Source organism: Juglans regia, chromosome 15, assembly GCF_001411555.2.
Source record: "Juglans regia cultivar Chandler chromosome 15, Walnut 2.0, whole genome shotgun sequence".
Taxonomy (NCBI): domain Eukaryota; kingdom Viridiplantae; phylum Streptophyta; class Magnoliopsida; order Fagales; family Juglandaceae; genus Juglans; species Juglans regia.
In genome coordinates this window covers 1,321,921-1,393,306 of record NC_049915.1, presented here as the reverse complement: position 1 = coordinate 1,393,306, position 71,386 = coordinate 1,321,921, and the positions used below count along the sequence as shown (strand labels likewise).

General features: G+C 36.2%; 4 protein-coding genes and 1 pseudogene across 4 annotated transcripts; 3 read left to right on the top strand and 2 right to left on the bottom strand.

Annotated features, from left to right (window-relative positions):
• Window positions 1-11,459: 11,459 nt before the first annotated feature.
• LOC109002367 lies at window positions 11,460-12,200 on the bottom strand. Its single transcript, XM_018980077.1, has 3 exons — window positions 12,048-12,200; window positions 11,644-11,936; window positions 11,460-11,541 (listed from the first exon to the last, which is right to left on the bottom strand). Exons 1-3 carry the CDS (start codon window positions 12,198-12,200, stop codon window positions 11,460-11,462), a joined length of 528 nt encoding a protein of 175 aa, XP_018835622.1.
• A 7,945-nt stretch (window positions 12,201-20,145) lies between these two features.
• LOC109002375 (disease resistance protein RUN1-like) lies at window positions 20,146-30,566 on the top strand. The gene is made up of 8 exons (XM_018980092.2): window positions 20,146-20,658; window positions 21,236-22,412; window positions 22,495-22,773; window positions 22,873-23,273; window positions 26,973-27,500; window positions 28,128-29,232; window positions 29,315-29,593; window positions 29,694-30,566. Exons 1-8 carry the CDS (start codon window positions 20,147-20,149, stop codon window positions 30,564-30,566), a joined length of 5,154 nt encoding a protein of 1,717 aa, XP_018835637.2. The 5' UTR covers window position 20,146.
• A 15,173-nt stretch (window positions 30,567-45,739) lies between these two features.
• Window positions 45,740-48,562, top strand: LOC109002369 (disease resistance protein RPV1-like). Its single transcript, XM_018980078.1, has 2 exons — window positions 45,740-45,960; window positions 48,172-48,562. The coding sequence occupies exons 1-2, from the start codon at window positions 45,740-45,742 to the stop codon at window positions 48,560-48,562; spliced, it is 612 nt and encodes a 203-aa protein (XP_018835623.1).
• A 14,279-nt stretch (window positions 48,563-62,841) lies between these two features.
• LOC118344725 lies at window positions 62,842-63,729 on the bottom strand. Its single transcript, XM_035686043.1, has one exon. It carries the CDS (start codon window positions 63,727-63,729, stop codon window positions 62,842-62,844), a length of 888 nt encoding a protein of 295 aa, XP_035541936.1.
• Window positions 63,730-70,198: 6,469 nt separating this feature from the next.
• LOC109019711 overlaps window positions 70,199-71,386 on the top strand; it is a 3,786-nt pseudogene continuing 2,598 nt past the window's right edge.

The window sequence follows — 71,386 nt, the reverse complement described above, 5'->3', positions numbered from 1 at the left end:
CAATTTCTTGGTCACTATCCAAGCCCTACAAGGAGGGTACCGAGACGTTCAGAAGGTAAGCCACCGTTGGAGATGGTGCAAGCGGGTGCACTGCAATCCGTTGTCTTGAAATATTTTTTAAAGAGATTTTTAGTCCCTTTAAAAAAAACACCGGTTAGGGAAAGTGGTAGTGAGGGGCCAAGGAAGGTTTGGAATTTTTTTGCGGCAAGTTTTGCTGATCGTTTACCAAATACTCGAGTAGGGACGGATGTTGTAAATGTTTGGTGGTGTCATGCTACTTTATCCTCGCAGGTTTGTTGGCATCGTGGTATTATTCTCATTCTCGTTTCATAGGCCCTTTAAAAAGCTATATGTGCAGCGCGTATGGAAAATGTAAAGTATGATTGGAAGAGCATCATTCAGATAGTCAAAGATTTTATTTTGGATATCTCAGGATCCTTGAGATCGTTCAAAATAGTGGGTGAGCATGACTTGAGAATCTGATGAAATTAAATTGCCCAATGATACCCATTGCAGTAAGGGCGTCGAAGTTAATTGCTTGGATTCCACCAATAGGGGGTTCGCAAAACTCAATGTAGACGATTGTTCACTTGACAATCTCGGGATGGGTGGAGGAAGGACGTGATTCGTAATGTGTAGGAGAAGGTTTTTGGGAGCTTTGCCCATTATTATGGCTAGGCAACAAATATCATTGTTGAATACAGAGCTTTTGTGAATGGCCTTCATATTTGTCAATAGTTGGGACTTAGAGATGTGTTGGTGGAGTCAGACTCTAGTGTTGTGGTGGACAAACTATTATTTCTTCTCTAAACGTTCATTTTAAACATGTGTTTAGGGAAGCTAATATGGTAACATATTTTTTAGCAAAACATGAAACGAGTGGCGTGACTTGGGATTTTGTTGGAGAGCAGTTTGGTTCGGATAGACTTAAGGGTCTTATACGTACGAATAGAATGAGTTTACCTTATGTTAGACGTTAGAAGCCTTCGGATGATTGTTTGGAAATTTTTTTGTGGTCTTTTATTGATGTAATTATGGCGATTCCTCCATCTGAGTGAGAGTTTTTTTTAATAATATGTGGAGGTTTCATCCTCTTAAAAAAAAAAACAGTTTGGAAAAGCGGTAATCCAGATATATCGACCAGAAAAACAGATCTACAGTGGAGGGACAGTCAACTTGTGCCTCTAGAGTGGCGCGTGAGGGCCACGCGCACGTGGTATGGAGGTGGGTCGGGATTGCTCAAAAGGATCAGAGGGTGGAGAATCTACTAGTACAACATGTGTAACCGACGGAGCTGTCGGAGGGCAGAGGTGAGTGAAGACAATGCACGGAAACAAGCCGTGCGTGAGGGCCACCCGCCGACATTTTGGGCTCAGTTCTACGTCATCCTAACAGATCGGCGATAGGGAAACGTCATGGTGGAGCGCGAGTCGACTTTCCATGACTAGAGTGTTACAGATAAAAAAAATTATACTCCCCTATCAACAGTTAAAAAAAAAAAAAAAAGACAGGGAAATGAGATGAAAAGGAAGGTGTAGTCAGCAAAACTGAACGAAAAGATGAGTTTTTTTTTTTTATTCCTCCCTTCCGACTTCCGAGAGAGAAGTCCGAACTTCGTGCGCTTTCTGCACATTGCGTGTTTTGCCTCATGCAAGGTTAGGTACAGAATCACGAGTCCCTATAGGCTATAGCTAGCTAGCAAAGAGGAAAAAAATGTCTGAAAGTGATAAAAGATTGGGAAATTATATCTCCCGCTGGGGCTCCGCTGGAGATTAGTAATGTATTTTTTATGTGTTTTTTTTTAAGTTATTTTTTATATAAATTTTTTTAATATTTTTAAATATTTTTAAAAAATAAAAAAATTCAGAATATTATTAAAAAATATTTTTTTAAACACGAAGTAAAATAAAAAATTATAAAAAAATATTTTTTTATTTTACTTCATGATTAAGAAAGTATTTTTTAATATTTTTTTTACTTTCTAATTTAGGAAGTGTTTTTAATGATGTTCTAAATTTTTTTATTTTTTTAAAAATATTTTTTATAATTTTTATTTTACTTCATGATTAAGAAAATATTTTTTAATATATATTTTTACTTTCTGATTAAGAAAGTATTTTCTTAATGATGTTTTAAATTTATTTTATTTATTTTAAATATTTTTAAATAATAAAAGATCTATATAAAAAATTACTTAAATAAAATACATATAAAATAAGAGCTATTCTGGGCACAGAACTGCTACATACAACCGGCCAGGGGAACCGCGGGGACACCGCGTCCCACGTGGCCGGTTGTTTAAAAAATAAAAAAAGTCTTGTGAAAGGAAAATAACGAGGACGTCAAACTCTTTAAATTCCCACTTTGTCCGGTCGTCCTGATTTTTCTAGAATTACAAACTCACAATCTGTACCATACATCAACATAAATGGGTGTCCAACCCACGTGTACGACCCAAATATTAACTTTAGTGGTCTTGTCCATTCTCCTTTTAACAAGCTTTTAGCAACAACATTCTGGGTCTTAGAGAGACAAAATCCACTACTCCATCGAAGCATTGCTACTTGGCTAGCTAGCTGTATCCTGTCTATCGATGAACGAAGTGCCTCATTTGGGGGCACTGGCCGCAATTTCCCGGCAAACTAGGAAGGAGAAGTCTACTCGGGAGAGCCTGGAAAAGGATCCAATTTAAAGATTTGCAGATACCGTTCTACTAAGATCCAGAGAAGCTATTAGGATTATTTCTTTTTTTCTCTCGAAGTATAACAGAAGGTTAGGATTACCTTAAATGAGCTTCAATAGTTACACATTTCTTTTGTTATTTTTTGTGGGGTGGGTTGTTCATTATTTTGCGCACCCTCATGGGCAATCTGTGCGGTTGTCGATAGCATTGAGAGAGTGGAAGAATTAATAATCCAATTCCTCCAAGTTGCGTTCTTGCAGGAAGTCTCGGGGAGCGAGAACAAGACAACCCTCCCCTAAAATAAAGACAATGGAGAAGGCCAGGGAGTTTCTGGAACTGACCAAAGAAGAATCGGATAGCGTGTCGGGACTCACCATCCATCCTCACCGACCTGGCTTGGAATGGAGTTTCTACAAGGATTTCTCCCTCAAAGGCAACGGTCGGCGATTTCTGTGGGGTTTCCAACGTGGTTGGACTCTCGGTGATGGTGGTTTGCAGTGGCTCACGGTGGCTCAAAATTGGAGAGCCCAGTACTCTGTTTTTTGGTGCAAAAACAGGGGCCTCTTGGACGTCCAATGTTGGCTTGGGCGATCGCGTTGTAGGGCGGAGGTTGTGGAGGATCTTGATGTTGCACGGTGGAGGAGGCTGTGACGTGGTGGTTGAAACCGTTGGATGTGCGTGGACGAGTGACTGGTTCACGGGAACCGTGGGAGGAGGACTGCTCTGTGAGTTGGGGAAGACGAAGGGAAAGGGTCTGTGATTTGGGGGGATACGAAGGACTTTATCTTATTTTTGGTTTTGGATAGGAGGGAAATGAAAACGATGCGGTTTTTGTGTTTTTATTTTTTTTCCACGTTGGATGCGGTTACGCCGCGGTTCTCCCGCTCGGTTGTATCCAGCTTTTTTGTTCTGGGCATGAGCCCATATCCGCAGCACACCAGTGCTGTGGCTTTTTTTTTTTTTTTTTTACTCAATATACTTAGTGTGCAGCGGATGTTATGTACAGTAAAGTGCGATTTATATTTTCTCATAAAATAATACTAGACTCCAACGGGACTGTAACATCACCCTAAAAGATTAGAGCATCTTTTTAATGGATTAGTTAAATGTAAAATTCATGTACTTTTTAACTAATAAGATAACAAAACTGTCCATATTAGATTAGGCAAAAGGTAGCTACAGAAATTGTTAACTACAGTAATTCTAAAACAAACTAAATTTGATGTGTACTGTAGCACTACAAAATCTTTATTTTATTATTTTTTTAAAATAATGATATATATAATTATGTAATGTGCAAGTATCATATAGTCATTTTAAAAAATAGTAGAGTATACTATTAAAATAATTAATTTTTTTCATATAGATCTCGTATTTATTCATTTTTTTACAGTGATTGTGTAACGCTTGCACACTCATAATTGTAACTATTTTTTTTTTTTTTAATTCTTCTTCTGGATACTTCTATTTGCCGTTATTTTTGTTCATACTTTGATTCTTTTTTATTTTTGTATTTATTTTATTTTATTATTACTTTTACGTGTGCACCCTATACTGCTTGAAGTGCCATATTTTGATCAACTATACAGTACATGTCCATTAATCAATTAAATAAATTAATAAATTAATATTATTTTATAACTATATAATGAATAAATAAATAATTCAATGTGAGAATTTAATGTGAATAGAATAGTCTAAGTCAAATTCATCTCATATTATTTTATTATTATATAATAAATAAATAAATAATTTAATGTAAAGATTTGATGTGAATAAAATAGCCAAAAATAAATTTATTTCATATTAACTAAAAGTGAATTTAATTTTAGCTAATCCGTTGAGTGCTTAGGTAAGAGCATCTGCATCGGCTTCTTCAAACAACATTTCATCTCTAAATTTAATTAATTTTATCAATAATTGACCTACATTGAATTAACCAAACCCTTTTCATCCAAAATATTATCTATAATAATTTCGTCCTTTTCTTCAAAGATAAAAAGAACTGTTTCAACTCCAAATGTATTGTTTATTAATTTCGGCTCCCTCTCTCCTGCAATTTCTTTCTCTTTCTTCTTCTCTCTTTCTCTCCCGCATTTCTTCTTCCCTTGTTCGCTCTTTCTCTCTTGCGTCTCTTCCTCCGTTCTCTTCTTCTAGTTTTTTTTTCTCTTCTTTCTCTTATTCCCTCTCTCGCGCCTCTTCATTCTTTCTCTTCTTCTACTTTTTTTTTTCTCTTCTTTCTCTTCTTCCCTATTTCTCTCCCGTGGCTAAAAAAGCTTCCATCTTTCTCTCCTGCGACTATTCTCTCCAGCACAGCACCGCGGCAACTTCTCTCCAGCACGACAAGCAATAACACGATAAGATTCGAAACCCTAGCCTTGATTTTACTCTTAATTTTATTGTTTGGGTTTGATTTTGTTGATTTTGTTGATGTTGTTTGGGTTTGGGTTTGGGTTTGATTCGAAACCCTAGCCTTGATTTTATTGTACTACTCCTTATTTGACTCATGTAGTTACCGTATATTTATCTCATTTTCATGTGTTTCCATTGGACATGGAATGCTCTGTAAATTTTGCTGGAGTAGAGCAGGGCAATCATGTTATTCAATTAACAAGTTGAAGCATTCAATTACGAACCATTGAGATTGTGGTGAGGTTAAATAATGCTGGAAAGTGTTGTAATGTTTCTCTAAGAAATCTCAAAATTGGGTGTAAGGTACTGAATTTCTAAGCAATATGCAGGAATCTTGTGTATGTAAGACCTCATGTTAATTAGCCTAATTTCATGTAGAGTTGTAATTTTTGTACATTTTGTGACTCTATAGAAGACTTAAAACCCCTTATGCAAGGAGGCCTCTTAAAAAAGTCTGATTGTTATTACATTGTTGAATATTAAATAACTTAGTACTCTGGTTTTTTTTGTTTTGTTTTGGTTACTTAATTTTTCAAAATTTCAATTATGACATAATTTGTTTTAGATTTCCCGGATAGATTAGAAGTTTCCTCCATTGTCAGTTTGGGTTGCACAGTTTTCCAGTTACCCTACCTACATATGAAACATCCATTCTGTTTCAAATGAGTTTGCATTTTGCTTCCCTAGTCCAAGTTTCTCAACTTAACATATATTAAAAGATATTATTGGAGAAAGGTTTTCTTTGACTTCCCCGAATGAATTTATATTTATTTGGAGCGTGATCAAGTCCAAATTGTTTGCACTTTCTATATGTGATGGGTATTAATTTGTTCTGCATCTAATTATAACATGCTTGAGTTTTTCATCTTTATACTCCAATAGGAATTTGGCCTGAAGTTGCATTATGGTCTATTGTTTTCCAAGTAAATGTAAGGAAATTATAGAACACTTCCAAGCATTTATAGCAGGTTGCAGTTGAAATGATTGTTGTGATGTTTGAAGTCTCACAATTCTTTCCCTATTACTTCTGCAAAGCATATACTTAATCATATTTTCTGCTTCAACCTCCCTGGATTGTGCAGTGTACAGTTTCTAAATGTTGGAATCTGTAATTCATTTTGGGCTATTATGTGTTGGTGAAAATTCCTATTTGTAAATGTTGGAGAATGCAGTGTATTGTTTCTAAATAATTTACAGTGTACATCATTGAGGGTTCTACAAGTTCATTGAACTTGATTACAAATAAGAATCATAGCTAAATGTTATGTTCATCATCATTATTTCTCTGTGTTAAAACACATACTTTTGCACAGGCCATGAAATATCGATTTAACAGATGATCTTAAATTCTTATAGTTGAAGGCCAACATAGCGATGATTAACAAATTTTCACATCAGATAATTCAAGCTAAATATTTAATGAACTTATGGATTGAGGGAAAATAAAACAAAAGGAACAATAAAAAGGACCTTGGCCGCCCATTTACAATTAGGAACTGCATCAAATTATAGCAAGCATTGTAGAAATGAGATTTTTATTTTATAGATTGATGGATTGTGGAAATGAAAATGAATATGATTGTTGGAGGATATTGGAGATTATGAAAATAAAATAAAAAAATATTTAAAATATAAAAATTAATTAAAAATATAAATAATAAAATTTTATTATTATAGAGCGTGATAGCTAATCTAATGTAGACTAAGCTTTGAGTGATTAGTTAAAAGTAAAATAGTTACATATTAGTCAAATTTTGAAGATTGGAACGACTAATCCAATGCCAATGTTCTAAGAATCGCTTATTCCAAAATTTTCAACTGCAAGGTCGTCTCCTAAGTCCTACCCAATGCTTTTATTTTTATCTATTTTCCTTCCTGGTATATGTGTATTTGTGACCAGTGTTAGCATGAATTCTCTGCGGGAGAGTTAACCGAGGTCTTGCTTTTGTAGTACTATGCAAATATAAGATGAAGTTGAATCCAGCTAAATGTACATTCGAGATAAACTTGAAAAAAATTCCTAGGCTTCATAGTTTCAGAGAAAAGAATTGAAGCCAACATCGAGAAGATAGATGTAATTCTCAACATGGCGCCACTACGAAATATCAATGATGCCCAATGGCTAGCGGGGAAGGTAGCCGCCTTGAACAGGTTTGTGTCAAGGTTCACAGATAAATGCTTTCCTTTTTTTTTGAGTCTTGAGGAAAGTACACTCTTGAAATGAAGAATGTGACCAAACATTCCAAGAACTAAAGCAGTACGTGGCCAATCCGCCCCTATTAAAGCAGCCCAATCAAGGAAATATTCTATATGTGATCAATAATAGCATCTTATTTACTATATGCAAATTTGGCTCGATCTAGAGTGATACTTCAGAGATGTCCTCATGCCTTGCAACTGGGTTTCAAGTCGTCCTTGGTTTCGTTGAATCCAGGCTGATTTGTCACTGATTTCCTTTCAGAGACCCTTAATAATCAGTCTTTGCCTTTTGGATTTTAGTTCAGTCTTGTATTTTTCCCATCTATTACGATCACAAATAGGACCCAGAGTCCAGACTGTTACACACAAATGAAAAGCGCACAACAGAAGCAGCTTTCAGTGATTTTCAGCTCTAAGATAAGATGGGTTAAAAGTTTTCAAAGTGCATCAAATATACAAAGTAATGGGAATTAATGAAAATTGACAGTTTTGGAACTGATTACAAGTCAAATTGACTAGTTCTAGTTTGTTTTTATAGATAAGACGGTTTTTATAGGTGAGACGAGATGAGTTAAAATGAGATTAAAATTAAAAGTTAAATAAAATATTATTAGAATATATATTTTTAATATTATTTTTATTTAAAAATTTAAAAAAATTAAATTATTTATTTTATTTTATATGAAAATTTAAAAAATATATAATAATTAAATTAAATAAAATGACATGAAATGAACTAAATAATTAAAACAAACGAGGTCTAAAAGGTCTTGTCGTGATTTAAAGCCAAAACTCTCACTTGGTGGATGCTAGAGGATCAAATTTTCCTCTGGAGGGTCTCTGTCGTGATTTAAAGCCAAAACGCTCATCCGTCATCGATCGATAAGTGAGCGGTGTTAGTTGCAGGCAAGAATGCAATGAGGATTGAGGCATGCGGGAGGACGACTGCTTGGAGCACTTTTATTGGGTTAATTAAAAGTTAAATTTAATGAATATTTAATTATTAAAAAATAAAATATGTTCACATTAGATTAATTAAATTTTAAATATTTAGAATTTAGCTACAGTGACTTTTAAAATTTTTTTTAAATTTGAATGTTACTGTACATATATCAAATATATATTTTATTAATTATTTCTCTCTCTTTTTATTTCTATCACATATTTTATCACAATTAATATATTAATTTAATAAGAACATGATTATTAATTAACATATAATAAGTAAAATAGTAAAATATGATAAAATTAAATAAATTAATAATTAAAAAAAATTAAATATTTTTAAAATTATTAGTTATTCATTACCATATAATGAATAAATGTATAATCTAATGTAGAGATTTAATGTGAATAATTAAAACTAAATTTATCTTATATTATTTTATTATTATATAATAAAAAAAAATTATTTCAATGTGAAAATTTATGTAAATGAAATAATTAAAAGTTAAATTTCTCTTACATTCATCACAACTATTCTTTGGATGCTTATCCGTTGAGCTATGGGTTCTAAATTTGCGAGTCTGATCGCACGCACACCTATATATCCTTTTCTTTATACTAAAAAGAGAGCCCCAAGAGTTTGTGAATCTAATTAATTACCTCAAATTATAGGCATATATGCGTTAAGAGAAATGATGTTATAGAAGAGAGGAAATTACACGTTGGAGGAGAGAGTTATCAAAGCATGTACTACGGTGTGCATGTTATAATGGAACTCGAGTTCTATGCGTGGATTCTGGTTTTGTTTGTGATGGTTCAGTTTGATGACCCAATTTGATAAGGATCTGTTGCAGTTTTTTGTGGGTTTTCACTGACTTTGGCTATGGAACAGTTTTTTTGGTGGATCTTGATCTGACCTTTTATTATCATTTAAATTAAAATTTTATGCAGCTAGGTAGATGTTGGTTCGTACGTTACTGAATTAAGTAAACCTTATGTCACGTGTGATTGACTTCGCTTCTTATTTTACTTTTCTATTGTTTTTAATAATTTCGTTATGACTTATGAGAAATTAAAACAAAAAAAAAAATTATCTTGACATTCCAAACACTAGCTAGGAATAACTATAATAATACAATTTTCACTCACGAATGATACGATAATTTACATTTTATATCACAGATTATTAAAAGATTAATCATTACATCATCTCTAACTATAAAAAATGGATAAAGAAAATTAATTGGATGTATTTTGTATATATGTACTCATTTATATTGACCAGACTAACTTGGGTACCGAACTTGCATGCGATGTACCTTTGAGTGTGTCCTCTAATGCAAATCATATTTGAATACATACGTACGTTATATCGATAACAAAATTTGGAGTACTCTTCAAAATGTGTCGATTGCGAAATGATATTGATAATATTAATTTGAGCACTGCTACATCCAAATAATTTGAGAACCCACCATCAATTGAATATATAAAAGATCTCAATCACACGATTAATTATATAAACCAGACGGCTTGAATTTAAAATAAGATGCATGAATTATTTAACAAGTGGCTTGAAAGCGATTTTGTTTAACTCGATTTATTTATTAATCATTTATATGTAAATATAAAATTATGATTGTTTATTAACAATATTATAAATAGTAATATTACACACTACATTCTCAATCTATTTTCATTAAAAAGATCACATTCTTACAAATAATACTTTATTTTCTTCGAAATAAATAATCTAATAACCCTTTTTATCTAGAACCAAGAAGAGGCAAAGTTGGACCCATAACAATATGGTGAAGAGCAGTGCTTAAATTTAACATCAATATGCCCTTTTAACAAATTGATTAAAAGACTTTTGATTGACTCAAATTGTTTGATGGCTGTTAAAATAATGAACTTGAAACTGTTGCTCTGTTAGATCCATTAGTGCACGAAATCAAAAAATTACAAGGATTATATGCAGCATGCAATATACAACAAGTGTATCGAGAAGGTAATCGGGTTGCTCACAAACTTGCCCGATTTGTTTAGAATGTTGAGAATATCTTAATGTAATGGGATTGTTTTCTAGATTTTATTTCTCAAATCATTTGGTTTGAGAAATATCTGTAACTTTCTTTATTAATGAAATGTTCTATTTTTATCAAAAAAGAAAAAAAAAACTAATTGAGTAGTCTCGTTTGAATTTAAAACTTACATCAATTCATCTTATTTCATTATTATAAGTTTTCTAAATTTTTATATAAAATAAAATAAATAATTTAATTTTTTAAATATCAAAATAATAATAATAATATTAAAAAATATTATTTTAATATTATTTTATTCTATTATTCATAAATCATGTTAACTTAACTTTAAATCTAAACAAAGTATGTTTTTGTTTTCTTGAGAAATTATTCATCTTCAATTACATATGCCTAATTTTGAATGTACGCCGTCCCTAACGATGGATTCCCACCGCTTCTTCTACTGTGTGGGATCCACTCCTATCCTCGCATGATCTCATACCCATTAGCTTTTTAAAAAAAATTAACGATGTTAGAAAAATATTTAAAAATATAAAAAAATTTAAAATACATATGGTTAGTAGACGAATAATAATAATGAACCTATCGCTACCCTGAAAAATTCTAACCAGCTGTATCAAATAGAAAATAAGATAATAATATATAATTGGAACCAGCTGCATCAGTTGTCATCTATTGTATTGTGTAATGTCCCGGTCCTGGATGGGTCAGAGGGTTACCTCTTAAACTTAAAAATCATATCTCATTTTTTTTTTTTTATAGAAGAGTCGGAAGCCACCTGTCCATTAGTGATCCCGTCCCAATTTTATTAAAAAAAACCTCACTTATGGCGAAAGAAAACTGTGGTTACAAAACCGAGACTCGGGAATTACAAACATCCCTTATATCTAAACCAAAACCCAAAATCAAAATTACAAAACCACCTAAAACAGCAGACCCATCCTAACCTAACCAAAAACCTGCTACTCAAAAAAAACTGCCTATAAATACAAAACAAGACAGAAACCCGAACGCCTCCTCCACGAAACATAAATCTACACGAACGAAAACCAGCAGCAACCGGCAACACGCACAGTTTAACTCAACTAGTTCTTCCGCCTGATTGAAGGGAGACCCCATTTATCAACTCTAATCAAACCCCTTAACAAAGGAGAAACCTCTCCCATACTCTGTCATTCCACATCACCATCACTTGCTCCCCTTCTAGCTAACCAATCCGCAACAGCATTTCCTTCCCTATGGATGTACGGTTTCCTATGAATGTGCATAAACCGTACATCCATAGTAATGAGCTGAAGTTGCAATTCCTCTCAAAAATCCTCCAAATACCAGCTACCGCATCTGTTCTTATCTAACCATGCCAGAATCACTTTAGAATCCATTTCTATATCAACTGCACTGAAATTCATGTTCTTACAATGTTTGACACCTTCCAAAAGCGCTCTTAACTCCGTATAAGTACTATTACCATACCCGAGATTCTTAGCAAATGCTAACAGCAACCTCCCATGCATATCCCGAATCACACCTCCTGCCCCTGACTCACCTGGATTCCCTAGACTACTACCATCCGTGTTTAGCTTCACACGGCCTTGAGCCGGCTTAGACCATGCTATGTAATTAATCTGTTGTTGCTTGATTGGAACTTTCTGTATATTGAAACAATTAAGAATGTAAAAGTCAGTTTGAGTAAATTTCTTAGGCTTTGAAAACCCTTGACAGAAAACGCCCACCCACTGTTTGATAGATTGCCACACAACTTGACCAGATTCCATCTTCCCTTCCATACGGGCCTTACATCTCCTAGTCCAAAGCCTCCACGAAATAACTATAGGTAATACACCCAATATGACACCAGCTTGAGAGGCATTTGAAGCCCTCCGAAACCAACTAAGGCAGGTTTCATATCTCATTGTACAAATATAAACTCCAATTCCTCATTTACTCATAGCCTTCATTTGCTTTAAACCATCTACTCCAAAATAAAAAAAAAAATTAAGATTACGACGAAATCTCAACATAAAAGTCAACTTCCCAAAGTACTAAGTCAATAGAGCAAAACGAAACTATTCAATGAAATTCTCCAATAATAAGTACCCTCTCTGTATTTAATAGATTATGTTCACAAAGTCTTACCCATGCTTCCTATTCTTGAACCTTCGCTGAAGTATCCAACATATCTGAAAAATATTGTGGAGATAAGGGGTGAGTTATCAACAACTCAGTAAGCAGATGGCATATGCTAGCGTGCAAACAAGAGCATTTACAAAGTATAGTATGCAGAACAAAATATTTTACAGAGTTGTCATGCATAACAAAACATGTATTCAAAAGTAACAGAGCGATGGTTTTAAGACAAATAAAACCCAGAGTATTTTTGCATAACATAACCTGAGCATCATCATCACATCAAAACAGAGCATCTCACAGAGCAGAGACCATGTTTCACCCCCGTAGTAGGGTTGTGCTAACCCCGGTGGCCAAACCGAGCAGAGACAGAGGTGAAATCTTTCCCTTATTCTTCTCGGAACCCCGAGTGTGCACACAGGAAAGACCACAATCAAATCACTTTATTTTCAAAGTGGGTGCACTCAGAGACAGAGAAGTTGGTACCAACCCAAACAGAGCAGAGCATAACAGAGTAGAGCAAAGCAGAGATGAAGTCATATACAAATACCAATACCAATACACCATGCCAAAGATTTTCAGATGTTATATCAAAATAATACAGAGTACCAAAACAGAATCAGACAGTTTACACACACTGAAAACAAAAGCCAGAACATCTTTATAAATAAAAGCACAAATTTTCATATTCTCAATATCGCTCCCATTTTTCAGATTTTAGAAACCACATGATAGAATTTAGCTCATGTCTACACAATGTATGTCAGAACATATTTTTCATTTTTTCACACAGATTTGATGAATAATGCAGATAAGCGACCGAAGTTGATCTTTGTTTTTTCCAAGTTTCCATTACATAACAAAATATGCAAGTTTTCATAAAGTCAACATCAGTCTTATTAACTTGTATAAAACCTAGCATAGGAACTCCGCTTACCTGAACTTCTTAGCTTTTCGGAATTCCTCAAAAAATGTCGAACAATAATTAATTGTCACCTATAAAATAATCACATAATTCTCGTAAATTTCCAATCAACCACTTATTTCAATATTTAATCCTAAACTTCTAAAATAACCTATTTAATTCCTCAAAACCTAAAATTCTCATAATTCTCAAAATACCCTCATTTTCCAAAAACCATCAATATCCACTTAAACGAATTCGTACCGAATAAGAATTTAATCAACCAAGTATTAAAATAAATATAAAACTCAATAAAAATTAATATTCAAAATATTTAAAATACCAGCAACATTTTATAAATAAAAAGAATACATTGGTTACAAAAATTTTCAGAAAAATAAGTCATGAAAAACTCCCCTCTTTAAAAAAAAAAAGGTTTACTTCCTTTAATTAAAAATATTATTAAAATATAAATATAATATTTATTGAAACTTAAAGCAAAACTCATTCAAACATAAATCCCAAAAATAAAACTTTTCACCCAAAAATATTAGGTTAAACCTACCTTCCATATATATATATATATATATATATATATATATATATATATATTAGGTCAAAACTAGTAAGTACCCAACCTAGGTTAAAACTTTTCATATATATAATCTATATATAAAGTACGTACATATAACTTATAAGCAGAAACCAAACAAACAAAACACACGGTATTAACACATGCGGCGGTAGGAAGTTACCCAAGGGAAACCGAGGCACGCGTCGAGGGTGAGGGCTCGACGGGGTTGGCTGGAGGGACTGCGGTGGCGCGGCAGAAGAGCAGGAGCGCGGCGGAGCTTCCGTCGAGCAGCGCTAGGCACGAGACAAAGAGAGGAGAGGTGAGCGAGAGAGGGCGGAGTGAACGGAGAGAGTAACCGAGGGAGGTACTCACCGTGAGGGGTGCTACGGCTGGGGTGGCCTGAGGGTGTTCAGCGCCTTTATCCGCGCGGGTGGCAACGGCTTAGAGTGGCTGGAGCGGTGCGGTGCAGTGCAGTGGTCCAGTGGGTGGACCTCTGTTTCGGGAGGCTAAAAACAAGGGAATAAACAGTTGGGTTCCCGTGACAGGGGTGGGTCGCGATAGAGCTAACCGTGGTGGTTTTCGTGAGGTGGGGACACAACGTGGTGGGGTTCTCGGTGGAGGGAATTGTAGTGGTTTATAGTGGCTGAACGTTGCTCTATTTTTGGATACAAAAACAGAGGAAACCGAAGCTTGCAGTAGCGGCTATGGGCGTTGGGCTACAACTCCGTGTGGCTGGGCACGATGGTGAGGTGCAGGGACGGCACTAAGGGGGTCCTAACGCAGAGGCAGCGGCGTGGCTACGTGGGGTTCACAGTTTGCCCACGGGCTGGGCGGTGGGGCTATCACACAGTGACTTGACTTACAGTTTCAGCGGCAGTCCTATTATGAGAGTTTCTACAAGCAGGAGGTATAAATGTATGCGTGTATGCGTGATTGAAAAACAAGAGGAAATGCAAAGGAGAGACAAGAGAGAAAGGGGTGCGCTGTTTGCAAAGAGGATGAATTGTTGGGCTACAGCTTCGCGTGGGAGGGTAGCGGCGGCTTGGCTTCAACATGCACGAGGGATAAGTGTATCTGTGTGTATATATATATGTGATGAGAAAACCCTAGAGGGATGAGGGAGACGTGCGTGTGGAGACTGCTGAAAAAAATAGACGTGTGTGTGCATGCATGCCGTGGGCGATGGAAAAACTTAGGTGTAAAAAAAATATATATAGACAGAAAGAGGAGAAAACAAAATAAAACATGCAGGGAAAAAAAATTAAAAAAAGGGCCAAAATCTCTTAATAAAAAAAAAAATCACTACTCAAATTCGTAATATTAAAAATCTAAAATATCAAGCTCAAATAAATAAATAAATAAAATTCATAATCTAATTATACCAATTTTGAGTCCTGAGTGTTACATATTGGTTGCAATAGACAAAAGCCTCGTGCAAGTTTAGGTACAGAATGCGTCAGAATCACGAGTCCCTGTAGCTAGCTGGCTAGCCAAGAGCACACAAGTCACGATTTAGATAAAGTCAAATCTCACTTTTAGTTAATAAAATAAAATAAATACAAAAGCAAAAAGGAATCAAAGCATGCATACGGCAAATTAAGATATCATTTGGTGGTGCAACAATATAATATACATCAAATTTGAAGTAATGGTGTGGGGTTGCACGCGTAACAGGTAATTTAGTGTGAAGTTTGCTACCATTTAGTGCTTCAGATGAGAAGTAATGCTGCTGCTGTAAGTAGCTCCCTTGTAGGCCTGCATAAAGGGTTTTGGAAAAACATTTGGCATTTAAATCTCCCAAATAAAGTCAAACATTTTTTGTGAAAAGCATGTACTAATAGCTTACCCACAAAAAATCAGTTGCACTATCGTAGAATAGTTGATTCTGATATGTGAGTTATGCCATGTTGCTCATGAGGATGTGTATCACTCTCTTTGTAAATGTCCCAACAGTGCAAGTGTGTGGGGGAAATATTTTGTTAAATATCTTCATATGTTGAATTCCTTTTTTCGGATTGACAACTTGGTTGAGGCTATTCTGGACTTACATGATCCCGATGCTATTTCTTGCTTTGCTATTGTTTCTTGGGGTGTTTGGAAGTTTAGGAATCTGAAGATTTTCCAGAATTCTTTAGAAACAGTCACTGATGTTGTGCAGGGGTGCTTTTCCTTTATTGATTATTTTCTATTGGTTCGGCAATGCATGCTAGTGGTACAGCCTGAAACTCGGTTGTGTTGGCAACCTCCTCCTTTTGGGCAACTGAAGTTAAACTTTGACGGAGCAATCTTCTACCAGGAAGTCAGATCTGGCATGGGTGCTGTATTAAGGGATGATAAGGGAGGGCTAATTATGGCTATGTCTAGAATGGAAGAAGGTATCCTTTTGGTAAAGGATGTTGAAGCTATGGCAGATTTACGGGCCCTTCAATTTGTTTCTCACTTGGGTATATCTCACTTGATCTTGGAGGGAGATTCACTTGTTGTAGTTGAGGCCATTCAGTCAAACTCTATTGAAGAGTTTAGCTACAATCCTATTATTAGGGAGATAAAATTGCTGTTATCTCAATTCCAATCTTATGATGTTTTACATGTTGGACGGCAGGGAAATGAGATAGCACACAAATTGGCTAGGCATGCACGGGTGGTGGAGAGCACTCTTCAATGGTGGCACTGCCCTCCAGATTTTATTAAAGGCAGTTTGGATGTTGATGTTGAACTTATCCTACGGGATTGATGTATTTATTTGTTAAGTCTGGTTGTTAGTTTTGTGCTTTGTATTGCACTTACATTTTCTTCATAATGAATGAAGTTCTTTGGTTCTCAAAAACTAATCCATTGATTAAAGAGAAAAAATGTCTGAAAGTGATCAAAAGATTAGGTAAGAATCGTTTATTCAAAAAATTTCAAACTGCAGGGTCGTCTCCTATCCAATGCTTTTATTTTTATCTATTTTCCTTCCTAGTTCCTGGTATATGTGTATAATGTATATGCGACCAATGTTAGAGCATTGATATTGGATTGACTATTTAACTCTTTAAATTTTGATTAATATATAACTTTTTTACTTTTAACTAATCATTCAAAACATAAAGTCTACATTAGATTAGTCATTACACTCTATATAATAATAAAATATTATTATTTTTTATTTTTATATTTTATAATTAATTTTTATTTTATAATTAATTATATTTTCATAACCTCCTATAATCACCTATAATTTCTAATAATCATATTCATTTTCATTTTCACAATCCAATAAACAAAATCGATATCAATATTATCAAAACAATTCTATCGATCTTCAATACTCGGGAGAGGAAAAGGAAAGAAGAAAGAGAAAGGAGACGGGAGAGAGAGAGAGGCAATATTAATAAACAATATATTTGGAGGTGAAATAGTACTTTTTATATTTGAAGAAAAAGATGAATTTACTGTAACTGATATTTAGGATAAAAAGTGTTTGGCTAATTCAATATGAGCCAAATATTGATAAAGTTATTTAAATTTAAAGATAAAATATTATTTAAAGAAGTCAATATAGATGCTAAGAGCATTAACATTGGATTGGTTATCTTATTCTTCAAATTTTGACTAATAAGTAACTTTTTTACCTTTAGCTAATCATTTAAAACTTGAAGTCTACATTGGATTAGTCATTACACTCTCTATAATAATAAAATTTTATTATTTTTTATTATTTATATTTTTTTATTAATTTTTATTTTATTTTCATAATCTTTAATAACTTCCAACAAATCATATTCATTTTTATTTTCACAATCTAACAATCTATAATATAATAATCTCATATGTATATAGATAGTAAAATTTCATATGAATAAAAATCTCATATCTATAATATAATAATCTTAAAAAATACTTTTAGACTTGCTATAGTTCTTTTCATATTTAAAAAGAAGAATGGATTTACTATAACTTATAGTTTGGATGAAAACAATTTAGCTAATTTAATGTGGAGCAAATATGGATGATGTTTGCTAAATTTAAAGATAAAAAGGTATTTGACTAATCCAATACCAATACTCTTAACATGAATTCTCTGCCGGAGAGTTAACCGCTTCCTTTAGCATTGTATATCCTTTATATTTTTTATAATCTAAACTCGAAGATGCTTTACTCTTAAATTAAAAAACAAAATTCGGATACTTCGCTTATCATGCCTTAAAAATACAAATGTGAGAGACATCGACTTGTTTGAATCCTAAATTTATCTCTACTCATTTTAATTTATTATTATAATTTTTTTAAATTTTAAGATAAAAGAAAAATTTTAATCTTTTTAAATTTTAAAATAACAATGATATTAAAAAATACATTTCAATTCAATTTTACAACTAAACAACCGCAGTCTAAAAAAGCTTGCCAAGGGTACCCATGGTTTAGCATTGGGGAATCCCTTCATAATAATGCTACGGCCCAAGTAAGGATGTTTCTACTGCACTAGGAATTAGGAATACTTTTGACGACTCTGCAAAACCTTTTAGGCCTCGTTTATTTTTTAAAAGAGATGAATCATGAAATGAAATAAATTTAAAATTAAAAAATTAAATAAAATATTATTAGAATATATTTTTTAATATTATTTTTATTTTAAAATTTAAAAAAATTAAATTATTTATTTTATTTTATATTAAAAATAAAATAAAATAAAATAAAATATTTTTTCAAAACATACGAATCCTTAAAATTCCAAACTTTTCCAAAGAGTTCTTTCCTGGGAGGTTTCGCTCTTCCACTCTTGATTGACGTTGATGCTGACGGAAACCAACCAATTAAAAATTGATATCTGTATTAAATTCAAGGAGGTACTTATTCGCCTGATCATGTATCCCACGTTGAGAGACAAAACTTGCCGGACTTTCTTACAAATATTGACCCAAAGTCAATGGATCCAGCTGTAAAGATAAAGCATAATGATAAGCCTGATATCATACCTCAACATCATGCTCCAGACCAATCATGTCAGTACTGTACATTTGAATATGTGTGCAATAAGTTTTGGCTTTGAACTACAGTAACAAGGACCCGCTGCTCATACTTAGAGCATTAATATTGATCTATGTATATACACATGTCAAGTTATATTTGTATAATATAGTCTTAAAATCTTTCACATTAAGGTATACATATCCAAATATTTAATTACTTATAAACAGTATTTATTTAAATTTAGATAATCACTGTTCACCCTACAAATTATATTTTAATCATTATTTCTCTTCTCTTCCACTCTTTCTCTCACAATCCTTTCATTTTCTCTCTCTTTTAACAACACAATAAATCTTCATTTACACATTCATTTTATTATTATAATATATTATATATATTTTTTATTTTATTATATTTTTAATATATTATTATTAAAAAATTATATTTTTTATTATTATATTTGTATTATTAATGTCAAATGTATGTAATAGATGTTAATTGTAAAATATATAAAAAAAAAATTGATTTTAGTAAAAAAGTAATAATAATAAAATAATATTATTTTGTCTCAAATATGTATAAGCTAATGTAGGAATTTTACTTGAATGGTAAAGTAGCTATGTAAAAGAGGTAATTTTGCACATATATATATATATATATATATATAAACTAATACAAATACTCTTAAAATTTTTATATATAGACCAAATGAATAAATTATTATACTTTCAATTTTTATATTTTTTTATAAAAAATAATAGGTTAAAAGAAAATAATTAAAAAATAATAATTTAAATATTAACTTTCTTGGAGGTTTCGCTCTTCCACCGGCCTTGATAGACGTTTATACTGACGGAAACCAACCAATTAAAAATTGATATCTGTATTAAATTCAAGGAGGTACTTATTCGCCTGATCATGTATCCCACGTGGAGAGACAGAACTTGCCGAACTTTCTTACAAATATTGACCCAAAGTCAATGGATTCAGCTGTAAAGATAAAGCATAATGATAAGCCTGATATCATACCTCAACATCGTGCTCCAGACCAATCATGTCAGTACTGTACACTTGAATATGTGTGCAATAAGTTTTGGCTTTGAACTACAGTGTACCTGCTGGTCATTCTTATTAGAGTTACTGTACATAGACCAAACAAATAAATTATTATAATTTGCAACATTTATATTTTTTTAGATAAGAAATAATAGGTTGAGAAAAAAATAATTAAAAAAAAATAATTGTATATCCTTTATAATCTAAACTCGAAGATGCTTAATTAGCTGAGCAAAGTGTCCGATATGGCTTCCACCAGCAATATTCAAACAACCCCATCATCATCAGATCCTTCCTCTTGTTCCGAACACCGATGGAAATACCAAGTTTTCCTCAGTTTCAGATGTGAAACCTGTTATACATTTACCAGCCATCTATACAATTCATTGTCTAAGAAATTTATCATCACCTTTAAGGATGATAAAAAACTGGAGATCGGAACACCCATTAAGAAGGAACTCTTGGAAGCAATAGAGAAGTCAAGAATGGCGGTCATCATTATTTCAAAAGAGTATGCATCGTCCACGTGGTGCTTGGAAGAACTTGCAAAGATTGTTGAATGCATGAAAGATAGAGAGTTGAAAGTTTTGCCCATTTTCTATCATGTAGATCCTAGTGATGTGGGGAAACCTGATGACACCTTTAGAGATGCCTTTGCTGAACACGAGAAAAATATTGAGAACAAAGATAAGGTGCAAACTTGGAGAAATGCTTTGAAAAAAGTGGCCAATCTCTCTGGATGCCATTTAGAGAGCGGGTAAGATACACAGATTTTTTCTAGAAAGAATCTTCTTTCTTTTTTCATTTTTTTCTAGTTTTGGAGCTGACTATGAACTAGTAGTAGGAGACATTTCTTGTGTAGCCTCAGTGTCATTTTCATTTTCCTGATTTTAGAATTCTTCAATATTAAACTTTCTTTGCAATCCCACTAGGCATATTCATTTAAAAGATCGCATTCTGACAAATAATCACTTTATTTTCTTTGAAATAAATAATCTATAACCCTTTTTATCTACAACCAAGAAGATGCAAACATGTAGTGTAAAACCGGAGTTTACACCACATCTGAACCAAAAGATGGACCCATAACATTATAGTGAACAACACTGCTTAAATTTAACATCAATATGCCCCTTTCAGCTAATTGATTAAAAACCATATTTTACCTTTCTTGAGAAATGATTCATTTTCAATTAGAAATGCCAAATTTTCAACCAAATCATGCTCAACTATGCTACTATAAATTTCACTAGTTTAAGGCGAACACGCAAAGATTCAACCCATATATATATCTTTCTGTGGTTAGTGTTGGCTTTGAGTTGACTTTTCTGTAGGCTTTATTTTATCTTGTTTTACAGGGATGAGCCGACGTTTATCAAAGAAATTGTTAAAATGATATCTAGAGAATTGATCAACCTTATTGATGATCATGAGGACAACCTTGTCGGGATAGACTCTCGTGTGAATGAAATGCATTTGCAATTAGGTATTGGATTTAATGATGTTCGCATCATAGGGATATGCGGTATGAGTGGAATGGGCAAGACAACTCTTGCACGAGGTATATTTCAAAAGTTCAATCATCTATTCCAAGCTAAAAGCTTTCTTGAAAATGTTAGTTTGGTTTCTAAAAGAAATGGTCTAGTTGCTTTACAAGAAAAGATCCTTTCTGATATGAAGTTGAATTTTGACCAAGAAAAATGGGATGTGCTTAAGGGAATTGACGTGATAAGGAATAGAATACTTGACACAAAGGTTCTTATTGTTCTTGATGATGTGGATGAAAAAGAACAATTAGAAACATTAGCTGGGAATTGCAATTGGTTTGGACCAGGGAGTAGAATCATTGTGACCACAAGATATGAATGTTTGTTAACAGCACATGGAGTTCAAATTATATACCCTATTAAAGGACTACACGAAAATGAGGCTTTACAGCTTTTTATTCAAGAAGCCTTTCGTAACCCTAATCAATGTGAAGATCAAGACTTTTTGGATCTATGCAATGACTATGTGAGTTGCGCCGGCGGTCATCCTTTAGTTCTTAAAGTTTTGGGTTCCTCCCTATTGGGAAAAGGAAGAGAGGTATGGAAACGTTCTTTGAAAAAAATACAAGTTCCTAATAGAGATATTCAACAGCAACTCCAAATAGGTTTTGATGCATTGGGGGAGACAGAGAAACATATTCAAGAGAAACTGAAAATTGGTTTTGATGCATTGGGGGAGACAGAGAAAAAAATGTTCTTAGATATTGCATGTTTCTTCAATGGGGAAGATAAAGATCGAGTGGTAGATTTACTGGAAGGTACTTCTGATTGCTTCCCTAAGATTGATATAGAAACTCTTGTGGACAAATCTCTTGTCACTATTTTGGGGAGAAAATTGTGGATGCATAGTTTACTACAAAGAATGGGTTGGTATATTGTTTGCTGTGAACATCGTGACAAGCCTGGAAAACGCAGCAGGTTATGGCGTCGTGATGATATCTTTGAAGTTCTACGGGAAAATTCTGTAAGTGATACACACCCACACAATGCTTGTGACTATTTGTTGCATAGTGCCATTCGTTTATTTTGTTTTTGTTGGTTACCAGGGAACATATAAAGTCCAAGGCATAATGTTAAGTACCTCGTCTACACACCAAGAAGAAGACTTGAATCCTGAAGCCTTTTCAAAAATGGATAAACTTAAATTAATTAAAATATGTGATGTGAATCTTCCACGAGGCCTCAATTTTCTCTCTAATTGGTTACGACTGATGGAATGGCATGAATATCCGTTAGGGTCCATGCCGAAGAGCTTTCAACCAAGCAATCTTGTTGAGCTCATTATGCATCGCAGCAACTTTCGGCAATTACCAATGGCTTTTCTTGTGAGATCTTTTCCCTAGATTAATAGTTTTTTTCTTTTTTAATTTGGATTAATTTCTTGATGACTTAATTTTCTCTGTTTCTATATTGTTGCATCCCAGAAATTAAAAAACTTGAAAGTCATGGATTTTAGTGGCTCTGAATACTTGATGATGACTCCTGACTTATCTGGATGCCCAAGGCTTCAAAAGTTAATTTTTGAAGGTTGCACAAGATTGTACGAAGTTCACCCATCTATTGGAGCTCTCAAGCATCTTATACTATTAAATCTCAAAGATTGTAAATGTCTGCGTAGCCTTCCACATGAGATCAATTTGGAATTATTGATTGGGCAGAATATGAAGCTTTTGTTGGAGTTTTATTTGGATGGGACTGCCATTGAGGAACTCCCATCATCCATTGAACAGATAAACTGCCTGATGTTTTTATCCTCTCGGGGGTTCGGTCAGCGCTCAAGCGAAAAATGGAAGAGGCATTTGGGCAGACGGAAATGGCAAAGGTGGTAAGATTTGACAAGCACGGTCGATCCAACGCCGACTTTATGCAAGATTTGTAGTTTTTGATTTGATATAAATTGGTTCTGTAAAAACGGGTTGACTTTGAACTAGAAGTAGGAGACATTTCTTGTGTAGCTTCAAAGTTATTTTCATTTTTCATTTTCTTGATTTTGGAATTCTTCGTTGAAGGTATTGACTCAATCACTCAATAATCAATATTGAACTTTCTTTGCAATCCCACGATGCATTTTCATTAAAAATTCTTACAAATAACACTTTATTTTCTTGGAAATAAATAATCTATAACCCTTTTTATCTACAATGAAGAAGACGCAAAGATGGATCCATAACAATATAGTGAAGAGCATTGCTTAAATTTAACATCAATATGCCCTTTTAACTAATTGATTAATTTTGATTGAGTCAGATTGTTTGATGGCTGTAAAAATAATGAACTTGAAACTGTTGCTCTTTTAGATCCATTAGTGCACGAAATAAAAAAAATTACAAGGATTAAATGCAGAATGCAATGTACAACATGTATGTCGCGAAGGTAATCGGATTGCTGACAAATTTGTCCAATTTATTTGGAATGTTGAGGATATCTCAATGAAAAACACTACTATGCTCACTCTATTTAACAACTTGACTTTTTTTTTTTTTAAATATATATTAATATATATTTTTTATTTTTTAAATGTATTTAAATATGTTAAAAAAATATTTAAAAAAAAAATCTATCGATCAAGATCGGTCGGCAGAATAGCCGCACCGGTGGGATTGTTTTACATGTTTTAATTCTCAAATCATTTGGTTTGAAAATACCTCAAAACTTTCTTTATTAATGAAATGTTCTGTTTTTTTTTTTTTTAAACTAATTGATTAAAAAGCATGTTTTATGTTTTCTTGAGAAATTATTCATCTTCAATCAGATATGTCTAACTTTCAATGTACGCCGTCCCTAACTATAGCTTCCCACCGCTTCTTTTGCTGTCTGGGATCCACTCCTATCATGCGAAGTGCGAAGCAACTTTCGCATAATCTCATGCCCATTAACTTTGCCCGACAAAACAGTACCATTTTCATTTTCATATTGCCTCGGTAATATGGAAAAGAAATATACTTTCTCGTTATGTTATTCGCTAAATTTGATTTTTGTTTATATTTTTAAATAATAATTTATTATTATTATAGAGAATATGATGATTAATTTAATATAAATTTAAAATTTTGAATGATTAATTAAAAGAAAAAAATATATATTAATTAAATTCTAAAAATTCTAAAAATTATATATTAATTAAATTTAAAAATGATTAATTATATATTAATGGAATCATGGCCACAACTATATAATTACTTTCACTTTTAAAAGGCCTGTGACTACTTAAAAGTTGATTTTTATTTTTTCCTCTGTTCACACCTAAATGTGTGGAAAAAACAATTACTTTCACTCTTGAAAGGCGTGTGCGAATACTTTTGTTGAAAGTAGAGCAGATTTCTATTGTTCCGTTTGTTCAGACCTGGACATGAGCAGATTTCAGAGTTCTGGGGAAGAGTTAATTGAGGGCTTGCTTTCATAATCTAAACTCGAAGATGCTTAATTAGCTAAGCCAAGTGTCCGATATGGCTTTCACCAGCAATATTCAAACAACCCCTTCATCTTCTTCCTCTTGTTCCAAACACCAATGGAAATATGAAGTTTTCCTCAGTTTCAGAGGTGAAACCCGTGAGACATTAATTTATAGATTTAATTTGCTTCTCATGCCTTCAAAATATAATGTGAGTATTCTCAAAAACGCATGCCAAGGGTACCCATGGTCGGGAATCCCTCCATAATGCTACTTCCCAAGTCATGAGGATGTTTCCTACTCATGTTCCTCGTTGATCTGCAGTAACTAGGAAGACTTTGACGACTTTGACGACTTTGACGATTCAAAACCTTTTAAAATTCCAAACTTTTCCACGGAATTCTTTCCTGGAGGTTTCACTCTTCCATCGTCCTTGATAGACGTTGATACTGACGGAAACCAACCAAAAATTGATATATGTATTAAATTCTAGGAGTTACTTATTCGCCTGATCATGCATCCAAGCAATAGCTGCATAAACAAACAAACAGCCAAAAATAGTTGTAAGATAAATTTAATTTTTAACTATTTCATTTACATAAGTCTCCATACTAGAATAACTATTTTTTCATTGTATGCCAATAAAATAATAAAAGATAAATTTGATTTTTGTTATTCACATTAAATCTTTATATTGAATTATCTATTTATTCATGAGTAATTAATAATTTTAAAAATATTTTATTTTTTTAATTATAAAATTATTTATTTTATCATATTTTATTATTTATAATATTATATATTAATTAATAATTATATTTTAATTAAATTATAAATTAAAAATAGAAATTAAAAAAATATTGATAGAGACTTGAAAAGAGAGAAACAAATAATATAAAATAGATTTAATAAATAAATAGTATTTTTTAAATTTAAAAATTATTGTAAATATATTTTAAATGTTTAGAATATAATTATTTTAATATGATATATTTTATTATTTAATAATTAAATTCTATTGAACTTTTAATTAATTCAATAAATGCTCTAATAAGCCTATCAGTGCCCGGATAAATTCTAACCAGCTGTATCAAATAGAAAATGGGATAATAATATACAATTGGAACCAACTGTACCAGTTGTCATCCACCGTATTGACTGCAAGAGACAAAAACCTGATGCAAGTTTTGGACCTTTTGGTACAGAATGCGTCAGAATCATAAGATTATATTTAGATTAAGAATGACTTGATCTCATTATTATAATTTTATTAAATTTTTTAATAAAATATAATAAATCATAATTTGCTTCTTATGGTCTTAGCATTGGAATCCCTCCATAATGCTACGGCCTAAGTCATGAGGATGTTTCCTACTCATGTTCCTCATTGATCTGCATTAAAAACTTGGAAGACTTTGACGACTTTGACGACTATGACTAATCAAAACCTTATTACAATTCCAAACTTTTCCAGGGAGTTCTTTCCTGGAGGTTGCGCTCTTCCACCCTTCATGTATGCCACGTTGAGAGAGAGAACTTCATGTAGAACTTTCATAGGAGACAGAAAATTATATATGTTTCTTGAGATTTTTAAATATTATATAAAAAAATAAATTCACTAATACATACCAATATTATTGATTTAGGATATCTAAAATATTGATAATTGGCATATATAGCATTCATGTCATGAAAATGCGGACTAAAACTATGTTATCGATTTGATCAAGATGAACCGTATCCAAAACTATGTTATCGATTTGATCAAGATGAACCGTATCCATCCATGTTCCATGCATGGGAGATTCCTCGGCAGAAATATACTAATCAATGCAGCCAAGAATGAAGCCGAAGAAGCCTCTCCAAATATTGACCCAAAGTCAATGGATCCAGCTGTAAAGATAAAGCAAAATGATAAGCCTATCATTAACTCAACATCATGGCCAGTACTATACACTTGGATATGTGTGCAATTACTTTCACACTTAAAAGGCGCGTGGGAATGCTTGGGTTGAGAGTAGAGCAGATTTCTGTGTTCCGTTTGTTCACCGCTGGAGATGAGCAGATTTCAGTGTTAGCATGAGTTTTGGGGAAGAGCGAAAATCTAAACTCGAAGATGCTTAATTAGCTAAGCCAAGTGTCCGATATGGCTTTCACCAGCAATATTCAAACAACCCCATCATCATCAGATCATTCCTCTTGTTCCGAACACCGAAGGACATACGAAGTTTTCCTCAGTTTCAGAGGTGAAACCCGTAATACATTTACCAGCCATCTATGCAATGCATTGCGTAATAAATTTATCTACACCTTTAAGGATGATGAAAGACTGGAGATCGGAACACCCATTAAGAAGGAACTCTTGGATGCAATAGAGAAGTCAGCAATGGCGGTCATCATTATTTCAAAAGAGTATGCATCGTCCACATGGTGCTTGGAAGAACTTGTAAAGATTCTTGAATGCAAGAAAGAGAGAGAGATGAAAGTTTTGCCCATTTTCTATCATGTAGAACCTAGTGATGTGCAGCACCAGGAGGGCACATTTGGAGATGCCTTTGCTAAACACGAGCAAAATCTTGTGAACGAAGACAAGGTGCAAACTTGGAAAAATGCTTTGAGAGAAGTGTCCACTCACGTTGGAAGATATTTGAAGAACGACGAGTAAGATACAAGATTTTTCTCTAGTGAGAATCTTTTCTCTTTTTCAATTTTTTTTCTCGTTTTGGCTGTAAAATACACTTTTATTACAGTATCACTATAACAAGATTTAAGGACTTAATTTGTCTCAATATTCTTCTCAACTGTCCTAATTAGATGTAATTGTAGTATGCATTCATAATATCGGTCCAGTAGAAGTATTTAAATACTGTAAGCTTTCAATCAGTTTTCTACAAAGAAATTCATCCGTTTCTTCCATCACATTTAATTTTGATAAACTTCAATGCCTAAAAAGTATACTTGAAGAAACCTATTCCACAAGTTCCATGGAATTTTTTTTAAATCATCTTAATTTTTGAAATATTATTTTTATCACTATGCCAAATACTAAATCAATAATAGAATACCAAATTAACCATGTGCCCTGTTGCAAAAGGTTGGCATGGCACTTTTGCTTTTTCGAAAAATCTCTTTATTCAATTAAGAAGCAATCTCATCTCAGACTCTCAGTATACCATACTCGAAGTGTTTGCTTTGGGCAATAAAAAAAGTCTTCTTATAAATTTCATTTGTAATTTGTGTTGGTTTTGAGTTGACTCGTCAATAGGCTTTATTTTATCCGTTTTATAGGGATGAGCCGAAGTGTATCGAAAGCATTGTTAAATGGATATCTGGAAAATTGATCGAACCTTTTCGTGATGATCCTGATTTAAACCTTGTTGGGATAGACTCTCGTCTTGAGGAAATGAATAAGCATTTAGCTTTGGCATCAAATGATGTTCGCTTTATAGGGATATGCGGGATGAGTGGAATGGGCAAGACAACTCTTGCTGATGTTATATTTAAAAAGTTCAAACGTCAATTCCAAGCTGCAAGCTTTCTCAAAGATGTTAGTTCGCGTTCTAAAGAAAATGGTCTAGTTGCTTTACAAGAAAGGCTCCTTTCTGATGTGAACTTGAAGGATGACCAAGAAAAATGGGATGAGCTGAAGGGAATTGAGGTGATAAGGAGGAGGTTATGTTATACAAAAGTTCTTATTGTTCTTGATGACGTGGATGACAGAGAACAATTAGAAAAATTAATTGGGAACTCCAATTGGTTTGGAGCAGGGAGTAGAATCATTGTGACCACTGAAGATACACATTTGTTAACAAGACATGGAGTGCAAATTATATACCCGATTAAAGGACTAGACAAAAAAGAGGCTTTGCAGCTTTTTTGTCTAAAAGCCTTTCGTTACCCTGATCAATGTCCAGATCAAGAGTTTTTGGCTCTATGCAATGACTTTGTGAGTTATGCCGATGGTCATCCTTCAACTCTTGATGATTGGGGTTCCTCCTTGTTGGGAAAAGGAAAAGAGGTATGGAAAAGTTTGCTGGATAAATTAAAAGAATTTCCTCATGGTGGCACTCAAGAGAAACTCAAAATAGCTTATGATAAATTGGGAAAGACAGAGCAAAAAATGTTCTTAGATATTGCCTGTTTCTTCAACGGGGAAGACAAACATCGAGTAGTAGATTTATTGGAAGGTACTTCTGATTGCTTCCCACACGTTGATATAGAGACTCTTGCAGACAAATCTTTTATCACTATTATGGAGACAAAATTGTGGATGCATAGTGTACAACAAAGAATGGGTTGGTATATTGTTCGCTGTGAACATCGTGACAAGCCTGGAAAACGCAGCAGATTATGGCGTCGTGATGATATCTTTGAAGTTTTACGGAAAAATTCTGTAAGTGATACACACCCACACAATGCTTGTGACTGTTTGTTGCATAGTTCCATTTGTTCATTTTGTTATTGTTGGTTACCAGGGAACAAGTAGAGTCCAAGGCATAATGTTAAGTACCTCGTCTACACACCAAGAAGAAGACTTGAATCCTGAAGCCTTTTCAAAAATGGATAATCTTAGATTAATTAAAATATGTGATGTGAACCTTCCACAAGGCCTCAATTCTCTCTCTAATTGCTTACGACTGATGGAATGGCACCAATATTCTTTGGGGTCCATACCGGAGAGTTTTCAACCAAGCAATCTTGTTGAGCTCATTATGCATCGCAGCAACTTTCGGCAATTACCAATGGCTTTTCTTGTGAGATCTTTTTCCCTAGATTATTAGTTTTTTTCTTTTGTAATTTGGATTAATTTCTTGATGACTTAATTTTCTCTATTTCTATATTGTTGCATCACAGAAATTAAAAAAGTTGAAAGTCATGGACTTTAGTGGCTCTGAAAACTTGATGATGATTCCTGACTTATCTGGATGCCCAAGTCTTCAAAAGTTAATTTTTGAAGGTTGCCCAAGATTGGACAAAGTTCCCCCATCTATTGGAGCTCTCAAGCATCTTATACTATTAAATCTCAAAGATTGTAAATGTCTGCGTAGCCTTCCACGTGAGATCAACTTGGAATCATTGAATCTTTTGATCTTATCGGGTTGTTCAAGTTTCAATAAGTTTCCAGAGATTGGGCAGAATTTGTCAGAGCTTTATTTGGATGGGACTGCCATTGAGGAACTCCCATTATCAATTCAACATCTAACCGGCCTGACATTAATAAATCTTGGAGAGTGCAAAAAGCTTTCGGTTTTTCCGAGTGACATTTGTCGTTTACCTGCTCTTAAAACTCTCATTCTCTCTGGATTAACCACCACCTGGTCATTGCTGAACTTTTTTTCAGGGTTGACCTCTTTAGTAACTCTGGATCTAAGTGACTGCAACCTATTGGATGGAGCACTTCCGGACAATCTTAGTAGCTTATCCTCCTTGGAGGATCTGAATTTGAGCAGAAACAATTTCACATGCTTGCCAGACAGCATTTCTCAACTTCCAAAGCTTAAATATCTTTGGTTGTATAATTGTAGCAGGCTTCAGTCATTGCCAAATCTTCCCTCAACTACACAAGTTGTAATCACTCAAGAATGGACTTCACCCCAAGGACATTCCAATCAAGTTGTTGGGTCGACTTCAGCAGGGGGGTTAATATCTGACTATGTGTTGGAGGAGGCGTCGCCGGTTGGGTCAGTGCGCAAGCGAAAAATGAAAGAGGCTTTTGGGACCGCGTAGAGGGAAATGGCAAAGGTGGTAAGATTTGACAAGCATGGTCGACCCAACGCTGACTCTATACGAGATTTGCAGTTTTAGATTGATTTCATATAAATTGGTTCTGTAAAAGCGGGTTGACTTTGAATTAGTAGTAGGAGAGATTTCTTGTGTAGCTTCAAAGTTATTTTCATTTTCATTTTCTTGATTTTAGAATTCTTCATTGAAGGTATTGACTCAATATTGAACTTTTCTTTGGAATCCCACGATGCATTTTCATTAAAAAGATCACATTCTTACAAATAATACTTTATTTTCTTGGAAATAAATAATCTATAACCCTTTTTATCTACAACGAAGAAGATGCAAAGATGGACCCACAACAATATAGTGAAGAGCATTGCTTAAATTTAACTTCAATATGCCCCTTTAACTAATTGATTTTTTTTCTTTTTTTCTTTTTTTTTTTTTTTGAAAAAGGGAGGACAATTTTATTGCAATATCCTCACAAAGGCAGAGGAACTACCATTTAAACCAAAAATTAACCAATGATTACAAGCGTAAATAAGAAAGTTCCCAACAATCAGTGCGCAAAAGACCACTTAAACTTTCCGATTCCAATATCTGATCTAGAGAACACCCAACTATTGTTTTTAGTACCCTCCTTGGCAAGGAAATCTGCAACCATATTTCCTTCTCTATAAATATGATTTATATAGCACTTCAAGGAACGAAACAAGACGTTTATATCTTCCCAAAAATCTCACATATGCCAAAACTGACACACTCCACTTCGGATCCATCCCACCACCACGAAAGAGTCTGATTCCACCATGAGTTCGTTTATTCCCATTTGTTGAGCCATTCTTAAGCCATCAAGAAGTGCACAACCTTTCGCAATAGTGTTAGAACCCACTCCATAGTGATGTGCAAATCCAGCCAAAAACTCTGCCATTAGAGTCCCAAATGAAGCCCCCTCCACCTACTGCTCCAGGATTCCCAATTGAGCTCCCATCTACATTAAGCTTTAGGCACCCCCTTCTTGGCTTCGACCAAGCCACAACCTTTGGAACTTTTTGAACAATCGGCGATATCGAACAATTTAATTCATGTAATATTTTCAAGTCATTCCTCTGCAGTTTCTTGAACTTCCGGTCTTGAGAAAAAAGGTCAAGCAAGGCACCTTTAACCCGCATAGCAACCGCATGCCACTCTGTGTTTTTATCCTCCATTCTCGCATTGCACCTTGCCCTCCATAACGCCCATGTAATCAAAATCAAAATAGGGAGTAATCCACGGCATAAACCAGCTTGAGAAACATACGACGCACGAAGCCACCATAAGTTTAGAGTTCCTTTCCAAGACCGAACTTGAGGTAAACGAATACCCACAATGGCAGCAAAATAATCCAAGACTTTAGTTGTCAATTCCCCTTCACATAAAACATGATCAATTGTTTCCTGCTTAGACCTGGCACAATAATTTGTCACACGGCGCCGACAAACATGAGAAGACAAAACTGGGTTGTTGTTGAAGTGAACCCTAAGTCGCGTATATTTCCGTATCTTCACGTCTGAAGCTTAGTGTGAAGGCTTTGGGAGCCATGGGCCTTGTAGTTTGAAGAATAAAGATAGCACCTGGGTCATGGACCATGAGGCCGTAAGCCTTATTTGACATTTAGTTAGTTTTCAAGTGGCCTTGGGCCCAGTTATATTAAGGGCATTATAGTATTTTCATTTTATTAGTATATGAGTCTGTTGTGAGGAGTAGAGAGATTATTCTAGAAGATTTTACTGTTCACACTGTTTGGAAGAGCTTCCCCTCGAAGAGAGCATTATCCCTGTCATTTTACAGATCTGATTCAATACAAAAATACTATCTATTACACAAATATTCTTCTCAATCTTATATATTGTTACAAGTGGTATCAAGAGCCCCTTTCCTGCTTTTGAAATCATGGCTGAAGGCACAAGACTCAAAGATCTCAATGAAGGCTTTCAATCCTTCAAGCACTCGACAGAAATTCACATCCAACAGACCGATTCCCAGTTTACTACAATCAGCGTGGAGATGCAGGCAATGAGACGGCAAATGGAAGCTATGATGCAGCAATTTTCTACAATGGCATCAGATCTGCGTAAAGTTAACATAATATTATCAGCGGGACCAAGCAACACTGGAGATAATTCCATAAATCAACAGTTGGTAAATCACCCAGGAGATGTTCAACCTCGAGCTGTAAGGTTAGCTTTTCCTGTTTTCAATGGGGATGATCCCCATGGATGGCTCTATAAGGTGAATCAGTTTTTTACCTTCCACAATACACTTCCACAACATCGTTTAGGGTTAGTGTCCTTTCATGTGGAGGGTAAGGCACTAGTTTGGTTTCAATATTTAGATGAATCAGGTTTGTTGATTGGTTGGGAGGAGTTTGTGACAGCTTTATTGCTCAGATTTGGGCCTTCTAGTTATGATGATCCTATGGAACAATTAACTAGGCTAAGGCAAGTGGGTACGGTGGAGGAATATAAGGCTAATTTTGAAGCATTATCTAATCGGCTACGGCGATTATCAGAGTCTTATAAGCTAAGCTGCTTCCTCGGTGGCTTAAAAGATGAAATCAGATTAACTGTTAGGATGTTTAATCCAAATAGTTTAATGGAAGCTTATGGGCTGGCCAGAATTCAGGAGGAGAAAGTTTCTCTCCATAAGAAATTAACCCCACGACACCAACAACCCCATTACAATGACCCACCATCTCTTAAACTGTTACCCAATCCATACCAGTCAAGACCGAGCTAAACACACACCAACCATCTTCCTACTACCCCAAACAGTTACCAAGGTAATGCTGTAGTTCCAGTTCACAAAATCAGCCAAAGCCAAATGAAAATAAGGAGAGAAAAAGGCTTATGTTACCATTGTGAGGCCAAGTGGCATCCTGGCCATCGTTGCCAAACACTACGGCTTTATCTGATTGAAGAGGTGGAAGAAGACATTGAGGAACAAGCACAGGTTGCTGCACCAATAGGGGATCCACAGGAGTTGTTGGACAGCTTGAATCCTGAAAAATCACCAGAAATATCATTACATGCAATTATTGGATCCTTGAGTCCAAAAACAATGCAAGTAAAGGGAAAGTTGGGAAGTCAATGGGTTACCATTCTCATAGACTCCGGAAGCACCCACAATTTCCTTGACCCAGCAGTTTTGAACCGCATTACACTCCCTGTTTATGATGAAAAGGTGAGAGTTAAGGTTGCTAATGGTGACTTGTTAGACAGTGAAGGAAAAGTAAAGGCGGTGAAGGTGGCTATTCAAGGGCAAATGTTTCAGCTGGATATGTATGTATTACCATTGGCGGGATGTGACATGGTACTTGGCATACAATGGCTACAAGGATTGGGCTACATCTTATGGAATTTTCAAGAGCTTACTATGCAATTTACTCTCCAAAATCAAGCTGTACAGTTAAAAGGGCTCATTATGAATACATGGATCGAAGAAGGACCAATTCAAAAACACAATAAAATGGAAAACAAAGGGGTGTTGCTACACTTAATGGATCCACAAATTAGCCAGCCTAACATACCACCAAACATTCAGCAAATACTTCATCAATACCCAGAAATTTTTTCCACACCAAAAGGCTTACCCCCTACCCGTTCCCATGACCATACCATTACCCTCCAATCTGGAACTCAACCAGTTTCTGTGCGTCCCTATCGTTATCCATATTTTCAAAAAGACGAGATTGAAAAGATTGTCAATGAGTTGCTGGACTCAGGGGTTATTCGCCCAAGCCAAATCCCTTACTCCTCACCCGTTCTTTTGGTGAGAAAGGCTGATGGAACTTGGCGACTTTGTGTGGATTACAGGGCCTTAAACAAGGCCACAATGAAGGATAAATATCCTATTCCGGTGGTGGAAGAGCTGCTTGACGAATTACATGGAGCTACGGTGTTTTCCAAGCTCGACTTAAGGTCGGGCTATCATCAAATACGGGTCAAACCAGAAGATATTCCTAAGACGGCATTCCGCACACATGAGGGACACTACGAGTTCCTAGTGATGTCGTTTGGCCTAACAAATGCCCCATCCACATTTCAGAGCTTAATGAATCAGGTTTTTAAACCTTATTTAAGAAAGTTCATTTTAGTTTTTTTTTATGATATTCTTATTTACAGCAAAGATGAGGCAGCTCACTTGGATCATTTAAAAGCTACTTTTGACACCCTAAGGGGTAATCAACTTTATGCCAAGATGAGCAAGTGCAGTTTTTGTTGTGAAGAAGTGTCGTATTTGGGATACCTCATTTCTGGACAGGGGGTGCGTGCCGACCCAGAAAAATTGAGGGCCATGTTGGATTGGCCAATTCCAAAGTCCGTTCAGGCCCTAAGAGGATTCCTTGGGTTGACGGGATACTATCGTAAGTTCATTAAGGGATATGGAGCCATTGCTGCCCGTTTAACAGATTTGTTAAAAAAGGACAGTTTCACATGGGGAAATGAAGCCCAATATGCCTTTGAAGCATTAAAGAAGGCTGTTACACAGCCACCAGTGCTAGCCTTGCCTAATTTTCAGTCCCCTTTTGTTATAGAGTGTGATGCCTCAGGAGAGGCCATTGGAGCAGTGTTAATGCAAGGAGGAAGGCCGATAGCTTTTTTCAGCAAAGCCTTAAAAGGAAGGGCTTTAACAATGTCGACATACGAGAAAGAGTTGTTTGCACTAGTTTCAGCTGTGCAAAAATGGCGACCTTATCGGTTAGGGCAGACTTTTGTGGTCAAAACCGACCACCAAAGTCTAAAGTTTCTGCTGGATCAAAGAGTAGGCACTAATATGCAGCAAAAATGGATTTCTAAGTTGATGGGGTACGACTTCCTAATCCAATATAAGAAGGGTAAGGAGAACGTTGTGGCCGATGCCCTTTCCCGACAAGAAAGCTTTGAGGAAGTGACAGTGGCTATGTTATCACTACCAAGTTGGGATTGGGTCACAGAAATTCAGCGTTTATATGGGGCCGATCCAACGACACAGGAGCTGTTGCGGAAGTACCAAGGTGATGACTTTAACAGCCCCTATGCAGTTAGAAATGGAATCATTTTTTACAAAAGCAAGATGTATATTCCAGCGGACAACTCATTTATTAACAAGTTGTTGAGCTTGTTGCATAGCAGCCCCATGGGGAGGCACTTGGGCTTTGACAAGACCATTCACCGCGTACAAAGAGAGTTTTATTGGCCAGGCATGAAAAATGATGTGAAAAGTATTTTAAAAGCTTGTGATGTGTGTCAGGTGGTAAAAGTGGATAATACTCTTCCAAGTGGGCTTTTACAGCCCTTACCCGTACCATCTCGACCATGGGCTGAAATTACCATGGACTTGGTGGAAGGCTTACCAACCTCAGGGAGGTTCAATACATTGTGGGTCGTTGTTGACAGGTTTACAAAATACGCCCATTTTGTGCCCTTGTCCCATCCCTATACAGCTAAGGGGGTGGCCCAACTTTTCATGAAGCACATTTTTAAGTTACATGGCATGCCTACTTCTATTGTATCGGATAGAGATCCCACGTTTACAAGCAAATTCTGGACTGAACTCTTTACCTTACAGGGCGTTCAACTAGCCTTTAGTACTGCCTATCATCCTCAAACGGATGGGCAAACCGAGGCTGTTAATAAGTGGGTGGAGAATTATCTGAGAAGCTATGTATTAGACAGACCTAAAGAGTGGGCACTATGGGTCGAACTTGCAGAATGGTGTTATAATTCCAGTCAACATGCATCTCTAAAGATCTCTCCTTTTGAAGCACTATATGGTTATGCACCCCCTAAGCTATGCAATTACATTAAAGGCACGGCAAGAGTAGAAGAAGTGGAGCTGACCTTGCAAAACCGAGAGCAACTATGGCACCTGTTGAAGCAAAATTTAGTCAAGGCTTAGGAAAGGATGAAAAAATACGCTGACAAGAAAAGAAAGGAGAGACACTACCGTGAAGGGGACTGGGTCTTCTTGAGGCTGCAGCCCTATCGACAGTCATCACTCATCCAAAGAAAAAATCTCAAACTGTCACCACGTTTTTATGGGCCCTATCAAATAGAGAAAAAAATCGGTGAGGTTGCATATCGACTGAAATTACCCCCTTCATCACAGATCCATAACGTGTTTCATGTTTCTCAACTAAAGCCGAAAGTGGGTCAGCACATTAGCCCCATCATTACACTACCTCCAGTTGATAAAAATGGAAGCTTGAGAAAAGTGAACAACAAACCTCTCGTGGAACTGTTGATCCGATGGCATGGAGGAACGACGGAAGATGCTTCGTGGGAGCCTTACCATGTCCTTTGTTCAAATTTTCCCCACCTTGTGGGCAAGGTTTTGTGAAGGGGAGGGGAGTTGTCACACGGCGCCGACAAACATGAGAAGACAAAACTGGGTTGTTGTTGAAGTGAACCCTAAGTCGCGTATATTTCCGTATCTTCACGTCTGAAGCTTAGTGTGAAGGCTTTGGGAGCCATGGGCCTTGTAGTTTGAAGAATAAAGAAAGCACCTAGGTCGTGGACCATGAGGCCGTAGGCCTTATTTGACATTTAGTTAGTTTTCAAGTGGCCTTGGGCCCAGTTATATTAAGGGCATTATAGTATTTTCATTTTATTAGTATATGAGTCTGTTGTGAGGAGTAGAGAGATTATTCTAGAAGATTTTACTGTTCATGCTGTTTGGAGGAGCTTCCCCTCGAAGAGAGCATTATCCCTGTCATTTTACAGATCTGATTCAATACAAAAATACTATCCATTACACAAATAGTCTTCTCAATCTTATATATTGTTACATAATTACAGTTTGAGCCAATGAGATCCCAAGCTTAGCGATCATATCATCTACAAGTAAGGCTTCCTTTCTTGCTCTCCAACAAACAAAGAACATTTTCTTGGGCACACTTTTATGCCATAACCATTTTCGCCACGGACAAATATTTCCATGAGCACGAATTAACTCCCAGGCCGATTTCGTCGAGAATCTACCAGTTTGGTTGCCAAATCAAAATGTCGTTGCCCAACTGCACCTTCCCCTGCCATTCTATAACTTTTTTGACTAGCTCTGCAGGTACAAGATTAGATAATCTGGGAATATCCCAGCCCGAGGAGGAAAGGAGTTCCGCAATTTTCAGCCGTGAATCACCCACTATCTCATAAGACTCAACAATGGCGCCATCCCCCAACCAATTTTCAAATCAAAAATTTATGTCACCTTTTCGAACCAAAGTTCTTGAATTTTTAACAACCATTGGCATTACTGACATAACACCCTTCCAAAATCTTGCTCCCACAGAACTAGAAACAGAGGCTGGATGATAATCTCCCACATATTTTTCCTTGAAGAATTTCGCCCAACAAGACTTCCCCACAAGCACTTTCCAGGCAAATTTCATAAACAATGAAGTTTGAACTTCACAAAGATCTCTTATACCCAGACCACCTTCTTCCACCGACAGGCAAATATTTTTCCATACTACCCATTTCCACTTCTTTCTCTCTTCACCAGAATTCCAGAGGAAATTAGAGAACATAGCTGTTAGAGCTTTCAGAACTCCCTTCGACAGGTTCATAACAGATAAAATATGAATCGACATGCTAGATAATACATGTTTGATAAGAGTAATTTTATCCCCAAAAGAGAGTAACTTACTCTTCCAGCTAGCCAGTTTTTTTTTTAATTTTCATAAGCAATGGTTCGAATATCCGAATGGTAATTCTCCCCACATGAAGCGACACTCCTAAATAGATACAAGGCCATTTGCCTTCCGTAAAGCCAGTAATACGCAGCACTTCTAATTTCATGCAAAGTGAAAAATTAGAAGAGAAAAAATGGAGGATTTCGCCGGGCTTACCAACTGCCTCCATATGTGTTCATACGCTTGTAACGTCTTCATCAACTGAGTCATCGATTTTTTTCCTCCATTTGCAAAAATAAGGATATCATCCGCGTAGAACAAATGAGAAATCGACACACTCCTATGAGACTTAAATAGCTTGACACTTCCCTGTCAAAAATCATCTCGGATCATTCTTGAAAGCAACTCATGGGATAAAATAAAAAGGTATGGCGATAATGAATCACCTTGGCGTAGACCACATGAAGGCTTGAAAAAACCTTTCGTTGATCCATTTAACATAACCGAGCACATCGGAGATGAAATACAATTAAAAACCAAACTCCTTCATTTTTCCGAAAAACCCAACCTTCGCATCACATCCATTAAAAATTTCCAGTTCACCCTATCATATGCCTTGATCATGATATTACCACCTCTTGCTTCCTTATGGATGTTGTGAACAAGTTCTTGGGCAGGAGAGATGTTATCAAAAATACCATGGCCTTTAAGAAATGCTGATTGTTCTTCAAAAATTAACTTCTCCATGAATGGTGCCAAACAAAATACCAGCAGCTTAGCCGAAATCTTGTAGCCTACTGAACACAAACTTATCAGTCGAAAGTTTGAGAAACTGTTTGGTTTTTCCACTTTAGGGAGGAGAACAATATTAGTGGCACCAATGAACGTGGATAAAGGCTTTCCCTCAAAGAATTCTTTGGCCATCTTCAATAAATCCTCTTTGATGATGTCCCAAGCATTTTGGAAAAATCTGCCGAGAAACCATTCGGGCCAGGACTACTATCTTGTGGAATGGACCAAAGTGCCTCCTTCACTTCAGCCAATACTAGAGCTCTGCACAAAGCTATATTATCCTCAACTGATAATAAGGGAGATAAGGCTCCTCAATGGACACAGATGACGACATCAATTGATTTTGGAAGAATTCCACCGCCCCATCTAGAACTACATCTGCCGATTCAAGCACCCTACCATCTTCAAGAGTCATCTTGTCTAGCACTCTAAATTTTTTTTTTGCACTTTAAAGAAGCATGAAAGTATACCGTATTATCATCTCCTTCCGAAAGCCACTTTATCCTAGGTTTTTGACATCCCATGATTCTTCTCTATGCAGATAATAGAGATGCTTTTGTTTGCAACGTAATAAATCAGCTTCCATCTCCTGCGAATAATCAGCCATGACATTCTGCTCAAGTGCCATCAACTCTTCTTCAATAGCCTTTATATCTGAGTCCACCCCGCCAAAAACCTCAAAATTCCATTTTCTCAAAACTTGTTTCAATTTCTTTAGGTTCACACTAACTTGCACCATAGGACATCCCTGCACAATCTGCTCCCAACACTCCCAAACCACAGGGAGGAAGTTCTCATGAGAGCACCACATTCTTTGAAACCGGAAAGGCCTAGGACCAGCCTGTCGTTCCTGATTCAGATGAATAATCATTGGACAATGATCCGATGACGTACGAGGTAAATATTTCATTTGTCCCCCCGGCAATTCCGAAATAAACTCAGAATTTACCAATACTCTATCAAGCCGTGTCCAAATTCTACCATCCCCTAACCTCCCATTACACCAAGAAAACCGATGACCCACTAAAGGAAGATCAAGTAAACCAAAATCTTGAATACAATTATTGAATGAATACAATTATTGAATTCAAGGCGAGCACCAGAGGATCGAAAAATACCACCAATTTTTTCCGTTTCTGAACGAATGATATTAAAATCACCTCCCACTAACCAAGACCTTCCATTCACATCTAGACCACTTAGGTAATTCCATAAATCACGCTGCTGCCGTTGAAAACAACTCGCATAGACGAACGTCGCAAACATTCGATTATTTCCATCGAAAACCATCCTAATAATGCTTGTTCCATTGCCGAATGCAACTGAAAATCAATCCCCTCCGCTCAGAAAAGCCAAACTTTTCCTCCCTCTTCTATATTATGACAAAAATTAGGAAGATGTAACCAACGTGCCCAACAGGACACTTATTAACCGAAAGAAAAGATTCTAATAAAACTACCATCGATGGCCGGTGTTTATTCATATAACGCTGCAGGTTAGCCTTCGACGAACAAATACCTCTAATATTCCATATAAGAATCTTCATTTAATCAATAATGTTTATTGGAACGAGTTGTTCTCTGAAGAACAACGGTGGCTTTCTTCTTTTTCACTCCCCGAAGATATTTGATTGGAACGTCAATCTCACTATCTTATTCATAACATTTTGCAGCCAACTCTACAATCTCAAACTCCAATGCTTCAACTATCAACTTTAATGAGCTTCTCTAGGAAGGAAATCCATCCTCGACTTCATAAAAAACTTCCTTACCAGCCACGTTTTCAGATTGTTCAATCCATGAGGATTTTGACGAACGCTCCAAAAAACCTATTTTCATGTTATCTTCATTCAACTGAGAACCCAAACGCCCCGAAGCCTCTTCTACAATCTCTTAAACTCTTTCCTTCAATGCCATTGGTTCCACTTCCAGATTGAATTGATTTTTGGTCGTAATAATCCCATTAGAGGATACGAATAAAATCTCCATATTATGTGATTCTTGCTCTTTATTCCTGCTTCTAATCCGATCTAGAATTTCCTTACGTTTTGCAGGATTTCGACGATCACCCTCCTCCCGTACATTCGTCTTTCTGTCATCATTTTTCTTACCGCCCACCACTTGTCATATTTGTTTCGCAGCCTCTCTACCTCCTTCCTCTTGCACTAGTTTCTGTTTGCCTTTCATAGCAGATTTATTTTTCAATCCACAATTTTGTTCTCCATGTCCTTGTTTAAGGCACCAGCCACAAAACACTAGAACGGATTCATACACCACTTTTTGAAAATGACTGGAATCAAGTCCTGGAGGACCTAACCAAAAACGATGATGCAACGGCAATGAAACATCCATCTCCACACAAATACGTGCAGCCTCAGGTCACGTGACACAAGCTGCTGGATTATCTCTTTTCAAAAATCATCCAAACCCTCTGCCAATGCTATTCAGAATGGAAAAATGAAAATAGTTAGAGGGAAACCTGGAAAAGAGATCCAAACAGGAACCAAAGGAGAGTCTTCAACTTCATTAAAACCTGGTGTCCAATGAAAAACTTTGTATGGCACACCTACCACATCAGCATTACCTCGAGCCATCACACTTACATAATCTTCTTCATTTGATAACCGAATCAACACGTTTCGAGAATTCTTCAATTGTCCCAGCACCGACATCGAACAAAGCCGCTCTATTTTTTATGAACCCACGTACATGATCTAATGATGGACGACGACGTAGGAATTTTAAGACGACTGCATATCGGAAAGGCTCAGCAGATGATCTCAGATTTAGAAAACATGAAAAATCTAAAGAGATAATAATATATAATTGGAACAAGGGCTACTGCAATGCCAACACTTTAAGGAAGTGGGTAGGGAAGATCGAATGAAAATCTAAAGAGATAATAATATATAATTGTAATCGGCTGTATCAAATGGAAAATTTAAAGAGAGAATAATATATAATTGTAACCAACTGTCATCCAACATATTGGTTGCAGGAGAGGAGACAAAAGCCTCATTCAAGGTTATGTACATAATGCGTCAGAATCACGAGTCCCCATTGTTGTGAAATACTATGTAAAATACACACACTAACGATGACAAATAAAGTAAAAGCAACACAATCAAGAATACGACACAGTATTTACGTGGTTCAGCAAATTGCCTACGTCCACAGGAGCTGCAGAAATCTTATTAACCAGAGGAGATTACAATCACTCAATCTCAACTCACACTCTCTAGGACTTTTTGCTCTCTCACACAATATGCACTCACAAGACAATTGTTCTCACTCAAAATATGCTTCTAGCAGTACAACACAAGTCTAATATGACATATATATAGTGAGTGGCGCTGGAAACCCTAATCTGGTAAAATCTGCGTACTTCGCTCGAGCGGACTGTCGAGCGCGATTCGAGCGAACAACCAAATGAACATTGGCTCGAGCGGAGTGTCAAGTGAACACTAGTGTTTGTGTCTCGCTCGAGCGGAGTGTTGAGCAAGACTCGAGCGAACCTCTCTGACTTGCCTTCGCTCGAGCGGTCTGTCGAGCGATGTCGAGCGAACCTCTCTGACTTGCCTTCGCTCGAGCGGTCTGTCGAGCTAACTTGGCTCGAGCCAACTGTCAAGCCAACTTTCAGCAAACACTTTTTCAGCTCCAAACCAGTCTCCACATATACCCCAACAATCTCCCACTTGGAGACTAGGTCTCCACATGCCAGCCACTGTTTCCAGTCAAGTCCTATCATCTCTGCAGCTCACAGCTCCCGTCTTCAAGCTAGAAAACGCCCTGAAGTCAAGCCCGACTTCAGTCTTCCACATACATCTTCCTTAGGGCGACTCATAACTCCCACTGCACTAGGAGTATCCGGTCTCAAACCAATTTTGGCAACCTTAGCCAACTTTTCCAGACTTTCATGAGGAACGACAAAGCTGACTCCCTTTAGCTTCCTCACATGTTTTGCGCGATCAAGCCTGCTTTTCTGCACTCTTGTATTTCCCTGCACATCACTGGACCCTGATGTCAAATACAAAGAGTTAGATCTCTTACCATGCGCTAAGACCAGCGCACCCTTAGTGATCTTCCAAGCCCCTCCAGAGAACACTACTGCAAAACCGTTGTCATCAAGTTGTCCCACAGAAATCAAGTTTTTCTTCAGATTTGCAACATGTGTGACTTGCTGTAAAGTCCACACGCTCCTGTTTGGAAGTGTGATGTGCACATCACCCACTCCCACTACATCCAATGCCTCTCCATTAGCCGTATACATCTTCCCAAAATCACCAGCAACATAATTCTGCATGATTTCTCGATGTGAAGTGCTATGGAACGAAGACCCTGAATCCAACACCCAATCATCAATCGGACTGTGCACTGCAAGAAGTAAGGCATCATGAAATTCTTCTGCTACTACATTCACAGCATCATCCTCAGAACTTTCTTGATTCTTGCAATTTCTCTTGATGTGGCCCGGCTTGCCACAACTCCAGCATGTGATCTGCTGCCCAGATCTCATCTTGCTATTTCCCCTGCTCTTGGAGATTGATCTTCCATGTCCTCTACCCCTATTGTCAACAATCAGGGCAGATCCTGAACCCGAAGACTCACCCATGTCTCTCTTACGTACCTCTTCAGCAAGCACCATGTCACATATGTCATCGTAGTTCAGTTTTGCCTTGCCGGCTAAACTACTCACAGCCATCCTCATGGCCTCCCAACTGTTTGGCAACGATGCCAACATAATCAACGCTCTGATCTCATCATCAAACTCAATCTCTACAGATGATAGTTGATTTGTGATCGTATTGAATTCATTCAAGTGTTGGGCTACAGACATACCTTCAGACATCTTCAGATTGAACAATTTCTTCATCAAGTGCACCTTATTGTTCGCAGACGGCTTTTCATACATACCTGATAAAGTCGCCATGAGATCCACCGTGGTTCTCTCCTTACTGACATTGTGTGCCACTGTTCTTGATAAAGTCAGCAGAACAAGACCTAGAACCTGTCGATCTAATAGGGTCCACTTAGCATCAGACATGCTCTCCGGCTTATTTCCCAACAGTGGAAGGTGGAGCCTCTTCCCATAGAGATAATCCTCAATCTGCATCTTCCAATACCCAAAATTAGTGCCGTCAAACTTCTCGATCCCGGGTGCGTTCACTTTATCTCTAGTCATCATTCACTTTCAGATCCGACCTTGGCTCTTGATACCAGTTGTTGTGAAATACTATGCAAAGTACACATACCAACGATGACAAATAAAGTAAAAGTAACACAATCAAGAACACGACACAATATTTACGTGGTTCGGCAAATTGCCTACGTCCACAGGAGCTGCAGAAATCTTATTAACCAGAGGAGATTACAATCACTCAATCTCAACTCACACTCTCTAGGGCTTTTTGCTCTCTCACACAATATGCACTCACAAGACAATTGTTCTTACTCAAAATATGCTTCTGGCCGTACAACACAAGTCTAATATGACATATATATAGTGAGTGGCGCTAGAAATCCTAATCTGGCAAAATCTGCGTACTTCGCTCGAGCGGACTGTCGAGTGCGACTGGAGTGAACAACCAAATGAACATTGGCTCAAGCGGAGTGTCAAGCGAACACTAGGGTTTGTGTCTCGCTCGAGCGGAGTGTTGAGCGAGACTCGAGTGAACCTCTCTGACTTGCCTTCGCTCGAGCAGTCTGTCGAGCGAACCTCTTTGACTTGCCTTCGCTCGAGCGATCTGTCGAACAAAGTCGAGCGAACTTGGCTCGAGCCAACTGTCAAGTCAACTTTCAGCAAACACTTTTTCAGCTCCAAACCAGTCTCCACATATACCCCAACACCCATAGCTGGCTAGCTAGCTAGCTAAAAGCACTCGCAATGTAGAAAGTCAAATTTTACTTTTAACATTGTAGCTATCCTCATCAAATTTCAATGAATTATTCAATTTTTTATTATATAATAATAAAATAATATAAAATAAATTTAACTTAAATTATTTTATTCCAATGAAATTCTAGTATTAAATTAATTATTTATTCATTATATAATAATAAAATAATATTTATTTAAAAAATATTTAATTTTTTTTATTATTAATTTATTTAATTTTATTATATTTTATCATTCTATTTACTATAGGTTAATTAATAGTCATATTCTAATTCATTTAATTGGTTAATGGACCTGTGCTGTATAGTTGATCAAAATTGGATACTTTGCTTATCATGCCTTCAAAATACAAATGCGAGAATTCTCAGAAGAGCATGCCAAGGTTACCCATGGTCTTAGCATTGGGAAATCCCTTCATAATGCTACGGCCCAAGTAAGGAAGTTTCCTACTATGTTCCTCATTGATCTGCACTAGGAACTAGGAAGACTTCGACGACTTTGACTCTTCCTAACCTTTAAAAATTCCAAACTTTTCCAAGGATTTCTTTCGGCCTGGAGGTTTCACTCTTCCGCCCTTGATACACGTTGGTACTGACCAAAAATTGATATATGTATTAAATTCAAGGCGGTACTTAATTTGGATAGGTATGAGATATTTTAAATAGTAGTTAAATAAAATATTATTAAAATATATTTTTTATATATTTTTATTTTAAAATTTTAAAAAAATAAATTATTTATTATATTTTTATATGAAAATTTAAAAAAATTATAATGATTGAGATAAGAGAAGATAAGAAAAGAAGATTATGCATCCAAACTGAGCTGGCTGATCATGTATCGCACGTTGAGAGACAAAGAACTTGTAGAACTGCATCCATCCATGTTCAGTGGGACATTCCTCGGCAGAAATCCACTAGTCAACGCAGCCAAGGATGAAGCCAAAGAAGCCTCTCCGAATATTGACCCAAAGTCGAAGCATCCAGCTGTAAATATACAGCACGATGATAAGCCTGATATCATACCTCAACATCATGCTCCAGACCAATCATGCCAGTACTGTACACTTGAATATGTGTGCAAAATAATATACAATTACTTTCACTTTTTAAAAGGCCTGTGACTAGCATGAGTTTTGGGGAAGATCGATCAGTTAATTGAGGGCTTGCTTTTGCATTGCATATAAGATGCTTAATTAGCTAACCAAGTGTCCGATATGGCTTTTACCAGCAATATTCAAACAACCCCATCATCGTCAGATCCTTCCTCTTGTTCCGAACACCGATGGAAATACTAAGGGTCCGTTTGAGTGTTGAGAAGTGTTGAGAATATTTGTGAATAATTATGAGTAAAGATTGGAGTGAGTTTGTGGGTTCCATTGAGAGTATTTTGAGTTGTTTGGATGTGTGAAATATGTTGAGTTGTTGACTTTTGAGTAGGTAGTTGAAAAATATGTGGGTCCCATAAATATTATAATAATTTTATTTTTAATAATAAATATTATAATGATTTTATTTTTAATTTATATATAATAGTGATAAATATTATAATAATTTTATTTATATATATATATATATATAATAGTGATAAATATTATAGTAATGTTATTTTTTTATTTATATATTATAGTGATTTTATTTTTAATTTATATATAATAGTGATAAATATTATAGTATTTTATTTTTTATTTATATCTAATAGTGATTTTATTTTTATTTATATATTTTAGTGATTTTATTTTTTATTTATATATAATAGAGAGAAATATTATAATGATTTTATTTTTTATTTATATTTAATAGTGATAAATATTATAGTAATTTTATTTTTTATTTATTATATATTATAGTGATTTTATTTTTTATTTATATATTATAGTGATTTTATTTTTTATTTATATATTATAGTGATTTTATTTTTTATTTATATATTATATCGATTTTATTTTTTATTTATATATAATAGTGATAAATATTTTTTATTTATATATTACAGTTATTTTATTTTTTATTTATATATTATAGTGATTTTATTTTTTATTTATATTTAATAGTGATAAATTTTATAGTAATTTTATTTTTTATTTATTATATATTATAGTGATTTTATTTTTTATTTATATATTATAGTGATTTTATTTTTTATTTATATATTATAGCAATTTTATTTTTTATTTATATATAATAGTGATAAATATTTTTTATTTATATATTATAGTTATTTTATTTTTTATTTATATATTATAGTGATTTTATTTTTTATTTATATATTATAATGATTTTATTTTTTATTTATATATTATAGTGATTTTATTTTTTATTCATATATTATAATGATTTTATTTTTTATTTATATTTAATAGTGATAAATATTATAGTGATTTTATTTTTTATTTATATATTATAGTGATTTTATTTTTTATTTATATATTATAGCAATTTTATTTTTTATTTATAGATAATAGTGATAAATATTTTTTATTTATATATTATAGTGATTTTATTTTTTATTTATATATTATAGTGATTTTATTTATATTTAATAGTGATAAATATTATAGTGATTTTATTTTTTGTTTATATATTATAGCGATTTTATTTTTTATTTATATATAATAGTGATAAATATTTTTTATTTATATATTATAGTTATTTTATTTTTTATTTATATATTATAGTGATTTTATTTTTTTATTTATATATTATATTGATTTTATTTTTTTATTTATATATCATAGTGATTTTATTTTTTATTTATATATCATAGTGATTTTATTTTTTATTCATATATTATAATGATTTTATTTTTTATTTATATTTAATAGTGATAAATGTTATAGTGATTTTATTTTTTATTTATATATTATAGTGATTTTATTTTTTATTTATATATTATAGCGATTTTATTTTTTATTTATATATAATAGTGATAAATATTTTTTATTTATATATTATAGTGATTTTATTTTTTATTTATATATTATAGTGATTTTATTTTTTATTTATATTTAATAGTGATAAATATTATAATAATTTTATTTTTTATTTATATATAATAGTAATAAGTATTATAGAATGTTTGTGAATAGTTATGAGTAGAGATTGAAGTAGGTTTGTGGATCCCATTGAAAGTATTTTAAGTTATTTAGCATGTGAAATATTTTAAAAAGTACGAGAATACTCAGAAAGTGTTGAGAGTAGTTTGGCACCCAAACATACCTTAAGTTTTCCTAAGTTTCATAGGTGAAACCTGGTATACATTTACCAGCCATCTATACAAAGCATTGTGTAAGAAATTTATCATCCCCTTTAAGCATGATGAAAGACTGGAGATCGGAACACCCATTAAGAAGGAACTCTTGGAAGCAATAGAGAAGTCAAGAATGGCCGTCATCATTATTTCAAAAGAGTATGCATCGTCCACGTGGTGCTTGGAAGAACTTGCAGAGATTGTTGAATGCATGAAAGATAGAGAGTTGAAAGTTTTGCCCATTTTCTATTATGTAGATCCTCGTGATGTGGGGAAACCTGATGAAACCTTTAGAGATGCCTTTGCTGAACACGAGGAAAATATTGAGAACAAAGATAAGGTGCAAACTTGGAGAAATGCTTTGAAAAAAGTGGCCAATCTCTCTGGATTCCATTTAAAGAGCGGGTAGGATACACAGATTTTCTCTAGAAACATTCTTTATTTTTTAATTTTTTTTTCTACTTTTGTGGCTGACTATGAACTACTAGTAGGAGACATTTCTTGTGTAGCTTCAGTGTCATTTTCATTTTCCTGATATATCGCATGCCTAGTATTGCGATCAACCACCTAGACAAGCAAAGCTGCATCACCGCTCGGTTTACATCCAACAGCCCCAGTATTGCGATCAAAGGTTGTGGCGCTTGTATCCTCTATGAGCAAGACATGATGCAGCTCGTACAAATCTTAAGCCAGAAAAATCTGGGATGCTTGCCTCCATTTTTTTCACAAGTGGCAGGCATAATTGGTCCTCACGATAACGCAACTAGCCCACTGGTAAGGATTCATACCCTCACTCTTAATTGGCTCTCTCTCTCTCTCTCTGTTATTTGACACTAAACTTCCATGTTTACAGGACTTTCATCCCTTCATTGGGAATAGTTTTTAACTTTTTGTTTCCCTCCGAGTAAAGTGCAAGACTGGTTGACTCATCAAAGCCGTGGGCACTCGGTGGCAATGGGCTTACCCTCAGCATTAGTCTTTAGACAGTGATGATGATTGGATGGGACTTGTTCTATATGCTTCTTTTTCAATCCGCAGGGATCCAACAACCCTCCTTGATAATTGTCAATTTCGAATGCGTACATTACATGGCCTGGGTGATGAAGTCCTTTCTTGCGAACACAAGTAGACATGAAATCAAACGGTTTATTACTTGAGGTGGCTTCTGTTGGATAGCCTACATACCTGGTAAGGAATTGACGGGTATGCTATAGAACAGCTACATTGCAGCTTCATTGGCGAGTGATTTTCCAATTATTACGATGGAATGTAGACTTCATCTTTTGTATAAGCATACTGATCAATTACAATCCAAGCAAGTACTAAATCATTGCAATGACCTGTTTTCTGAGTACCAAGATTCCACGTGCCCTTTTATGGTCGATCTAGAAAAAATAAATGAAACAATAGTACCTGACAATGAGGTGGGTCGACTAGGAGGAACTCTCCACTCTAATAAGGTCCTCGAAATTGAAATATCGATAATGTTTCGTCAGCGATCAAAAAGATCACTAACAAAATTAGGAGTGGTAGTAACCTTACGGTCAGAATTTTTTAGGATTCATTGTTTGCTTCAATATATCATTAATTCTCTCCTTTATATATAAAATATTAATTCTCTCCTTTTAAGCAAAGTTGACCATATTTTCTGTCTTTTACACAGGATTCATGTGTATATGATTTGTGTTTTCCTCCCAAGTAAAATTTTGGAGTGGTTCACCCATCGGAGTGACGACTCCCTTGTGACACTCCCTCGTCTTGGAGGGACTTGCTCTTTGTGCTTCTGTTTTAGTGCCAAGGTATTGAGTGGGTAAAAAGGTACCGAAAACATTGCTCAAGAACTACTTGATGAAATTACTGAAAGAAACGAAACTTCTATAAATGCACTATTGATTTCAGTATTTCCCTTGAATACAAAGAATACTCATTCACTGAGTATTTATAGACAGTATGCATAACAGAAAAATACAATGATGAAATTTGGACTGTACACCTCAGCAGAGATGGTTTTGATAATTCCTTCGAGAGGCTTCTTTTCTTGTTGGTTATTTGAGTGCAGAATCATGAAGGGCTTTTTGGTAAGTCATTACTTGCTTCAATAGCCCCCCTCGCTCCAACTGGTATCGGAGATATAGTAAGGCAGGAGCGTAAATGATTGAATCTGACCGTTGAAAGAGGCTTTGTGAAGATGTCAGCCACTTGATCTTTACCCGGAACAAAGGAGACAGTGAGTGTCTTGGCAGCTACACGGTCTCTTACGAAGTAAAAGTCAAGTTCCACATGTTTAGTTCTAGAGTGTAGTACTGGGTTCACAGATAAGTATGTGGCAGCAAGATTATCACACCATAATGTGGGTGGATTAGGAAGAAAAATGTCCAGTTCTTTTAATAAAGATTGAATCCATAAAAGCTCACATGTGGTGTTAGCCACAGCTTTGTACTCAGCCTCCGTAGAAGACCGAGCGATAGTGGGTTGCTTTTTGGAACCCCAAGAAATCAGATTAGAACCAAAGTAAACACAAAAACCTCCTGTTGATTTTCGATCATCAGGGCAACCCGCCCAATCTGCATCCGAAAATGCAGTGAGTTTGAGAGGAGAAGAAGATGGGGAAAAGTGAAGGCCAAGGTTGGTGGTAAGACGAAGGTAGCGTAAGATACGCTTGACGGCCTGCCAATGAGGAACCCGAGGGCAATGCATAAACTGACATACTTTGTTCACTGCAAATGATAAGTCTGGTCGGGTAAATGCTAAGTATTGAAGACTCCCTACGACACTGCGGTATAGTTGAGGGTCTTCAAATGAAGGACCATCAAGAGCCGAAAGTTTAACTTTGGAACACATTTGAGTGGAAACTGGTTTCGATGCCTGCATGTTTGTCCTATGGAGAAGATCAGTAATGTAACGAGACTGCGACATGTATAGACCAGTGGAGTTACGGCAGATTTCAAGACCCAAAAAAAAATGCAGGACACCAAGATCTTTGACAGGAAAATCAGAACGAAGGGAGGAAATAAAATCAGTAATTAGAGATTGACTGGAAGCAGTAACTATGATATCATCAACGTAAACAAGTACATAAATGGAATGAGAATTAGCAGAAAAAATAAAAAGAGAGGAATCGGAGACAGAGGCATGAAATCCTAAAGTTAACAATTTGGAACTCAACTTGGAGAACCAAGCTCTGGGAGCTTGCTTCAACCCATAAATGGACTTACGCAATTTACAAATATAATTGGGAAAGTCAGGATTAACAAACCCGATTGGTTGATGCATGAATACATCATCTTCCAAGTCCCCGTGCAAGAAGGCATTCTGTATATCAAGCTGATGAAGAGGCCAATTCCTGGTGACTGCAATCGAAAGAAGAAGTCTGACGGTTACGGGTTTAATGACGGGAGAGAAGGTTTCTGAATAATCAAGACCGGGTTGCTGATGAAACACTTTGGCGACCAATCTGGCTTTGCGTCGCTCAAGGGTGCCATCAGCACGCCTTTTGGTCTTGAGAATCCACTTACAGCCAAGGATATTGTGTTTGGGTGAAGGAGGAACGAGATCCCATGTACGGGTTTGAAGTAGGGCGTGAAATTCTGTGGACATGGCTTCACGCCATTCAGGGAATTTGGCAGCTTCAGTGTATGAAGTAGGGTTTTCAGGGATTGAAGGTGTAGTCGAGGTAATGAGGGAGGCTGATTTGGGGGCTGGCCATGGCACGGTTCCGTCAATACGAAGAAGAGGACAGTGAATATTTGCCTTGGATCGGGTGATCATGGGATGAGACCCATGAGATTGAACAGATGGTAAAGCCGAAGGCAGTTGGGTAGAGGATGAAGGGAGCAGATCATCGTTAGGGTTTGATGATGAGTCGGGCGAAGAATCGTTAGGGTTTGATGATGATGAGTCGAACTGGAGATTGGTATTTGGAGAGGAATTGGGTTCGGGTTGAGGAGAGCTTGGGAGAGTTTGAGAAGGAACAATTACGGGTGGAGGAGAAATGGGCCGAGATAAATTTTGTGAGAGGGGCAACACTGTGTGTAATGGAGCAGCAGAGTTGGGCCGTGAGGATACGATTATGTCTGTGGACCGAATAGGTGGAGAATGAGAATTAAAAGGAGAAGGCGGCCCAGAGAGATAATCAGAATGAATTGAAGTCGAGGACCCAGCGGAAGCAAAAGGAAATAAGGACTCATCAAATCGGACATCACGAGAGAGGTACACACGACCAGTGGGTATATGAAGACAATTGTACCCTTTATGATCAGGACTATAACCAATAAAAACATAGAGTTGAGAACGGAGATCAATTTTATGTTTGTTGAAGGGCCGAAGATTGGGCCAGCAGGCGGACCCAAAAACTCGAAAAAAAGAGTAGTCAGGATTTTGTCGAAATAGCTTTTGAAATGGTGAGACATTGTTAAGTATTGGTGACGGCATGGAATTAATGAGGAAAGTGGCCGTTTGAAAAGCTTCTACCCAATATTTGTTTGGCATAGAGGAGTGAGCAAAGAGAGAGAGGCCAGTCTCAACAATATGTCGATGTCGTCTTTCAATACTCCCATTTTGAGGGTGAGAGTATGGACAAGTAATGCGATGAGTGATGCCAAAAGTTTTGAGTAGTGAATGAAGAGGACGAAACTCCCCTCCCCAGTCGGTTTGTATTGCAATCACATTTGAGGAAAATGTATTACTTACATACCGAAGAAAGGCAAGGAAAATAGCAACAACATCAGATTTGGCTTGTAAAGGAAAAAACCAAATGTATTTAGTATAATCATCCACTATGGAAAGATAGAAACGACAACCTTTAGAGGACAGTACAGGTGCTGGTCCCCAAACATCTAAAAATAAAAGTTGAAAGGGATATTGAGAACGAGAAGGGGAAGGAGGATGAGGAAGAACATGAGATTTAGCTTGCAAACAAGCTTGACATTTAAATGTAGAGGTGGGAGACAAAACAGGTAAATTGAACTGACGTAAAGTAAAAGAAGTAACACGAGGATTGGGATGTCCTAGACGGAAGTGCCATGTCTGTGTGGAAGTTCTTTCACCAATTAAGGCTTGCGGCTGTAAAGGAGGAGAGGATCTGGTGGATTGAATTTGCTGGTGTTCGGCCTCAGCATCAGAATGTAATACATAAAGTCCATCTTTAACAGGTCCTTGAAGGAGCACCTTCCGAGTATGTAGATCCTTCACAAAAAAACCAGAGGAATGAAACTCAAAAAATACGGCATTATCAACACAAAATTGTCTAACAGATAACAAGTTTCTAGTAATGGCAGGAACATGCAAAAGATTTTTAAGTAAATATTGACGAGAAGGAGTAGTAATACGAGCCGTGCCAGTGTTCTGAATGGAGAGAGAGGAACCATCACCAAGACTGACTTGATCAGCACCATAATACGGAGTAGGATCTAAGTGAAGATTGGAGAAATCAGCTGTGAAGTGATTGGTTGCGGCAGTATCAGGAAACCAGTTTGATGTGGATGGATTCGGGTGAGTTTGAGGGAAGGCAGTGTAATGAGCTTGAAGAGTCGATGGAGGACCAGACTGATAAGTATGATTAAATCGATGATAGCAGGACAACGCTGTATGACCAGATTTTTGACACACCTGGCAGAGTGGTCGAGACGCTGAGGACGAATTAAAGAAATTTGGATGAGAAGAAGATCCACGACCCCTGCCACGACCACGACCTCGGTAGGAACCACGTCCACGACCTCTATTAGATGAAGAGGAAGAAGACTGGGAAGGTGTGGTAGTGGAGTTGGCAGATATAGGACTAGCCGAGAGCAGATAGTGAGTTTGATGTGCAAGACGGGACTCATGGTTTAGTAAATAGCTGAAGATTTGAGAGGTGGATAAAGGTTCTGGTCTGGTGGTAATCGATGTTACGATGGATTCATAATCAGATCCCAATCCAGCCAAGAGATAAATGACAAATTCAGAGGGAGAAAGAGGATGACCAGCGGCACTTAAAGAAGAGGAAAGAGCAGTAGCTTTGTTGAAGTAGGCAGCGATAGTTTCGGATCCTTTCTTTAAAGTGGCTAACTGAAATTTGGTCTGCATAATATGTGCAGAGGATTGTGCTGCGAAGAGAGAATGAAGAGTGTTCCAGGCATCACGTGAAGTAGTGCATTCTAGCACTTGAGCAAGCACCGTATCGGTGAGAGAGGAGTTGATAGCTGAAAGGATAAGTTGATCTTGCAAAACCCACTGATTGTAATCGGGGTTAGCAACTCCATCAATGAGAGGAGGTGGTGCAGCGATAGAGCCGTCAATAAAACCAAAAAGACGATGACCGATAAGAAATGGTTGAATCTGGGCTTTCCAGAGTAGATAGTTGTCAATGTTAAGTTTGATAGTGATCAAATTGGTGGAGAGGGAAGAAGGAAAAGAAGAAATGGATTTTTCCGGAGGGGTGGGTGATTGGGAATCCATGACAGGTACAGGATGATACAGACGTGAGTCTGTTTTCAGTCTCTTGATACCATATTGAGTGGGTAAAAAGGTACCGAAAACATTGCTCAAGAACTGCTTGATGAAATTACTGAAAGAAACGAAACTTCTATAAATGCACTATTGATTTCAGTATTTCCCTTGAATACAAAGAATACTCATTCACTGAGTATTTATAGACAATATGCATAACAGAAAAATACAATGATGAAATCTGGACTGTACACCTCAGCAGAGATGGTTTTGATAATTCCTTCGAGAGGCTTCTTTTCTTGTTGGTTATTTGAGTGCAGAATCATGAAGGGCTTTTTGGTAAGTCATTACTTGCTTCAATACAAGGCATTCGAGTAACGCTGATGACAATCTGGGTTCCCAACGCCCTTCCAACCTCATTTGTCATCTGGATCAAACCTATCTTGGCAGTCATGTGCAATATTTCCATACCTATTGCCTCACCGAATGTGACCTCAATAAGTTGTTAGATGGAGGTGGATTCATCTGGCTGTCTAATATAGCACGAGTTCTATGACATAAAATCATTTTTACGTATTTTTTATATATTTTATTGATGTGATTGGTTAAAACAATTATGTTTAATTAAAAAAAGAATGAGGCAACCAATCAGGTTAGTGGAGTGTACAAGAAATACACAAATATAACTGGGCATAAAATTTTTGATATACCCGCAGGTTGTTTCCAGATTTTCATGATATATATGGTTGGATTGACGCTTCTATCTCAACCGATGGCCAAGGCAGCTTGACGGTGCAGAAGTGTGGGCTCCGTATTTTGTACAATGAAGACGAACTGAAGTTTGAGAAAACCAAAAACCATAACCGGGCTGCGTATCATAACATGTTAGGAACCCTAGCTAGGGAAGGGGAGAACTATGGAGGAAACCCTAGCTTGTGACAGAGGTGGCTTTCTGGGTCGAAGAGAAGTGAATGGGAGAAGTGAAGTAGTTGATCTTAGTAGTTAAACTAAAAACGGTGGGTTGGGAGTTGGGACTAGGGAGTTTGGGTTACATACCACGGCGCTTTTTGATGTGGATCGAAAGGAAGTGAACGGTGGGTTTTGATGCGGAAGGAATAAGGCCAAAGCGGTGCATTTCCACCTGGTCCAGACGGTGCGTTTGGATTAATGAAGATGCCAAGCTGCAGTTCAGCCCATGGGAAAACGCCGCGTTTCATTGCTATGGAAACGCTGCGTTTTGTTAGTGACAATGAAAGAAGACCCTTGCTGTTATTTTTATCTTTTGAGGGCAGGTTTGGGAGATTAGATGAGAATTTTGTATTTTATTTTAGTGTTTAAAATATTATATTTTAATATTATTATTGTATTGAGATTTAAAAAAGTTAAATTGAAATTTGAAAAAGTTGAATTGTTTATTATATTTTGTATGAAAATTTGAAAAAAGTGTAATGATGAGATGAGATGAGATGAGATGAGAATTTTGTGTCTCATCTCACCCCAAACCTGCTCTAGTCAGTTAGAATTTTCCGTCAAGTGTCAGACAATATAGAGACGGAGTTAGAAATGACTATCACATTATTGATGCACAGATAAATCGGAAACGACTTATTATTTGGAGTTGAGAAATGTTTGGTTTGCAAATGACTGTGGTAAAAGTAAGGCTGAACTTAGTTGAACTGAGTTTAAAGTGTGTTTGAATGTTAAGATGAGTTTAATATTTTTTTATAAAAAATTAAAAAATATTATAAATCTCACGTATAAAAATGTGTTAAGTTAAAAAATATTGTAGGTCTCACGTATAAGAAAGTTTTGAGTTGAGATGAGTTTAGTAATTTGAGAGTTGAGTATTTAGATATTAGACTCAGTTTAAAATTAAACTGAGCTTATTTGAATTTAGCTGAGTTTTGCAATCAAAAGCAGCTTAAGACTTATAAATTGAAGTGTCTTGTAATTATGGTACATTGGAATATAATAATTTTTTTATTGTAACGTATTAAATTAAATTAAAAAATTTTGTGAATTAATTTTTATGAGATATTATTGTGAAGAAAAAATTACTGTTTAAAATAATATCTGGGTTTCATCGGATTACACCCATCTAAGATTTCTTGGACTCCTGAAAGTTTCTGGCTTTTTTTTTAATGACTGAGGAATGCGCTTTTGTAATAAATTATATATAATTTTCTCATTTTCAATCATTTTAATTGACTGATCATACTTTAAATTAATTTTTATTTAAGTAACTGATAAAATCATTTAAAATATATCATATCAATTCATGCGATTGACGATAATAAGATTTAGGATCAAGAGGCATTTAATTAATTAGATACTGAGGACATAACTTTTTCCATAAGACTTGTATAAGCATGTCGTTTGAAGTTAACCTTTTTTATTTTCAATATGGTTGTATGATTAGCATTTTTTTCAAGGCCTTTTTCTAATAATGATATTTATACCATTATTTCATAACCTATCTTATTCCCAATTAATAAGATAGTGCCATTTTATTAAATTACTAGCTTGAATTTGAATTTTAAATTTTGTTTAATTACGTACCCTCCGTTTAAGGTAGAGTTGTAAAATATATTGCAGTTTGATTTTCACCCAATGAAAAAATTACAGACAAGATTGATTGAAATAAATAAATGAATATATCCCATCGATCTGTTCCTTTTGAACCAGAGACATCCAATGATTTTTTCATTGAATGAAAATCCAACTCAAAGGATTTTCTATGTATCATTACTCTTTCGATTATGATTTCTGATGGAATGGTATTAACAAAATTATAGTAAAAAACTACTGTCCTCCCTATAATTTTTTGCAGTTAACAGCACTTCCATTGCTTTTTTATTTATTTATTTATTTAAATAGCACTTCCATTGCTTGATGCATGAACAACAGGTTCTTCTGGCTGGCAAAATCAATATGCATTTGAGCTCTAAAGGTCTAAATCAAAGTGCTATTTATCAGACCAATTTTTTAATGTTGGTTTTGGTGTTTTATATATATCGGAGATACAGGGATACAGGCACAAGAGGAAGACATTTTCATTGACTCGTGTGATCAAACTATGTGTAATGGATAAATATACTGGGCCCATGGTGTTTTCTAGGCTCAGCCTAAGGTGGGGGGACTCATCAGAAGGGAAGAAAGAGAGAAAGAATGAGAGGAAATAGGCTAAAGGAAGATAGGGGACGCATCTCGCTCAAGCTCCTCGTACAAGCCTTGCGCCGCCTTCCTCCATGGTGCAGCATCGCCGAAAGTCAGCCCTCCACACGGCTGCAAGGCCGCCCCCATGCTCCACCGCCTCCCCTTTAACGCCGTAAGCTAACCTAGAATAGAGCAACCCTATGCTTTTGTTTACCAACATATAGGAAAGTAACTTTATCTCCAATTAAGTAAAATTCTTAATTGGTTTGGAGAAATTCTTAATTGTTTACAGAGTTTTTATCTCCCATTTTACTCAAGTTGTTGATAGCAAGTGATGACTAATATTGTCGTGGAAACAGGCTTGGTTTTCTCTTTCAATTTTTTTATAAATTGCCTTTTTTTTTTTTTTTTATGAAGAGCCGAAAGTCACATGTCCAATTGTGACTCCGTCCCAAATTTTATTAATCAACCCTCACTTGTGGCGGAGGAAAACCGTGGTTACAACCCAAGGCCTGGGGGCTACAAATAATATAATAAAACCAAAACCCAAGCCTAAAAACCAAAAAACTCAACCACTATACAAAAACCTCCAAAAAAAAAACCTTCAAAGAACAACCTGCAAAAACAAAATCTGCACGAACATAGAGTGAGAAATAAATTATCAAATGCAAAAAAATACATACCTCTCAAACAGCCGGCTCACAAATCTTTTAATCAACTGCTTCGGATTCTACGTAAGTAAGGGAGACCCCCTCTATCCAGCCTAATGTTACCTCTAATACTTGAGGCAACTCAGGAAGAGACAACCATGATCCTGAAATACCATTAGCACCCATTTTAGCTAAACCATCCGCAACCGAATTACATTCTCTATAACAATGAACAAATGAAACATTAATACCAGCTATACGACTCTGAATTTCATCCCAATAGTCTTCCATATACCATAAGCCACATCTCTGATTCTTCAACCAATTTAGAACTATCAAAGAATCTAGTTCAATTTCCACAAATAGAAAACCCATCAAACCAATATATCGAAGCCCATGAAGTAAACCCATTAGCTCAGAATAATTGTTCGAATGATGCCCCATAGCAATAGCAAACCCACAAAGCAGATTACCTTTTTCATCTCGAATAATACCTCCCGCAAGGGCCCGGATTACCTAGAGAACAACCATCAACATTCAGCTTTACCCAACCTTGCTTAGGCTGATTCCACTTTACTGGAATGACAATCTCTTTCCTCATGACATTTAACGGCATATTAAAACATTTTAAAATACCTTCATCTCGCCGATTAAACAAATTAACCTTGTTAAGTTTAACTGCAATCCAAGAAACCCAATATTTGATGGAACACCAAACTTGTTGAACCGATTCCATTATTCCTTCCATCCGGGCTTTACAACGACGGCCCCATAACCGCCAAGTAATGATTGCCGGAAGAAGACCCAACAGTTGACCAGGACGATTAGAATTCTTAGCCCTCCTATACCAACACTCCACCCTCTGTCTCCATGAACAACCTTCCACCCACGGAATTCCAATAACCACCGAACATATACGCCAAATTTTTTCAGCAAAATCACCTCCCGCAAGAATATTATTTAGATCTTCATAAGTATAACTGGAACAACAATCACAACGGGAAACAATAGGAATACCAATTCTGCAAATTCTATCATCCACAAGAAGACAATCATGTATGGCCTTCCACATTGTGATTGAAATTTTTTTAGGAAGAACAGAGTGCCAAACCCATTTTGCCCAAGGGAAATCTGGTCCCCTCAAGCGAATACAATTCCAAGCACTCTTCGAAGAAAAAGTTCCGTCATCATTAGGAAGCCATATCAATTTATCTTTCCCATGTTTAACCCTACCCAATTGCATAATAATATCTTCAACTTTTTGATGCCCAACCAACTGAGCAAAAATCTCCATATTCCAACCCAACTCAGTTTTATAATCTTCCAACTTAAGATTTGGCATATCCGAAATCTGAATATTATGACTATGAAGGGCATCATCAAGCCACTTATCATGCCAAAAAAGAAGCTTACCCTCTCTAACTCTCCATTTAGAATTTGTTTGCACTAAAGGAATATTTTCCAAAATCATCTTCCAAAAAATAGACCCTTTCCTTAGATCCACTATAGAAATATGACTATCACCAACATACTTAGCATGAAAAAAATTAGACCAAAGAGATGTACCTTGCAAAAGATTCCAAGCTAACCTCATATGTAGAGATGTTTGCACATCTTGAAGGCTCCGAATACCCATCCCGCCTTCCGAAACAGGCTTACAAATATCCACCCAAGAATGCCATTTTTTCTTTTTTTTTTCCATCTTTAACACCCCAGAAAAAGGTGCTAATAATTTTTTTAAGTTTCTCAATAACAGCTTTAGGCGTCCTTAAGATAGAAAGACTGTGAACAGGAATACTTTGAAGCACATGTTTAATAAGAATCAGACGCGCCCCACTAGATAACAATCTGGTTTGCCAACCCTCCAATCTACATTGAACTTTAGCAATCAAGTCATCAAAATAAGCTATTTTCAATCTTCCTGAAATAATAGGAACTCCTAGATATTTAAAGGGAAAAGTCCCTTCCGTAAAACCCGTGAAACGAAGAAGAGCCCGACGTCTAGAAATAGGAATCTGCGAAGAGAAAAAAATAGAGGACTTGTTTTTGCTAACTACTTGTCCCGACCATTGTTCGTACGTCTTTAACACATCAGAAATAGTTCTTAAAGATTTTTTTCCCCCATTACAAAAAAGCACCATATCATCCGCATAGAGTAAATGAGAAATAATGGGAGTACCCCTAGAATGGTAAAAATGAATAATCTTACCCATATCCACCTGTTTTTTTATCATCCTTGTAAAAATTTCCTCAACAATAATAAATAAATAAGGAGAGATAGGGTCTCCTTGTCTCAACCCACGACCACCTTTAAAAAAACCTTTGGGCACCCCATTCATAATCACAGAAAACCAAGGATTAGTGATGCATTTTTGAATTAACATGCAGAAAAAATCTGAAAACCCGAATGCTTTAAGAACATGCAAAAGAAAAGACCAGTCTACACTATCATATGCTTTAGCCATGTCAATCTTCAAAACAACATTTCCACCATGAGCCGGCTTATTAATAGAATGGATCATTTCTTGTGTAATACTAATATTCTCAAATATGCTTCGACCCGGAAGAAAAGCTCCTTGTTCAGGAGATATAATTTTTGCCAATATGGGGGAAAGACGATTAACCATAATTTTAGTGCATATTTTGTAAAACACGGTACACAGGCTAATTGGTCTAAACTTATCAAAACTTGTCGGATTATCCACTTTAGGAATTAAAACCAAGAAAGTAGCATTAAAAAACCTCAGAAGATTCTTACCTCAAAAAAACTCTGAAACCGCATCAACAACCTCATTACCCACTATATGCCAACATGAACGATAGAATCCCGATCCAAACCCATCAGCACCTAGACTACTATCTTCCGGAATGGAACAAAGAGCTTCGTAAACTTCCTGGGATGATGGAATACGAGCCAGAAATTCATTATCACCCTGAGAAATAGTAGGAATGACCAAACCCCCCAGATTCGGCTCTTCACAACAAGAACCAACCTCCAGGAATTGTGAGAAATAAGAAATAGCCCCGTCATGGATCTGTTCTGGTGAGGAAAGAATAGTACCATCTGCAAGTTTCATCTCTTTCACCACTTTATGATTACGACGACTGACCGCACGGAAGAACGTGGATGTCGCTTCTCCCTTCTGAATCCAACCTTGTTTAGCTTGTTGAGCCAAACGCTTTTCTTCCCTCTCCAACCAAACTGAAAGCTCCAATTGAGAAACCACGAGATCATCCTCTACATCTTTGATATATTCAGATTGCAGACTAGCCTCCAAACCCCTAATACGAGCCTCAAGCTCTGCTATATGAAATTCCGTCCTCCCAAAAACATGCTTATTCCACTCTCGCAAAGCAATTCTGAGTCTTTTAAGTTTATTCATCAGCACATTTAAACTAGAGCCTCCAACCACATCCACCTTCCAAGAATTCAAAACACATTCAAAAAATTGGGCATGAGATACCCACATTTGCTGAAATTTAAAAGAAGGATAGCCATAAGAAACAAACTGATTCTCCAAAAAAATCGACATAGGTGCATGATCAGAAGAAGTACGAGATAAATATTCCAATTTAGCATCAGGAAAAATATCAAGAGCCGCAGTATTAAGAAAGCAACAATCAAGCCTCGCCCATTGCCTAGATCTCCCCGAGTGACCATTACACCAGGAAAAAGAATTCCCACAAAAAGGCATATCAAGAAGACCACAAGCACTAACAAGAATTTGAGGAAGAAATTTAGATACCAATTTTTTAAGGCGCTTTCTTGACGTACCTATCCCCCGAGCATTCCAGTACAATAAAGATGGCTTCATAAATTAAGCCGGGCGGGCTTATTTACGACCCTGGAAGAACCTCTTACCTTAATACATTTCCCTTTCCTTTTTTTATTCAATTGAGAATCTGAATCCGAGACTACAATTTTATCTTTAGCTAAATTATCCGCTTCCCCGTCCGAGTCCGAATCAGAGCAAGTGTGACCATCTGAGCAATAATTCTTACGCCCAACCTCCTCAAAAACTGAAGCATCTCCTTCCTGTACCGAGGCCTCCTCCACCGTATGTCCTTCAATATTTTCCGTATGAAAAACTTCCATAATGGGTGCAAGCATGCCGTCCATTTGCAAACCTGCCATATCAGTCTTCGAACCCGATGCCACACGTTCTTGGTCTATTCCCGAACACAAACCTGCATGTTCATCTAGCAGCTTCGGCTCCAACAACATCCCCTCCTCAAGATCAGCCACCTCCAAATCAACGTCCATTGAACTACCAGGCCCCACCTGGTCCATAACTGGAACTATGGGAACCTGAATTATGAACCCCGGTTCACCATCAACCACTTCCTGCTCTAATTGAGTAACTGCTTCCATTCCTCTGTTTTCAACACCATTCATACGGTCAGCATCCGATGTCTCCCTAACTTGATCATTTGGAATACGGTCCTCCACAATCAACTACCTCCCGTCCACCTTACTAGACTCACCCTTCTGAACAAGACTCCCAGCTTTGGATTCCTTGATAACCCAAACCTGTTCCATCGTTGCCTTGTCTTTAGGATCCTTCATCTGCACATTCCGTTTCTTGCCTTCACCCTTACAAGTCTTGGAGTTATGGCCTTGAACATGACACTTAGGACAGTATGCCGGCAAGGTCTCGAACTCAATAATTTGATAGAGACTTTGTGGATGACGGGGGGTACCAATCCACAACGCTTGAATAGGTTCTTTAGAAATATCCATCTCTAAACAGATTCTTGCACCATCTGTACGAGTAGCGCATCGAGTGGGATTGTCACGCTTTAGAAATCTTCCAATGGGAGCCGTAATGCTGCGAAGGAAAGATTCATGATAATAGTTTGGTGGAAGACCTGGCAGCGTGATCCACACCGGCACACGGACTGGTTCTTGATCTTCTTGGAAATCAGTAGTCCAATGGAAAACTCTATACGGTACTCCATTGATTTCACAATTCTCACGAGCAAAAGCCTTAACAAAGTCTTCCTCCAACGCCAGTCGCACGAAGACATTCCGCAGCTTACTCATAGATGAAACAATCGGTTGGTTTGATAGACCCCATCTGGTTTTGATGAACGCTCTTATGGAATCAAGAGAGGGTCTTTGTCTGAGAAATTTCAATACTAGAGAGTATTGAAAAGGTATAGCCGAACGGTCCACTTCATCTTTAGAAAAAATAATACATACCTCTCCATCAACAAGTTTGTGAGATCGGAAAGGTACCATGACTTCAGGGATAGGCTGAGGAGTCTCCAGGATCAAGTCTGCATAGGATCGGAGGCGAGGAGCAACCACCGAAATGGCCTGGTGGCCTTCGGTGACAGCCATGCATAGCCCCAATCACTTGACGTATTCTTGGAAAGAATCTTGGAGAGTTTCTTGGAGAGTTTTCCAAAAAGAGCCTTCGAGAGTTTCTAACTTTATATATAAATTGCCTATGCATGTGTTTGTATATGTATAATGTAATTGTAGCCATATAGTGTAAATTAAAAGATCTAGCTTCTCACTTTATTTCCTTCATTGCTTTCCTAGATCTTCATTTACTTTGTTTAGAGGAAAGCATGCAAGGAAAGAACAAAACAAGTACTAGGATCGTTAAGGATAAACACATTGTTTTGCGTGCACTCGACCTAGCTAGGTAAATTTTCATTTTCTTGTGCCAATTGTGTTAATAAAACTGCTTAGGGATGTGATTAGAAACATTACAAATTTAGAGAGGTTAATTGTAAGAACCAAAATAGTAATATAGGATATTTTACCCTTCTATATACATATATATTATTATATATATACACACATTGTGTATGTGTGTGTTTACTGTTTGTGGCATGCAGGAACAGTGATTAGGATTGTTCATCCGGGTATACCCAGACCGAAACCTTGGTTTCAAACTTGGACCGGATTAGCTTGGGTCAAACACGGACCGAAACCCGGATGAATCCGGGTTTTAAACCCAAAATCCAAGTTTACAACCTTGTACCCAGTTTTTTTTTTTTTTTTTCAGTTTATGTTTAAATAATCAATACCTGCTGATAATGCATGGAAATAGATGGGCTGTAATCGCAAGACTATTCCCTGGTCGCACTGAAAATGCAGTGAAGAACCATTGGCATGTTATCATGGCACGAAGATGCAGAGAAAGATCTAAGCTTTATGCAAAAAAGGCCGCTCAGACTTTAATGATTGAGCAAAAATCTCTTTAAAGCAAGAAGCCGTCCAGATCAAGAGCTGTGACACAAAAATCTTCTTCTTCTCTCTCTCAGTCATGCATGTTTAGTACTGATGCATATTGTTCTTATATATTGATGCAGACGATTGAGAGTTATGATTTTCTGGAAAAAAAACAAAGACCAAAAAAAAACGCATACCAAGTTGTAAACCTGGGTTCCAAATTTAAAACCCGGTACCCGGACCGGGTGTACTTGAGTTTTGCAACCCGGGTCCGGCCCAGATTTGATCTGGACTGAAATCCAGAACCGGAATCCGGGATTCCGGTTTTCCGGATTCTGGACCGGGCCGGAAAGTGGTGGTGATCGTTCATGCATATAGTTCAAACTATAGTATTATTTGTTTGGAGTTTGTAATTTTTTTCCTTTAGGAGCTATATATATTTAGGATGTCTGAGATGTTTTCAATGCACAGAGTTTCTTCTCGACTATATTAACCTTGCTGCTATAGCTGTTTCCACTAGTTCCTCATGTTGGAGTTTAGGACAAAGAGTGCTCCAACTATCCATCAAAGACTCACCATTTGAAGAGCCACTTGTTGAATTTAATTACTGCCTTGGCTCCAGACATCTCCATCTCGAGCTCCTTCACAATTCAAAATGGCATGACCGAGTTACTACTGGATGTACTCTGCAAATAGGACATAACTCACTAAACCCTACTAGATGTTCCTTTGGCAGGCCCTCCAAATGAACACTAACACCGCATTTTTTCACTTTCAGCTACCAATATTTTTTTCCAACCAGCTTCTTCTTTCTTATCATCATAGCCACTCCCTTGATATCTTAGCATAAATTTTGAATTTTTGATGTAGGGTATTTATATGATTTAGCTTTTAAAGTGATTTACCATTGGTGCCCATACTCGTGGATAGTTTGGGCATGATGGATGATATAACTTATATTTAAATGTTGCATTGCTTTCTTGTATCAACAATATTTTCATGTTTAAGCCGCTGTGACAGAAAGTTAGTACTGATTTAAATCAGTTTTTCATTGTTTCTCTGTTTATTACTTTATTAGACATAACTCGGAATCCTATTTGTCAAAGATGAGCATTATAATTCATCAATCCTTTTTCGATGATTTCCTGTAGTGTTTAGATGACTATATGAGAAAAATAAGACAGTCAAGACAACTTTTTAACTTCATAGAAGACATTAATTATTTATGAGACAGTCCATATACATTAATTTATGATCATAATGTACTGATAAGAAGTTCAAAACCTTCCGTGATGATCACAACAGTTCATGACCAAGAAATATTAATTAATAACCAATTAATATTTGTGATAGAATATATTGCAGATTATATAAATGGACAAATTGAAAATGCATCCATTAAATAGAATTATAATGTCCAAGTTGTACAAAATCGACAATAACATGATTATAGGTTAAAGGATCTTTTGCTAGTTGGTGAGCAACTTTATTGGCATTTCTTCTGATATGTTGAATACTCCAAGCTGCAGAACCATGTAGAAACAGTTTAATTTCCTCCACCAGATGCCCATAAGCACTAAAATCTTCTTCATGTTTATGAACAGCATGAATAATTACTTGAGCATCCCCTTCTAGTATGACATTCCTTAAACCCAAATCACTGCAAAAACTCCATAGGTTCCCTCATGGCTACTACAATAGTACCCTAACAATCTCTTACTACAACTCCAATACCAATCTGATTGTGAGATTTATCAACTGCTACATCCCAGTTGACCTTAAACCAATTAGATTCAAGTGGAAGCCATTAATGTTGATCAATTGAGATCCTACTACTCTGAGTCATCAACTCACCTCTAACTGCTTGAAACTCCGGCAGTTGTGCAACTGCTTGCTCAACCAAAACAGTTGGATGCATGAACATCCCATCATATATAATAGCATTTCTCCTAAACCAGATCTTCCTCATAATAACAGCCATCTCAGCAAGTTCATTTTGATCAAGTTTAGTGCTAAGAATTTCAATAAGTGCCAGAAAATCCAACATGCAGCCTCCGTGTTTATGAACTTTTTGACAAGATACACTCAGACATCACCAACTGCAGTACAACTCTAAAGAGCATGCATCACATCTTCCTTATCAATACTGCATATAGGGCAGAGATTAGAATCAATCACTTTCTTCTTTTAACAGATTAACTCTCGTGGGTAGCCCATTATAATAAGCTTTCCAAATAAATACGTTTACTGACAGAGGAGTATTCATGATCCATAATCTTCTCCAAACAGTTTCATTAACAGTGCTCTTAAAAGATTCACCTCTCCTCCAATCCAACATCTTTTGGAGGTGATATGCACTTCACTGAGAAAATACTTGAATTGGTATAGTTCCATATCTATTTGTCAAGCACTATTTAACATGCTAAGTGGAATTTGCAATATAACATCAGCATCGGGAGCCTCAAAAGTGGACTTAACTAAATCATATTTCCATCTGCAATTCTCAAGGTCAATCAATTCTTGCACCTTTGCTGTACTAGGTAGTGCACCAGTGGGAGTCTGAACTGCAAAAGTCATAGGTTTAGGAATCCATTTTTCATTCCAGATAAAAGCCTTACAGCCATTGCCAACTCTCCATAGCAAACCCTCTTGTAATAGTTGTTTTGCATCATGAATACTCCTCCAAGCATAAGAAGTTTGTTATCCCAACTGTGAATTCAAAAAATTCCCGACTATGGTACTTAGCGTGCATAACTAATTCCACCAAAGAAGTAGGATTCTGAACAAGCCTCCATCTTTGCTTAGCTAATAAAGCCTTGTTAAAACACTCAAAATCTCTAAAACTCAGCCCACCAATTCCTTTTGAATTACTCATTTTCGACCAGCCTATCCACTGTATTTTATGATCTTTTTGTTGATGGCCCCACCAAAGTCTCTCCACCATCTTTGTAAGATCACCCAACAACCTTCTTGGAAGTTCAAATACACTCATACAATAAGTTAGAATTGCCTGTACCACTGCTTTAATAAGCACTTCTTTACCAGCTTGGGAGAGGAATTTGAGTTTCCAATTGCTTAGTATTTGCCACACTAGATCAAGAAGATATTTAAAAGTTTTAAACTTGCCTCTACCAACCATAACAGGCAAACCCAAATATTTTTCATAATAATGAACAGCCTTCACTCCAATAGTACTGATAAGAAATTGTTGGGCCTCAATTCTGGTATTTTTGCTAAAAAAAACATAGCTATTTTATCTTATTCAACAACTAACCAGATGCTGCCTTATAAGCTCCCAATATCTTTTACACAGTACACCATTCTTGCATAGTAGCTTTACAAAATAACACGCTATCATCAGCAAAGAAAATATGATTTATACGAAAACCTCATCTCCCAATTGGAACACCGGTTATTTTTCCTTGACGCTCAGCCTTCATATGAGAATAACTTAACACCCAGTACAAAGAATAAAAAGATAAGGGGAAAGTAGATCCCCTTGTCTAAGCCCTCTTGTAGTAGTTCCATATTGAACCGAATATGAAACTGATTAGAGGCGCAATGCATACACAAGTGACCCACTTTTTAGGAAATCTCATCTTCTTCATAACAACTTCAACGAAAGGCCATTCCATTCTATCATATGCCTTATTCACATTTAACTTTAATGCCATATAACCCTCTCTTCCTTTTATCTTAGTAGTCATTGAGTGAAGGGTCTCATAAGCTACCATAATATTATCATAAATGAGCCTACCAGGAACAAAAGCACTTTGGTATTGACTAATAAAAGGGTCCATTTGAAATAATGCACCTCGAACTTCCTTAGTAGTAAATGATTTGTCAAGCATTTCAATGAACTTCATAGGAATCTGTTTAGTGAATCCTTCCAGTATATTTTCTATACTACATGGTTGTGAGGTAGCATAAACGTCGCTATAAGAAAATAAGCCTTTTCCAAGCGATTTTATGATTGTCGCAAAAAAAATTGCTGCAATTAACCCTTATTTGCGTGATTTTGGTCTCGCCGCTAAAATCCAACGAAATGTATTCGAAAGATTGATCCTGAAATTACTGTTCACTACGCAAATAAATTTTGATTGTAGTAGTATTTTATTTGCAACGAATAGTAAAAATTGCCACAATAGATGCTTTTGCGGCGAATTAATGATTATTAGTGGCAACAAAATCGCTGGAAATATCCTTTTACAAAATTTATGAAAAATTGTATATGTCTATTTACGACGAATCTTTAGTCGCCAGAAATAAGCAGTTCCAACAATTTATAAAATCGTCAAAAATAAGCAATTCAGACTTTGCGGCGACTTATGGAGCATTTCCAACGAGTTAATATCGCCGCAAATAAAATTATTTCTGAAATTGTGTATTATTTTCGATGACTATTAAAATCGCCACATGCCACAAGAAAATAGGGTATTTCCGGATCGCCACAAATACTACTTAGGGATTAGAATTTTGCAAAATTTATGAAAACTGTACAAAATCTTTTCCAACAACTTTTAGTCTCCGCAAATAAGTATTTCGAGCAATATTTTATTTGTTGATAATGACTTTGTCATATTTTCAGTGAGGTTTTATCCAACATTCCCACCAAGCCACCGCCACCGCCACCGCCACCTCACCTCGACGACCACCGACTCCTTCTCTCCCAGCCAGCCACCGATCTCTTGCCTCCTCGAATCTGGCGTCACCCCTCTCTCTCTCTCTCGGATTTCTCTATGTCGCCAACGCTAGGGCCGCCGTTCGCCACACCCACATGTCGACGCCGTTGCTAGTTCTCCGTCAAAGCCACCTTCTCCTCCACGCCTAGCCCGGCAAGCCGAGGCCCTCCCTCTCTCCCTTGCTCTGTTCGCAACCCACGGCCATCAATGCGAGATAAGTTTTTGGGCAATGTTTAAGGCTTATATCATTCATCTAATCTTATCCGCATAAACTGGCTGCATGGAATCATAAAGATCTTGACCATTGTTAACATTTGTGAAGAACTCAAATTTGGGATTAAGGTTCAGTTGAGTATCCACATTCTACATGTTTATTTATCTTGCCAGTCCGTACTTAGGTATTATGATTCATTTAATGAATATTGCTCTGGTTTAGATTTTACGGTTGTGTGGTTATGAATTGTTTTGGATTTCTTAAGGTATGTCAACAAAAATGTTTTATATCAGATCGCACTTGTGTAAGATCCTTTTTGTGGATAACTGTTAGTTGTGGTTAAATTATTTCCCTTTTGGACTTGTTATCAGATCATATTCTCCAATAAGTTAGGATTCAGTGTCATGGTATTGAAGAACATGAATCTGTTTCAACTAAACTAGTTTAGTGACTGGGCTCATGGTCAATTTGGTCAGACTGTACATTATTCTTTCCTAGGATATCTTAATTGCATTCCATTAAACTCTTTATGTGCTCATAAAAAGAAAGGATCATAAAAAATATATGGACTCTTTCTGTAATAGCCACCAGATTTCACTACTATGTTGGTCTTACTAATGGACTTCTCTTTTATCCTAGTGTTATTTTCTAGACTCAGAAAGTTTTGAGTGGTAATTTTCATTTGTGTTTTTACCCCCCCAACCCTTTTTGTTGGTAGAAGAAGTTTGAAATGTGCTTTTGCTTCATGGTGTTGCAGATGTGCCACAAGCATGGTGTGATGCATAGGGATCTCAAACCTGAGAACTTTCTGTTTGCTAACATGAAGGAAACAGCACCTTTGAAGGCAATTGATTTTGGGCTTTCAGTATTCTTTAAACTTGGTAAGTTTATTTTAATTGCTGCCACATGTCATGATCTTGTTCTGAGTCTCATCAATTAATGGTGTCCTTCCATGTACATAAGCCGAATTGACTATTTCTTTAGGTGAGAGATTTACTGAGATAGTTGGAAGTCCTTACTACTTGGCTCCAGAGGTGCTCAAATGGAATTATGGTCCAGAAGTAGATGTTTGGAGTGCCGGAGTAATCCTTTACATCCTACTCTCTGGTTTCCCACCATTTTGGGCAGGTTAGTCTTGTTATGAATGAAAAAATAACCCCTGTTCGCTTTTGTGAAAATTTTACCCAAAGTGTAATTGAAAACTGTTTTGTATTATTAAATTGTGTTTAACGTGGTATGAGATGTATGTACACATAAATTTGTTGTCTTTGCATGCAGAAACTGAACAAAGAGTAGCACAAGCAATTATACGGTCTGTTGTAGATTTTAAAAGGGATCCTTGGCCTAAAGTTTCTGATAATGCAAAAGACCTTGTGAAGAAGATGCTTAATCCTGACCCACAGCGGCAGCTTACTGCTCAGGCAGTGCTAGGTAATGTTTAGTTCTAATCAATAGCTAATGTATGGAATTCCTGAAAAGTGCTTAAGTTGCACTTTTTGTCTAAAAACCTGTTTTTTTTTTTAACATGTTTTTTAATGGTGACAATAATGGAGCCATTAAGTCATTCCAAATGTTTGGAGTGCAGCTCGTGGTCTTGGGAGTAATCAGAGGTTTTTTTTTGCAGGGTGATGTAGATAAGGATGGTTATCTTGACTATGAGGAATTTGTAGCTATCTCTGTTCACTTAAGAAAGATGGGCAATGATGATGGGCACCTTCGCAAAGCCTTTGAATTCTTTGATCAAAACCAAAGTGGATATATAGAAAATGAGGAGCTACGAGATGCCTTAGCTGATGAAATTGAGACAAGCAGTGAAGAAGTCATTAATGCCATTATGCGTGATGTAGCTATCTCAGACAATGTTTGTCAAATTTCTTAACAATTGCTGTTATTTCAGTCATTTATACTTGCTTATTTT

Bases quoted from the DNA above. Each gene is read 5' to 3' on its own strand.
- LOC118344725 (XM_035686043.1), bottom strand. From the start codon at position 63,729: ATGGCTGTCACCGAAGGCCACCAGGCCATTTCGGTGGTTGCTCCTCGC.
- LOC109002367 (XM_018980077.1), bottom strand. From the start codon at position 12,200: ATGAGATATGAAACCTGCCTTAGTTGGTTTCGGAGGGCTTCAAATGCC. The intron at 11,937-12,047 runs GTTGTGTGGCAA...TTCAATATACAG, and splicing joins GGAAGATGGAATCTGGTCAA to AAAGTTCCAATCAAGCAACA. The intron at 11,542-11,643 runs GTTAGATAAGAA...GCACATTCATAG, and splicing joins TCTAAAGTGATTCTGGCATG to GAAACCGTACATCCATAGGG.
- LOC109002369 (XM_018980078.1), top strand. From the start codon at position 45,740: ATGTATCGCACGTTGAGAGACAAAGAACTTGTAGAACTGCATCCATCC. The intron at 45,961-48,171 runs GTACTGTACACT...TACATTTACCAG, and splicing joins GCTCCAGACCAATCATGCCA to CCATCTATACAAAGCATTGT.
- LOC109002375 (XM_018980092.2), top strand. From the start codon at position 20,147: ATGGCTTCCACCAGCAATATTCAAACAACCCCATCATCATCAGATCCT. The intron at 20,659-21,235 runs GTAAGATACACA...ACTTTTCTGTAG, and splicing joins GGATGCCATTTAGAGAGCGG to GCTTTATTTTATCTTGTTTT. The intron at 22,413-22,494 runs GTAAGTGATACA...GTTGGTTACCAG, and splicing joins AAGTTCTACGGGAAAATTCT to GGAACATATAAAGTCCAAGG.